The sequence below is a fragment of the Cygnus atratus genome, chromosome 2, assembly GCF_013377495.2.
Source record: "Cygnus atratus isolate AKBS03 ecotype Queensland, Australia chromosome 2, CAtr_DNAZoo_HiC_assembly, whole genome shotgun sequence".
Taxonomy (NCBI): domain Eukaryota; kingdom Metazoa; phylum Chordata; class Aves; order Anseriformes; family Anatidae; genus Cygnus; species Cygnus atratus.
This window is the reverse complement of record NC_066363.1, coordinates 155,209,994-155,282,082: the sequence shown is the minus strand read 5'-3', so window position 1 is coordinate 155,282,082 and position 72,089 is coordinate 155,209,994.

Here is a 72,089-nt window from a genome sequence, read left to right as displayed (position 1 = left end):
CAAAAGGAAAACAGTTTCCCTTCTTGTTGCTTAGCCACAGCCTTTGAAAGGAAACACATAACATATGAAGCACACACCATTAGTCTCAATGAGCTTTTATTTTGGTTTAAATAATCCCTCTTTTTTTTTTCTTTTTCTTTTTCCCTGCTCTCTCTTTCTTTCCTCTCTCCCCTTGCATTTTTTTCATTTTTCAAAAAATGACATTTCTTTTGCAATTAAAATAGAACTATAATAATTTCTGAGCAAATATGTAAATGAAAAATAAACATGTTTAGGGCTGAATTGCAAGGTCTCTGTGGGAAAAAAAGAACATTTCACTAACAATAAAAAGCAAAGATACAGTCATCTAGTACAAAAATGCAAGATAGTTCTATAGTTAGAACTGCTTTAGTTCCACTCACTTGTGTGCAACTGCAGCAATTTACTTCACTTGACCTTTAGCATGAGATTTAGAAAGGAAATATTTGATATTCTGCTTTATTTGCATGAAACATGTAAGGCAGATAAGTAATACTGCCTTCTTATGCAGATTGTTCCCAGAATAACTTTGATACAAAGTTAGAATTCAGAAACCTTGATTTCTTGCTCAGATATCTCTTAGGAAGAGAGAGCTGACCATTGACGACATTAAATCTTGACATCACAGGCCCAAACTCTCCCATTTCTCAAATTCTTCCTTAAAGTCCGTCAAAAGTTATACTGAGAAGCAGCACAAATCTGTTCTTTAGAGAAAAATCTATCAAACATGTTAAAACAGGTGGAAATGTCCCTGTCCTGAAGGTTAATGTTCTGGTTTTGCTTGCTCCAACACTTTGTGTGACTTGGGAATCAGTCCTAAATTTCACACAAAATTGCCTCTGCTGGAATCCCATCATAAAATTGTTATATAGTGCTTCTGGCTGTATGTGAAGTCATTATGGAGCACTGAGTATTCTGGAACCCCAAATTCTTTCAATAATAGTTAAGAACACTGACTCAATTCTTGTCATCTTCATTTTATTCTAGAACTTTGATGTACATATCCAGATATCTGCACATAACCTTCCAGCTCTAATTCTGCCTTGCTAAAGACTGAAGGAAATTTTATTTCTGAGAGCTTTAAGCCCTCAGAGTTTTTCAGGACAATCAGTGTACTAGAGTACACTGTATAAAATAGTATAAAATAGTAGAGTATCTGAGCAAGATATATAGTAGAATATAGTGGCTGGTACGGTGCTGCATTTTGGATTTAGGATGAGTATAATACTGATAACACACCAATGGTTTAGTTGTTGCAGAGCAGTGCTTACACTAAGTTAAAGACTTTTCAGCTTCTCCTTCTTGCCCTGCTTTCCTCCGGTTGCCACCAATAAAAGAACTGTGAACCTTTAAGTGCTGTCTGAGTCCTCCTTCCCTGTCCTGCATGGTGCCCCCAGACTGACAAGGGGACATTTCTGCGTGCTGCCCCTGAGACAGAGGAGGAGAGGGCCCGGCTGCCTCGGGGCTGTTGCACCAGCCCACCATAGGGCCGTCAAGGCCTCTGGGGCCTGTGGTGAGGGCTCTGCAGTCAGAGGCCAGTGTGGCTGGTGGGGCATTGCTGTCCCCAGCTCCTTCTGTCTTCAGTGACCGGAGGGGTGGCTAAAGACAGAGGCAGCTCCCCTACACACCACCTCATGCTGCTGCTCAAAGAACACCAGCCCCGTCAGAGGAGCTGGAGGGAGACCGCTTTGGGCAGGTCCCTCCTCACTGCTCCCTCAGGAGGCCTGGTCAGGACAGGGCTCATTTGCTGAAGCACTCCTGAGCCTGGCCTCTCTCGTTGGCACTTGGGAGTGTGCCTGTGTGGTTCTCTGTGCTGCAGCGGGGAGAAGGCACACTCTCACTCATCTTTGCCTTGCCCTCTCCTCAGCACTCGCGAGGCTCTTTTGGAAGCTGTTGCATGCTGACACTCATCAGCTTCTCCCTCTCTGTGGCACAGAGCAAGGCAGCTGCAGCGTGCTCATGCTGGATGTCTCTCTCAGGAGAAAGGCAAGTTCAGGCAAATGGCACACTCCTGGGTGCATCTGCAGCCTCCGGGAGGAACAGCTTCATCATACAACACAGGCTGTGCTGCAGATAGTTACCAGCTTCCTTTGCCTGGGAGAAGTTTGCACACCGCCTTTCTTGGCCAGGTGGTGCTAAAGCAATGCCTACTGTATGGACTTTTCCTCTGGACTTTTCTGACTGGAGGGGCAGAGAAGATGTTTTCTGACTGTTTTTAGGGCTGCATCTTCAGCTTCCCTTTGGTGGAAAAGGATCAGAGGTGGGTGGGTTAGGCTTGGCTGTCTGCCACCTGTCCACCAAGCTGTCCTCTCCTTCCCCATCCTCAGTAGGTCAAGGAGAGAAGAGATGAAGCCCCCCGCCCCCCTGTGGGGGCTCCTCTCCACAGGCACATCTCCTTCAGGGCACATCCACCTGCTGTGCTGTGACATCCTCCATGGGCTGCCCTTTGGAGATCTGCTCCAGCATGGTTCTCTCCATGGGACCATGGAGCTGGGACCTCAGAATGGTGTGGGTGGGGAGGAAGAGGAAATGCAGCATGCAAAAGGATGACCTGAAAGAGTGACCCCTCACTAAATGTCCGAAGATGGATGAAATGGTGTGGGTGGGGTGGAAGAGGAAACACTGCAAAGAAAGGGATGACCTCAATGGCCAAACCCTCAGTAGGTGTCCAAAGATGGAGGAAATGGTGTGTTTGGGGAGAAAAAAAAAATGCAGCAGACAAATGGATGGTCTTGATGGGTGACCCCTCATTAAACATCCAAAGATATTTAAACATGGTGCAGCTGGGGAGGAAGAGGAAGCACTGCAAAGAAATCAATGGCCTCTGTGGCAAACCCCTCAGTAAGCATCCAACCATGGATGATGGGGAAGCATTGTGTGAAGACCCACCAAAAAAGTGCATGTAGACCATCAGGGGGCTGCCTACAAAGGACAGAGTCCAGACCATGGATGGCCACCCACCAAAAAAGTCGGACGACCACCAGCAATTGGGATTGCTGTTCTGTCTCTTCTTACTGTGCTGAGGTCTGAAAAGTCATCAGGTAACATGGTGAAGAAAAAGTCCAGCCCAGCAACTGTCACAGGCTTGTCTTTCACAAGGGAGAGGAGTTACAGGCTGAATTAGAGACAGAGGATGGCAAAGCTGATATTACATAGCTGTTTGTTTTAGCTGCTGCTTACTCACTTGTCAAAGGTATCTCGAGCTAGACTGCATTCATAATGCTGGCCCACAGCAGCATCTCATTGTGTATAGATTTTTCTGGCTGCTGACTGTTTTTATCAAGAGCTGTGGAACAACAATAAAAAAAGAAAAAAGAGCAAAGTCAATAAGACTGTGTGCAAGTTATTGAAGAACCTTCAATCCTGAGGGTTAGCAGCAAAAGTTTCTATCCATTTTTTTATATAACAACTGTGGAAGTTATCCAGGAGCACCACAGAGCATTTTCAGAAAAGATTGCTTTTATCTGGTTGACAGTCTTCTATTTATAGTTAGCAAATATTTCCATGGTGTGGGTTTATGAGCACTCTGTATGCTTTGGTATTTTGGCTCAAGCTTAAACTGGTTATAAACATGCATCAGGTTGTATGGGAAGCTTTTATTCGGGGAGGAGCCACAGAAGATCCATCAGTAACTTTCATCTCAAGTCCAGAGCTGCTGGACACAAGGTCTAGTTATGAAGAAAAAATTATGTAATCCCCTAAAATGTCAAGCTTTATATATATATTATATGTATATATATATATATACATATAATATATATATATATATTTCAATTAATAATAATAATATTTAAAAAAATACAGAGGTAAGGTACCCAAAATCATGTTAGTCCCTTTGATTCAATATATTCAGTAATAATTATGAGGCAGAAGGTACACAGTCTACATCTCAAACTCTGGGTACAAATTTATTGCAGTCACTGCTGAAGATGCAGCTAGCTTTGGAGAACAAACATTACAACATTGGATACTTCCTGGGATGCAAAGCATTACTACACTCATGAGCCAATCAAGCATTTATTTAATAATCAAGGAGGCAGGAGTTTGTATCCTACCTGATTATCTCAAAGATTCATTCATATATACCAGGACATGATTCCCTGTCCTTGTGGGGTGTTCGCTGCTGGTCTAGGACACATGGGCGGAGTCGTGTTGGTCCTTGTTGTGCTACTGTTTTTGGTCACCTGTCTTGGGGGTTACTGTTTGATGTCCCTGGGTGTCTTGGTGCTTCTCCCCCATCTCCCAGACCTTCCTCCCACTACCAGGATGTTTCCAGCAGCTATGAGCTTTACTTTCTTCTTTCCAGGTCTCCTTTTTCTTCCCAAGATCATTTCTTCCTTTCAAGTATATGTCTTCTCTTCTTGCCACACTCTAAGCCCACAGTTTTCTATCTGAATAGTGTATGTGCAGAAGCACAGCATGTGGTCAGCCTCCTAACTGGTGGTCCTGTTTCATGTTTCTTTTTTTTTAATAGGAGTTTTCAGGATGTGTAACTTCTGTTTCGACCACAAGTTATCAAAATATACAGCCAGCCTTTACTAGTTGCAGCTAACAGATAGCAGACTGCTGCTTGAGAGTTCAAAAGTTCAATTTCAGACATTTCCCACAAACACGCATACACCCAATTATCTGCCGTCTGTCAGTTTTCACAATTTAAGCTATTTTTTGCCTTTGACAGGGTTATAATTTGAAAAAATCTATGGATCACTAGATGAGAAGTGTTGTCATTCAGGATATTTAAATAATCTTAAATTATTGTCACCAGAAGGCATCGCTGGAGTCAGGCAAAATGATTTTTGAAATTTCTGCCTACATCCTAATAATTAAAAGCCCTCATTATTATTATTTTTTTCTTCAGCTAAAAAGCTGCTTAAATTTGATATTTTCATAAGTCCATCAGAGGTAATTGAAAAGTAAACAGATCTTACTCTCCTTACCTATAGATTCTCTTTCTCCTTTTTTCTCATTTTACTTGTTGGAAAGCATAATTATGAAGGCTTCTGTTTTGCCCAGCACAGCTGTGCTTGTAAGCTATAGGGCTGAGGTCTCTGACCATAATGCACTCCTTGCTGGAGGTTGGGTCCACAGGAGGTCCAACTGCACACGCTCTTGGAGGGTTCAGAACTGGGACATAAATAGAACTCTGCCAATTTTGAATTTTACTGTAATATTCTGTAGACAGGACAATATGGCATATCTTTCATTTGTTATTTCCATTTACTTGAGTCTTGGAAATGATTAATTCATAATGGTATTCAATGTATCATATAAACATTTAGAATTTACTGATGGAACGTTGTGATGATTGAGGGCAAGACATATCTGGCATGGAGTAGTTGGTCTCCTGGACTTGTTCTTATTCTTCATTTGCAATGGAGGCCTAACTGTGTAGTGTGAAAGTAAACATTTCAAAGTTCATAGCTCAGCAGCTGGTGAGTCACTCTGGAGCCAAGGTGAATGTTAATAAGAAGAGATGCACTGTGAAAGGTGATTAGTTTCTTTAGAGAGACACAGTGATCCATTATCAGGTCTTGCTGCACTTTAATTGAAAAGGTTTGAAAACTGTTTTGACCTAGCAGATAACAAGGAAAATGTCATGTTTTTTGTTGAGTGGAAGGTCTTAGCTGGAACATTTACTTAGATCTGCTTGTAGCAAATAGATGTGCTTGTCTTTCATATCTTTTACTTATATCTGTGCATTGGTATCAAGAAGATGAGTCTTGTGCCAGAATTGCATTGGAAAGCTGTGGAAACACAGAACAAAACAGCAAACTCTGACCTAAAAAGATGTTATCAGTGTAGAGCATCAAAAAATCTAGGTGTGCACAGGCAGTGGGGAAACACAAGGGAAAAAGAAGACATTGCAGTTCACATGAAAAGCTCTGAAAGAGACAAGGATTTGGGAAAATGTTCCTTAAGTCACACAAAGATAAGCTGGGAGGAGGTCAGCTGAAAGGAGTGAGAGTACACTGGTAGAACTAAGAGGCTATGACTTCTCATTAATTTAGGCAAAAAAAACAATTTTGTGCTTTTATCAGTAAACTATAAGAGCAAAGAATAAGATTCTCTTTTGGAGAAGCCAGTGAAAACAGAGGAGGAAAAAGATCTGTGTGGTCTTGGCTGAGAAAAAGGTATTACTATCATGAGCTGAGCTTTTAGAGCCAGCTACAGTTAAGATTATGCAATACTTGCCCTCAATTCTGTTAGCTGTAACTTTTCCAAACTTTAATTATCCTGGCTGAAATTTTTCTTGCTGGGTGTGTGCCTAAGACTGAAGGGTGTGTATATGTTTCTCTGTGTGTTGTCCTATTTCAGTCAGTTTGAAGACTGAGAACTGAAGGTTTTGAAGTTTTTTTTTTTTTTTTTTTTTTTTTTTCCATATGAGAGAAAAGACACTAGCCTTTTCTTTAAGATGCTCTAAAGTACAGAGTAGCTGAAAGTCAAGTTGCTAACAACCTTAATATTGGAGATATTTCTTTTGCTGCTAACTCACAAGATTTTTAAATCTTCTGGAAAATATGGTAGAAGAAAAAGCTCTCAAGACATATGCTCCCTTGAGCCTCCCTTGGCACCTCGCAACATCCCTGTACGCAACAATGGCATATGCATCTTCCACAGGTTGGACAAGACCTTCTCTACATTGACTCCAGGCTGTCGCAAGACCTAAAGCACTTCTAACTAAATCAATATACAGATTTGGTATGTGGATGTTCACACCAGTAAGTGTCAACATGCACTTTAGGCTCCAGAGAAACCTGGAGGAGAGCAGAGCTACCAAATGGTGAGGAGAGATGAACTGTTCTCCAGGTTCCATTGACTGAGCAGATCTCTGTTAATGGGAGCTTGGACACCTATGTCTAGATGTAAATACTCGAATTTGGACCTGAATCCCATCCCTCCCATCTCCAGCAAGCTGGAGATAAAGAGTGTTGACAGCAGAGGGTGTTGACAGGGAATGAAAGCTGACAGCAGAAAGCCTATCATTTGTGCTCATGGTTGTTTCTTGTGCAGGCACCATAAATGGAGGAGAAGAGATTCTAGCTAAAACTGACAATGTAGGGTTGCAAGGCCAACAAGCCTGGGAGGAAAGCCCAAAGAGCCCAAACACAAGCTGGCACGAGGATGGATTAGGTAGGAAGACCTTGGGGAAAGATGGCCGGAGAGTACAGTCTGCTGGAATGGGAATGGGACAAAGCAAATTGAAATAGAGCCAGTAGGGGGGATTTTTCTTGACTGCATGAAATTATTTCCTGGGTTGGAGTACGTGAGCTACTTTTTTTTTTTTTTTTTTTTTTCCTATTAGAAAAGCAAAATAAGGCTTGAAGCCTGCCCTTGTATGACATGCAGTAGAATCAGATTTCTAGGCTTGAAAATATCTATGTCATAACCTCATTTCTTTGGAAAATGAGGGACAGATGGAGGAGAAAATAACTCTTAGAATTGTTGTAGTTTTCAATAAAAGCAAAACAAAAAAAATGCTATCAACAACAATAATGAAACATTAAAGCATCTTGACAAAATCTCTTGCACATTCTCCATAGCCCCTCAACATGTGCCTCCTGGTGCTCCCCATTTGTAATGACCTTGCACTGGGATCATTCTGTTGAATCTGTGCTTGCTCACCTATACGGCTGAAGTTTGGGTCAGAAGATTGGAAAAAAAAAAAAAAAAGCACCGGGCAACTCATCCACCTCTCTCTCCATCTTGTCTATATCCAGACTAAATCCTACATTTTTTTCCAAATCTTTCTGAAAAGAAACTAACTAATTTGATTAGTTAGTAATCAGATTACCAGCTAGCTGTTCCAACACCACAAGGTATAAGCAAGTATTTAAGAATTTTTCTGAGTTACAGACAGTTATCAGACCTAGCACTTCTGGAAGCCCTGTAACACTTACATGAACTTTAACTTCAGGTATCTGCACAGGATCCTTACATTTCAGTGTTTCAGATTGTCTGTGCCTCATCCTAAATACAAGAAAGTCACTGGGAAGTGCTTGTGTTTTTGGAATTGTCTTGTCACATAGATGGATGTTATAATTAGTATTTTATAATGCCAAGGAGCCCTGGTCATAGATCAAGAACCTTCTTGCATTAGCAGCTGTACAGAAAGCTCTCCATCCCTGTAGACAGCATCCCTTCTCCTCTAATAGGATACACTTCTGTTGAAGTCAGGTCAAATTCTGCTGTCAGTTACCCTGGTGTATATCGAAAACCACTTTGTTGTTATTTCAATGTAAACAGAGAGCAGGGTACAGAGGAAGTTTTTTTGTTTTGTTTTGTTTTGTTTTTGGACTGAATGCCCTTCACCACTGTAGAATTGCCTCCTACAGCAGAAACCTATCACTGACCTCTGCTGCTTAATCTGTCAGACGCTGACAGTTAATACACGAAATGCCAGAAGTGCCAACTGGCAGCCTGTTGCTCGGATGGATTAAACCAATTATTACAGTTCTCCCTCTTTCTGCTTTCTACTCTCCTTTGACTTCCTAGGTCATTCTCTGCATAATTCACAGTGGAGCTCCTTACCTGACTGTGGTGGAGGTGTGTTGTCTGTCTGTAGAAAAGAGGTATGGTATGGGCCTTCTGTGTGTGGTTGTTAGTGCTGAGCAGACTGACCAAACGGAGGTCCTGGTACTGGGAACATTTGGAGGATGCCCTGTATGTGGCTTTCTGCCTCCTTTCTTCTTCCTAAACCTGATCATGGTATTAAGTTGTTTGCCTGACTCTGAAGGGTGAACTGCTCAATGCTTTAAAAGGTTGTCTGCGTGTAAGGAGGACACCTCAGCATAAGACTGACTGCCACCCCTCAAGGAGACAAGCAGGTTGAGAAGGTAGTCCTGAAACCACTTGCTTTGGATGCTCCTGCTTCTCTGGATGCTCCCAGCATTGAGCCCACAGTGGTACTACAGAACAGGTATGTGAAAGTTCAAAAAGAGGCTGATTTCTGTGAAGGCTGTAGGGTTTCTTTCTACCTGTGGTCTAAAAGAGTGGTGTTTCCCTTGCCAGAAATTGGAGAGGGGCATGCAATCTGTCGTGATGTGTGCACAGGAAGGACTAGATGGCCTCACCTTTCTGTTTTCTCTTCCCTTCACTGTAAATCAGTGGGAAGAAAAATCATCCTCATAACACTTGTCTGGGTGTTGTACTCTATCCATATCTGAACAAAGATCTGAGCTAGCTCCATAGTACAGGGGCTCCTCGCACAGCAGAATGGTTTGGGGCTCCATCAGCACGGGGCTGCTCTAACCCATTCCTGGCTGATGAACATATTTCTCCACAAGTGTGCAGATGGCTCTGCTGGGCATGCTATCATTTTGCACATGTTCACGATTGTGAAAAACACAGATCAGCCTGCTGGAACTAGTAAGTCCTGGATAAGTCCTACCAGTGTTGTTGGATAAATTCAGACCCAAACAGGACAGGTTTTTGATTTTGATTTTTTTTTTCCCTTATACATTAGCAGTATACTCAGTTACTACTGTAAATAGCACCTTTCTGTTTCTCTTGACATAACACGCTGGGCTCAGAGACCTCCAGAGGAATCACAGACAGCTATAACACAAATTGTGTCAAAAAAAGAAGGATATCTGCTCTTTTCCAGGATAGTATGGGATGTTTCTGTTTTGTTTTGTATTATTATTTGTTTGTTTATTTCCTTATTTTTATACGTAGTCACTGCCTGCTCTACGTTTTGGAGAATGATGTACACAAGTCAGGCAGTAAATCAATAAAAACAATTAGTTGTCACCTTTGTTGTTACTCTTGTATGATTTTTTTGACTCCTGTTTTTCTGTCTGTTATATTCTTTTCCTGCTGTGCTGTAACTGATCTCCATTACAGAGTGTTGCTGATGTTGTTTTCGGTTTTAATATACACAGAATATCAGATCCAACCAAAACTGCTAATTTTAATTAAAAGGGTTGTTTTTGTTCTTTAATGCAGTTGGATTTTCAGATTTCCAAGACAGTTTGGCAAAGAAGGAATTCTCATGACTAAAAACTTGTCTTAAGATTATGATCAGCTGTCACTGGTATAATTTCCTGTGTCCTAAGAAGAAAATGCAGAGTACCATGTGTTGGTTGAATTATTTAATGTATGATCTTAATGTCACCAATAAAGGCCCCAGGATTGTGCTTTACTTCTATGAAATGGATGAACGCTTTTTTACCAGATTGCATATAACCAGTTCACATAAAAATGTGTTTTCAGCCCAATCTACATTGCAGATCTTCAATGCATCTGTTCAATAAACCTTCAATTACACAATCTCTGGCTGACCAACATTGTATCAATACATTTATCAGTTCTCCACAGGTGTGATGCCTTAAGACCTTCAACAAATAGATCCAGTTGTGTTTGTAGGTGCAATTACGTGGGAAGACCAAGAGATTTATTCCTCAAGCTCTCCAATGTACCAGTCTCCTGGCTCTTCCTTGGCAAGGTTGAAGGGAGTGTTTTAGCCCTGATGAACCCCTGTGATTTAACATAAGCCATACCAGGTCTTCCAGAAAGACTAGCACAAACATTTTCCTTAAAAAACAAAACAAAAACAAACAAACAAACAAAACACAACAGGCTATGGATGAATATTCCACCTACTGTTGTGCTTTGTCTCTCTGCCATGCAAAGTAGTACCTCAAGGATATGTCTTCATCCTGGCTCCTCCTTTTCCCCTCCTTTTCCTAGATAAAAGTAGAAGAGTATCATATATTGCACCGATGCAATAAGCCATGCTGTGACTATGTGGCTTCGCTGAAGATGGCAGCTAAATGGGTGATTTGGGTTTTGTCATCAATCATTAAGGCTTCTCAAAAGGATAGCTTAGCTAGAACTGCAATGTTCTTCACACATGCAGCTTGAAACATAGTCATACTAGTGTGAGTAAGAGAGGAAAATCAAAGCTTATATCATAGAGCTCTAGAGGACCCAAGATTCATTCTGGGCGGTTCTACTTTAAAGTTTACACTTGTAGTTCTGCATCTTAACCCAGATGACCACCTCTGTGGAGAAGGCAATAAAACAGGTGGCATCCTAGCTAGGCCCATTAATTTAAGCTGTCATCTATTAAAGTTTATTCTCCAGTATGTGAACTGTGACAGCTGAGGGCTCCAGTTGATGATCTTCAAAGGTCAGTAACACATTAGGCTGCTGTAAGACTGTGACTTAGGGTTTTGAGCCTGATTCAAAGAGTATGTTGGTTTGCAACAAACTTCTCTGTGAGTGAAATGGTAATACAATGTTTTGCCTGGGTTTTATGTAAATTTCTGGACAAAAAAAAAAAAAAAAAGAAACTGAAGGGTGAAGGAAATTGAGGAGGTCTTAAAGCCATGGTGCCAAGCTAGCTGGTGACATCAGCAGGAGCTTAATGACTTTGGCAGCAATTTGCAGCTGTTTGTCAAAATTTAAAGGTGAGCCTTCAGCACAGAGCATCTGAAAAATTCCTTCCAGGTATGGTAATTAGGGCATAATTAGAACAATTTACAAAGAAAGCATGATGTACTGTTCCTCACCTGGGAACAGAGAGATCTCTCCTCCTCATGCTATAGCTCAGATGCATCCGTCAGTCCAAGGGCCAGGCATTACATTGTTTTTCTATTCCTGTTTCTGACTAATTATTTAGGAGAGGTTTAGACCTCTGCTTCACAGAGAGTCATACTTTAGGAGAATAGAAACATAAAAAAATCTGTGAACAGGAGACCACTATTGCCAGGTGCTGAGCTTTTCCCTTTGCTCTGTCTCAACAAGAGGTAAGAGGCAGCAAGGGAAGAGGAACCTGTTCTGTCTCACCAAATATAGCCTCTTAAAACCACTTCATTTTCCTTCTCTGAAGGTGGCTTTTCACTCTGCTCTCCTCCTTATGTGGGTCATCATGTCTGAAGAAGATTCCCTGTATATTTTATATATTGATTTGGTTTTGATAATAAAGGATGTGGGTTTATTACTAATCTCAAACTTTCATGTTTAAACTGATAATGTTTCCATACTTTCAACTGTGGAAGACCACAGTTAAATCCCTTATTTTGGCTAAGGAAAAGAATCAGTCTGTGTTTTCTTTCATGCTACAAGCACTCACTTCCTTGAGGGTGTTTTTAATCCTACACAATTCTGTTTTGTTACATCTCTTCGAATACTCAGTAGTAAGAGTAGCTCATTCAGCACTAAGAGTACCTTGGGAATTTCTTTGGTTGCTTTTTTGAAGATTAAATGGCTTTCAGGAGAAAATCTTCCTTTTTATCTAAGTTTTTCCTCATCTTAAATGTAAGGTCCTAGCTTTTTGGAACATATTTCAGGGCAGCCTGGAATAGATTGTTCTTATCTTTATCTAATTTTCAGTGGAAAAATAGTCACAGTGTTTCATTTTCCCTCCACCTCTTCTTCCCTTTATTTAGACTGAGTAAGCTAAGTCTCATTAGGTTCCTTTCCAATTTCACCCCTCGCAGGTCTTTTACCACCTGTGCTATGCAGCTTTGTTTCAGGCTATTTTAAATCTCCACTACTCCAGTTTCTATGAGACTGAGCAAAATACTGTCATGACAGGTATCATTAGCAAGATTAGATCAAAACTATCCATAGGGGATGTTGTAGGCAGAAATATCCAGCTCCTTACATTCTTCAAAATAGGTACCACTTGAACATCATAAGAGGAAACTGTATAAAATAACTTTCTTTCTATAATGTGTTGTTTTTTCAAATACATATCCCTGATGGGCATGCTAAACAATGAAGCTGCACAGAACAGAATTGATTAGCATATCATTTGTTTCATAAGTAGATCCTGGGACTGTGGGTATGCTGTGAGTAACCCTGGGGATGCTAATGATAGCTGTGAGCAGAATTAAGGTGAAGATGGACTGTACTTAAACATCAGCTCTCAGCAGTAGAGGAACAGTTCAGGTGTTCCTCGCTGGCTGTAGATGGGAACCTGTACTGAGTAGGACACAAGATGGTAATCTAAAATGTCTGCATCCATCTGGAAGAGCTCCACTGAATCTATTCTAGATCTCAAAGCTGAAACTGGAATAGCTGTATCACATTCATGATATAGACAGTTTCATTGAGCTTACTTACAGAAGTGCCAATATGGTATTGCCACTAAGGCTGTTACAGAATTTAAAAGGCACACAGTAATAGTAGTGAATTAAAATGCACTCTCCACATGCCTCTCATCAGTGTCACCAGGAAGCACAGTTCTAGCAGTAGGTTGTGGTGCTTCCCTGGTGCATGGAGGCACTTACTCCAGGGCTGACCATGCTTAGCCATTAGGAGATGAGATCGGATGAAATGATAGCCTGTGTAGTGTCACATGTTTCTGTTTATGGTCTTTTTGTTCCTATAGCCTTTGCTGCTCTTGTGAAGCAGTATCACAGATAAGATCACTTTAGCTTTCCATGGGAGGAAGATTTAGCTGATGCAGCAGGTATTCATAATGGGTATGTGTGTTATGTTCAGATTCAGCTCCTTCATCTGTGGCTGTCTAAAATTTAGGAATCTAGCCTGAGTAAGTTGTCTAGTAAGTAGTTCATGGAGAGAGAGGTAGCTCCAGGGGACAACACATCCTGTGGTAAGATAGGAGTCTAAATTAAGCTGGAAGAAGGATTCTCTGGGGTGCCTATTTCTTCTGGCTGCTTTACTCTACCCACCATGAACTTGGATGTTAGAGCCAACTTTCTGTTTTGTCTTTTTAAAGCCAAATTAATAAGGAAGCCATTAATGAATAAGTCAATTAAGAAGGAAGAAAAAGCAGAAAAATAAGATAATGGTCCAAGGAAGTAATGTTTTGTTTGTTTGTTTTGGCCAGGGAAACAACTCTGACAGAAATCTTTTAACAGTGTCTAAGATGAAAAAGACAGTGTTATTTCTGTTTCAGCCAAAGATAATGACTACATTTTGTGGTCTATTGCATTAATTTTTTTAATGAGCTTGTGTTCCTGAGAAGTGATGACAAACCTGGATGCAATTCCTGTCTGCTATAGGGCAGTTACAGCACATCAGCTGTCATGACACATCATGACACACATACAAAGATTTTAAGGGACTTTGTGAAAAAAAGAGTCCGTCTCTCTACCTGTCATTTCCAAGAAAATAAGAAAAGTGATAATTAGGCCTATTTAGGAGGTCTGGTTGAGCATCATGTGTCTTTCACACAGGCTACTGGAAAGTTTTTATAAGAGATTTTGTTCATGATTAATCCGAACCTTATTTAAACCATGACCTCACTCATTCATTAATTTCTATCTCAATAGGATACACTGGAGTGAGGAAAATGATGTGTGTTTTTTTTTTTGTCACATAGCTTGTTTACATCTGTAATCTCTTCCCATCAAAAATGCCAACCTACAGACAAAAATCACTAGACCTAGGAAGAAACCCCAACTTGTAAATCTGAGTCTTGTGGGGCCAGGACACACAATTTCCTTTGGAAACATTTATTTCTCTTTTAAGTGTAATCATGCAAAAAGTTAAACATTAAAAACAGCAACAACGGAAGATTATTGATTTATGTAACATCATAAAGGCATAGCAAAACCTAAAGAACTTACCTCTGAAGTGCATTTTAAGGGATGTGCATTGCATAGTAAATTAATTTTACAGCAAAAGTATGGAAAAGTGAATTAATTCAAAGTTTGCTTATGAAACCTGAAACAGAAATGCATAAATGAAAAAAAGTGGAAGAAAATTGTTATGCAGGCATTACAGTGGAAGAGCTTACTGCTACAGGGGAAAGAAAAATCAGAGGTTATTCCCACAAAAATACACTTTTGTCCTGGTTTCATTAGTTTGCAGAATTATATGCCTAAATCTCATTGCCATCTATAAGTATTAATGGTTTTCAAAAAGTCTAGGTTCCTACCTCTAGACTATGGATACTTGACTGAAACCGCTGCCTATGTCTGTTTGACAAAGGTTTCTTCTACGGAAAAAGAAAGGATTATTCAGAGTGTTTTGTCCCTTCCTGGGGTCTGAGTGCCAGTCTGGAGGACTTTGGCTCTCTGCTGGCACACCGGCTCCTTAGAGGGAAGATGGATGAACTTTTTGCACTGGTGGATTGAGTCTGGCCGTCAGTGTTCATATGGATATTGGCTTTTCAGAGTGCACAAAGTGATCCCAGATATAAGGATATCTGCTGTGAACATAAAATATGCATGTGATAAAGAAGGCAAAGTTTCTTATTTTTAAGCCTTAATATACAGACAGCCCAAATAACATACATACATATCATCAGGTTCCAAAACAAACAAACAAACAAAAAAGCATATTCCTAGTGCAAATAGAGCCACCAGACAGATTATAAAGGAAAAAAAAAAAAAAGTATTTTTGGTAACGAGGTTGACTATCTTCCAAATAAAACATTTTAGTTTATCTATATTGGGCTTGATGCATATATGCATATTAATAAAAGGTGAGCTAGGTAAGTAATGATTATGAACTTCTGTGTTATTACAACTCTGAAGAGTACTTCGGGGGTCAGGAACCTGCAGTATGTGGGGAAATTTTGAATGGGATGTCGCAGAGCTGTGCCTGACCTAGAGTGAAAGCAACTGGGCACAGCACCACTGAGGAGAAGAAGGGTCCCAGTGTGCTCCCAGTGGGCACTTTGTAGAGTTGGGTCCCTACTCTGGCAGCATTAGACTTCATGTCAGAGCAAGAGATGGGTGTCACCACTGGAAGGAACCTGGGAGCAATGCTGTGTTTCATTTAATTCCTCAACGGTAAGGCTGGTGGAAGGACAGCAGAAATTAGTACTGTTTTGAGGTACAAATGAGTCAACTAAATGAAATGAGGGATAGCTTATAAAGGCTTAGATCTTGTTTCTGATGTGTAAAGGAAGATGAAATGATCAAGGGGAGTTCACGGAGAATGATATGCCCAGTTAGCTGGTGAGCAGGAAAGGAGATGAACTGAGGAGAGAGTTTTCACTGTGCACAGAGAGGGATGAGGCAGATTGAGACATGACTATTTTTGTACCTTGAAGTATAGGAAGTGGCAGGGCAAATTTTGGCTATGATCCAGTAGTAACTACAAATCTTATATAGAAATTGATATAGAAGGAATAAATTTCTATCTTGGTTAAAATTAAGAAGCAATAACCTAAGTAATCGACTGGTTGATAAATCAGTGCAGTTCTGGGACAGAGGTAAAAGGGAAAGAATCAAATGAGAAACATAAGACCATGAGTCCAGCTGGGATAACTCTGAAAAATGTATGTTAATCAGCTTTGCAAGAGAAAACCTCAACAAGTCATAGTTCCTAACACCACCTCCAGTTTTCCTGGTGCACAGCTGAGAAGTTGCCTTCATTTCCGCTTTCACAGGACAGCCACGTGAAATAATTAACTAGCCAGTAAAGACCACGTCATCAGCACAAGCTGCTCCAAATTAGAGTGACTAGAAATGACAGAATGATCTCACCCTCCTCAGATGTAAGTCAACTAGTAGAGAGGCCTATTTTTGTTAACACCACATGGCTTGAAATAAATCACATAGTCACAGAAACCATCCCTGGTGATGAGCAGGGACAAGGGGACACAAGGACTTTGGCAAGAAAGCATTGTCAAGTGCTTGCTTTTGTGTGGGTGCTCAGTAAATCTCTACTTGACTGTATTACTCAGGAGCTACCAAACTCTTCAGGCACTGAATTTCCAGGAGCAAATTTTTCAGACCCTCATCTCTCTGCTCTTGAATAGGTTTAGAAGTGCTTAAGTCCTGAAAGTCCTAATTAGCTCGTATCTTTATCCAGATCAAAAGTCTCTAATGGTGATCATCTACTTCTTTTACTTTTTGTCATAAAAAGGCTTGGAGCATCCCTTACAAAATCTGTCCTTCAGCAAGATATAGAAGTAGATATTATGGCACCTTTCATCCAATGGGTCAGTGGTTACGGCAATCATGGAGGTTTGGGAGACTTAAACACTTCCTTTGCCTAAGGAAATAATATAGAACTATGCTTCCAATTTAAGGCAAAGACCTTAAACACTGGGTTTGAGGATGTTCACAAAAGTTCCCTTCATCTAGTTTATTGAAGTGGTTTCACTTTGCTTAAAATAGTGAAATACCCTTAAGGCCAGGAGTGAGTGTGTGTTTGTCTTAATGGTAGCTCTCCCCCTGTCATGGAGAAATGGAAGACTTTGTTTTAGTCTTTAGTTCCCTGAAACCTGAAAGAGGAAAGAAAAAATAATGAGGAATAGTATAAAATAATGAGAACAGTATTTCAAGGAACAAATCCCTTTAAGCAGACTGAGGGGAGGAGATATGGATTAAGATCAACACAAGCATGGCAAGGGAACTGGTCTTGGGAGTCTATCATGTGGTTGTTAATAGTCTGTTAATAGAATTTCTGGATGAAAGGCCTAACTGTGTCTATTCTGGATGTGTTTTATGAGGAGCGTGAGCACAGAAAGTACAGTTATAGGGTCCTTTTCTTTCCTTTTCCTTCCCCCAGGTAGTACTCTTTGGTAGTACTGGAAGAATTGTTACCTTAGGGGTCCTCCCTGATATGATCCAGACCCTCAGATATTCTGACCTCTCAAAGGAAAAATATGTCTTGATATATTGTAAAGCAGCAAATTAAGTGCCTGGAGTGACTATTACTGTTTTGGGTGCATCATAGATAAAGCGGGAGCTAAAGAAGGATTTTGAAGGTCATGATTTTGAGGACGCTCATATTGAAATTCTATTGACTCACAGTAGAATATATACAAATAATGTATATACCAATGGAAATCAAATGTCTCACATCCAACAAAATATGGGAATGTGTAACTGGAAGGGAATGCCTGGGTACTTTAGTCCAATCCAGCCCTTTGAAAGCACCAGGAAGAGTCAAGTCAATCACAGAATCACAGAATCATCTAGGTTGGAAGAGACCTCCAAGATCACCCAGTCCAACCTCTGACCTAACGCTAACAAGTCCTCCACTAAACCATATCACTAAGCTCAACATCTAAACGTCTCTTAAAGACCTCCAGGGATGGTGACTCAACCACTTCCCTGGGCAGCCTATTCCAACGCCTAACAACCCTTTCAGTAAAGAAGTTCTTCCTAATATCCAACCTAAACCTCCCCTGGTGCAACTTTAGCTCATTCCCCCTTGTCCTGTCACCAGGCACGTGGGAGAATAGACCAACGCCTACCTCACTACAGCCTCCTTTAAGGTACCTGTAGAGAGCGATAAGGTCGCCCCTGAGCCTCCTCTTCTCCAGGCTGAACAAGCCCAGCTCCCTCAGCCGCTCCTCATAAAACTTGTTCTCCAGACCTCTCACCAGCCTCATCGCCCTTCTCTGGACTCTCTCGAGCACCTCAACGTCCTTCTTGTAGCGAGGGGCCCAAAACTCAACACAGTACTCGAGGTGCGGCCTCACCAGAGCTGAGTACAGGGGGACAATCACTTCCCTAGACCTGCTGGCCACACTGCTTCTTATACAGGCCAGGATGCTGTTGTCCTTCTTGGCCACCTGAGCACACTGCTGGCTCATATTCAGCTGACTATCAACCAGTACTCCCAGGTCCTTCTCTGCCAGGCAGCTTTCCAACCACTCCTCTCCCAGCCTGTAGCTCTGCTTGGGGTTGTTGCGCCCCAGGTGCAGGACCCGGCACTTGGCCTTGTTGAACTTCATACAGTTGACCTCAGCCCATCGGTCCAGCCTATCCAGATCCTCCTGCAGAGCCTTCCTACCCTCGAGCAGATCGACACAAGCACCTAACTTGGTGTCGTCTGCAAACTTACTGAGGGTGCACTCGATTCCCTCATCCAGATCATCGATAAAGATATTGAAGAGGACTGGCCCCAGTACTGAGCCCTGAGGGACTCCACTAGTGACCGACCTCCAACTGGATTTGACTCCATTCACCACAACTCTTTGGACCCAGCTATCCAGCCAGTTTTTAACCCAACGAAGCGTACGTCAGTCCAAGCCACGAGCAGCCAGTTTTTTGAGGAGAATGTCGTGGGAAATAGTGTCAAAAGCCTTACTGAAGTCAAGGTAGACCACATCCACAGCCTTTCCCTCATCCACTAAGCGTGTCACTTTGTCATAGAAGGAGATCAGGTTCATCAAGTAGGACCTGCCCTTCATAAACCCATGCTGACTGGGCCTGACCGCCTGGTTGCCCTGTAAGTGCCGCGTGATGACACTCAAGATAATCTGCTCCATGAGCTTCCCTGGCACTGACATCAGACTAACAGGCCTATAGTTCCCCGGGTCTACCCTCCGACCCTTCTTGTAGATGGGCATCACATTTGCTAGCCGCCAGTCGACTGGGACCTCCCCTGATAGCCAGGACTGCCGATAAATGATGGAAAGCGGCTTGGCCAGCTCCTCTGCCAGTTCTCTCAGTACCCTCGAATGGATCCCATCCGGCCCCATCGACTTGCGTACATCCAAGTGCTGTAGCAGGTCGCCAACCATTTCCTCGTGGATAGTGAGGGCCACATCCTGCTCCCCATCCCCTTCCACCAGCTCAGGGTACTAGTTATCCAGAGAACAACTGGTTTTGCTGCTAAAGACTGAGTCAAAGAAGGCATTAAGCACCTCAGCTTTTTGCTCATCCCTTGTAACTAAGTTTCCCCCCGCATCCAGTAAAGGATGGAGATTCTCCTTAGTCCTCCTTTTGGTGTTTATGTATTTGTAAAAACATTTTTTGTTATCTTTAACAGCAGTAGACAGATTGAGCTCCAGATGAGCTTTGGCCCTTCTAATTTTGTCCCTGCACAGCCTCTCAACAGCCTTATAGTCCCTGTGAGTGGCCCGCCCTCTTTTCCAAAGATTATAAACCCTCTTTTTTCTCCTAAGCTTGAACCACAACTCTCTGTTCAGCCAGGCCGGTCTTCCGCACCAGCTCGTCTTTGGGCATGTGGGAACAGACCGCTCCTGAGCCATTAAGATTTCCTTCTTGAAGAGTGCCCAGCCTTCCTGGACTCCTCTGCCCTTCAGAACCACCTCCCAAGGGACTCTGCCAACCAGTGTCCTGAACAGCTCAAAGTCAGCCCTCCGGAAGTCCAAGACAGCGGTTCTACTGGTCCCCTTCCTGGCTTCGCCAAGAATAGATGTTACATCTGGATGAGTCTACAGAAGGTTTGTTGCATATCTGTAAATTCTCTGATATACATGCATGTATATGCATGCACGGATTCACTGGCATAACACTGGAACCAGTTCCTGAAGACTGTGTAACAGTGAAAGAAAGTGATCAAGGATGAACTCCTGCAGTAGGAGGAGTTAGTCATGGAAAATACAAGTGAATGAGACTAAAAACAGATTCTGGATAACTATAGGTCTGATTAGGCATACCTTAGTCATCAGAAAAGAGATCATAAATCAGCATCTCTGATCTACAGTCACTGAGGTCCCTACCACCAGATCCAGAAAGCAGACAATGGGTGTGAAGGGTCTACTTGTCTCTGTGGGTCAGAGAGCACAACTGAGCAATATGTGGAGGCATGCTGACATACTTTAGATTTGAAGCATTTCTTTCCTCTGAAAAGAAAGTGTCAAAAACATTTGACCCATCCCTGCAAAGCATATGCTAAGATGGATACTGTCTGATTTAAAGTGGGTGAATCAATTCCAGGAGGCATTTTAGATAAATACATGAACAAAAAGAAGCCACATTTGGTCTGAAAGTTTTTCTAAGGTGTGTGTGTGAGGAGAAAGCCTCCCATTTCCACTGCTGCAGTGCAACTTGCTGCACACTCCAATGTGTTGCAACGGCAGTAATATATGCTTTGGTCTCTTTATTGCTTGATTTTGGTGTCAATGCAAACCCACTGGACATGCAGGAGGTTTGACTAAATCTGACAAAAGTAACCAACCAGACCTAACAACAAAATATGCAATTTAAAAATAACTTAGTCTTTAATAGCAACTAGAAGAGCAATCCATTTCAAATTTAAGAACTAAAGTTATCTATATTTAAATTTGTGTATTTCATATGAGTTTCTAATTGTTGCAATAACATAATTGCATGGATTTTTCCTCCTAAAAGGAAATAAATCCTTTTGCTCTACCTTTGGGCATACAATTGATTTCTCATCATACTGGAGTTCTCATCAGCCTGTTCTAATTGTTATCCTAAGCAGCCAAATTAAAAAGGGAGGAGGCTTAGTCTGTCATCCCTAGAACCATTTTCTCCATGGCTGGATCACGCTGGTGGAGCAGCATGGTCAAGGTAGACTTTGCAATGCCTAACCTGTAACTGTTTTGAAGAGATACAAGGTGAATCCCCAGGGATTCAGTATATTACCTTTTCCTCTGCCCTAAACTCACTTCAATTTGTTGTTTCAAAGGATTATTGATCTGAATGCTAAAGTCATTAGCCTCAGCACTTAACTGAGGATGTGAAGAAGTACATTTAGGTTAGCATCACCAGGTCAAAGACACATGTGAGATGGAAATCATTTCTGGAGTTCCTGTGAATTGATCCAATAAAAGATAATATATCTGCCTGAACTCACTGGTTCCCATATGTCACATCTTATTTCCATATACAGTTATGCCCCCATGGTAAATCATGATTTTTTATTTTTATTTTATTTTTTTGTTTGTTTTAGTCAGTAGCAAGCTAACAGAAAAGTGGGAAGATCGTAAATTTTAAAGAGAAACTAGAAATTAGTGTATCAAAGAGGGCAATGGGAGATAACTGGATACAATTTATCTTCTGCTCTCTACCTTGGGCTAGAAAATAGTCATATAGAGTTGCTCAGGTAGATGTTTTTAAGTACTGAGTATCAACGTGTCCTTCAGCATCCACAGTTCTCACCTACTGTGGTGGAGAAGACTGTCTCTGGGCAGAAGGTCACTATGGGTCTGGACTGAGAAACTGCAATTTGCCCAAGAGCAGCATAGGCCCAACCCTACTCATTTGAAATCATGGGGTAGGACTGAAATGTCAGAATTAACAATTGGAAGATGTGAATAATCAGCTCTGCAAGCTGGGACTCATCCAGAGCCATTAATATTTGGAGATTGTTTTAAGCCCTACAGCATGGATTTAATGTCCTTTCTCAATGTTGTCTGAGGGTGAATTATTTTAATTAAAAATTCTAATCATCTATAAAAATAACTGTGTGTCTTCCTGGTATCTTATGTAGATGTTTTACCACATTTAGAATGCTGCTATTTTATTATTATTATTTTATTTTATTTTTGGCCTCAGCCCCATCCTGTAGCAATTAATTACAGTTTAATCACATGGTGAGTTAGAAATGACATTCCTTTGATCTCCCTTTCATTCCTCACCTCTTAATTTCCTTGAACATCTATTTGGACTCATGAGACAGAATCTTCTCCAGAGTATTCATTATCTTATATTCTTTTACCACATCCCCTCCTAGCCATCTGCTTTCTAAAATACATAATTGCAGCCTTTCTGAGGTTAGAATTTTGAATACTCTACAAAGTGCTTTGAAAAAAAAAATGGATCATTCTTAGATTTTTTTTTTCCCTTATGAACAGAAACTGTAGATATGCTGCATTCAACAGTGAGCTACTACTGATATTTGAATGCTACTTTATTACCTTCATGTTTCCAACTCCTCTGGGTCATCTAATGTGTCATTGCTGGCAGAGTAAGATCAAGTCTGAAATTCCCCCCCAGTTTAGATGTCAGCTCTTGATGCCCCATTCATCTTGTCTAATCTGCTCACTATGATTTATTATACCCCAAACTTCTCAAGTGCAGAAATATGAGTGTCCTGTCTGGCTGTGTGTGGTGATCTCTGACACAGAACTCCATTTCATAACAGTGTGCCCAGCCCCCAGAAAACAAACGAAAAAAGTCTTAACCAGACCAAAGCCATGAATAGGTAACAGGTGATAGGTTGAGAGGAAATGGCCTCAATATGCATCAGAACAGGTTTAGGCTGGACATTATGAAGAATTTCTTCACAAAAAGGGTTGTCAAGCGTTGGGACAGGATGTCCGGGGAGGTGGTGGAGTCCCCATCCCTGGAGGTATTTAAGAGACGTGGATGTGGCACTTAGGGATGTGGTTTAGTGTCAGATTTGTTAGTGTGAGGTTGGTGGATGGACTTGATGATTAAGGGTCTTTTCCAACCTAAATGATTCTAAATTCTTTAGCTGTTTCCCTCCTTCCTGCCTCCACTCCTGTGTGACTGGGAAATCCTTAACTAAAGCCCACCCAACAGCTCCTTTGAGCTCTTGTATTACACTGGTGAAGACTACTGCAGTTCTGCAGCTATGGGATGCAGACAATTTGTGATACTTTTACATCCAAAAGTAGAGGTTGTGAGTCTGGGCTGTGCCTGCTGAAGGAGCAAAAATCCCCTGAGATATGCATGAAAATCCCCATGATGGAGATACGCATGGCTGTTCCCCCTAAAACAGGGTCTTTCACTTTCATGCTCTTTCTGTGTTTCATCTAAGGTAAAGTGCCATGCTTCAGTTATGTAGATATAAAGTTTAGATATCACAGAGTCATAGAATATCTGAGTTGGAAGAGACCCACAAGGTTTGTTGAGTCCAACTCCTGGGTCCTCAAAGGACCACCCAAAAAATCAGACCATGTGTCTGAGAGCATTGTCCAAACACTTCTTGAACTCTGGCAGGCTCGGTTCTGGGGAGCCTGTCCCGGTGCCCTGACCACCTCTGGGTGCAGAACCTTTCCCTAACACCCAGCCTGACCCTCCCCTGTCCCAGCTCCATGCTGTTCCCTCGGGTCCTGTCGCTGTCCCCAGAGAGCAGAGCTCAGCGCCTGCCCCTCCGCTCCCCTCGTGAGGGAGCTGCAGGCCGCCATGAGGCCTCCCCTCGGCCAGCTATGCTCTGGGCTGAACAAACCAAGGAACCTCAGCTGCTCCTCATATGTCTTCCCCTCCAGACCCTTCACCATCTTTGTAGCCCTCGTTTGGACTCTTTCTAACAGTTTTATATCTTTCTTGTATTGTGTTGTCCCAAACTGCACACAGTACTCAAGGTGAGGCCATACAAGCGCAGAGCAGAGTGGGACAATCCCTTCCCTCAACTGACTAGCTATGCTGTGCTTGATGCACTCCAGGATACGGTTGGCCCTCCTGGCTGCCAGGGCATGCTGCTGGTTCATGTTCAGCTTGCTGTCAACCAAAACCCCCCAGATCCCTCTCTGTGGGGCTGCTCTCCAACATTCCTCATTCCCCTCTCTGTGGGGCTGCTCTCCAACATCCCCCATTCTGTATGTACAGAAAGGGTTGCCCCTTCCCAGGTGCAGAATCCAATACTTGCTCTTGTTAAACTTCTTATTGTTGGTAATTGCTCAGCTCTCCAACCTGTCTAAATCTCTCTGCAAGACTTCACCATCCTCGACAGTGTCAACAGCTCCACCCAATTTGGTATCATCTGTGAACTTTCTCAAAAAACTTTCAAGTCCTTCATCCAAATCATTTATGAAAACATTAAAGAGGACTGGTCCTGAAATGGAGCCGTGGGGAATCCTACTAGTGACAGGTCGCCAGCCGGATGTAACCCCATTTACAAAAACTCTATGGGCCTGACCCATCAGCCAGTTGTTCACCCATCTTATTATGCTTTTATCTGACTGTATTCTGGTCATTTTGTCCAGAGGGATCCTGTGAGAGACATTATCGAAAGCTTTAATGAAACCCAGAAAGATTACACTGACTATCTTCCTTTGATCAACTAAATGGGTGATCTTGTCATGGAAGGAAATTACATTTGTTAGACATGACTCTCCTCTAGTGAATCCATGCTGGCCCTGACCAATGACTGCATTGGCCTTTCTGTGTTTTCCAGTAAATCCCAGAATAATCTCCATAATTTTACCAGGCACTGAAGTGAGACTGACTTAACCTGTGTAAGTGCACATTGGTAAACCCCTCTAATATGAGCCAGTAGAATAAAACAAATCCTGAAGGGGTATATAAAAAGTTAGTTCATCTTGGAAGTCTGTCCTTCTGCTGCTAAGAAGAAGGAAGAAAACAAAAAACAAACAAACCCAATCTGCATCTACATGATTAAACCTGAAAAGCTAGGACAGAGATAAAAGGGAGGAGGTAGGAGAAATTGTTCCCAGAGTAAAAGTAGAAGGAAAAGCTAAAGGTTAAAAAAAAAAAGTTTGAAATTTAATCCTTTAGAAATATGACCTGCCCTCACAGTGAGGAGCTGAAAGGAAAAGCTCTTCACCTGAGATCAAACAGGCACACAACAAATAGCGAGTCCTTACATGTGGCTGCTGCAGTTGCATGCACAGGAACCAAGCAGCAGATACAATCGATGTTTGCACATCACCTCATTAACACCAGTGGGTCTGTGCCAGGTGCTGTCTTGTTTCAGGGCGGGAGAAAAGGGCTGGATGCAGGCCTCACACCACAGTGCTATTTTTGTCCGTATGTAGAAGATTTCTGATTTAGAAAGGACTTCAGCTGGTGAATAGTAGCATATTCCTGTGCTTTTAGGAAAGAGTCACAGCAGCTCGCTCTCTACTCTGTATTCAGGTGCAATGAGCAAGTCTAATACTTGTTTTATTCCCTGGTATAGCTGCATGGTACAAGTGAAAATGCATGAAATACGATCATAAGGGACACAAAAAGCCTGATTTATTTATTTTTTTCCCAGAAGACTTAATTACTTAGAACTCCAACTGCCTTCAGTTTTTGGACTCAGTTTTGCAGACATCAGTCCTGAAATGCAAACAGAAAAAAAAAATAGCTCTGTTCCAGACAAAAAAGGTGAAATTAAAAAAGTGCTTGAACATTATTTTTTCAGCTTTAACTCAGACAGACAACCACTATGGTCAGATATATACTGTAGCAAAACCTCATTATTGCAAAATGTAGTTTTCTGCAGTACTCAAGTAAAATTTTATTCAGCTATTATCTCCACCACTCTGCTGTTGTAAACACCATTGCATTAAATGTCTGTGTCTCTAAAGGGATTGCTGCTCCTTATGACAACACACTAGCTTTCAGAAGAAGAAACAAAACCAAACAAACCTTCAATGCTATACACACAAACTATGTGCTTTGGCATCAGCCACCGCTTGCAGCAAGACAAGCTCACCTAATGCTGTCAGTGATGCTGTGGGTGTAGATGAATATGTATGCACATGTTTGGGATCTTAGTCCTTCCCACCACTTAACATAATCTTCACTGTGGCAGAGCTTCTCCTATAAATACTCTGCCTTTTAAGGCATATATCTTTGTTTTAAAAAGCTACCACACAGAAGGGAGAGCTAGCTTAAACAGGTAAGTTATTTGTACTAAGAAATAATGGAGATGGAGTAAAGCAGACTTAGAAAGAAAGAAAAAGTTATTCTGCATGGGAATAGGTAAGGGTTGGAAATGGATGTTACAGGTCAATATTGTTCTCTTTTCAAGGAGAGAATAGAAATCTCCTAGCTGTCTGTCAGTCTTGACGTTAGTTCGTTATTGTGCAAGACTTTGGTTATTTTCTTCCTGTTATTGAAATGCTTTGAATACTCCTGTTTGAATGAAGTGTCAAGATCAGCTGCTAAAAAAGCAACTGCAAAGAAAGTGAAATACCATATAGACTGTAACTTCATTAGTGGTGTTGTCTTCCCTGTAGTGTTTACATTCTGTTGTCACCATCATGTTGTTTCAGTTATCTGTTTGAGGCAAAAGTGATAGTTTAAGATATTTACTGATAAAATAAGGGAAATCTAAGTTGTATGGAGTTTCCAAAAATTATTTCTGCCCTGATGCATGTGGAAATTGGGATGATAGCCTCTGAGGTTTCCTTGAGGATCTTGATATATTAGTACCCATAATGATGCATGATGTAGTAAAAGCCGTGTTGAAACAAATTATTCAGGCAAAATGAAAAGAGTAATCTGTTTGTTTACTTGCTGATCCCCAGCTTGGCTTTCCAGTACAGTGGCTTGTGCAAAGTTCTCCTGTAAGTTACGGACTTGTACACAGATGTATTATGCTTATTGTAGAAATTTAATTTAATTTAATTTAATTTCTAATAGGAGACTGTTCTATTTCTTTTTCTATTTTTTTTTCTTCCCTGGGTTAAAAACAAACAAACAAAAACCCCCACAAAACTACATATCTGCTGTTTCTAAAGCAGCAGAAGCTATTCCAGATAGTAGGGGAAAGGAGGATTCTTGTAGTGGTGCTGATCTGAAGACATAATGCAATCTTCTCCACTCAGGACTTGCTAGTTTGGATCAATTAACAGATTCAGCTGTTCAGATGAGTTTGAGTGTTAGGCATGAGAAAATGAAGTTTACTTTTTTGAAAGCATGCTGGAAAGAGAAGATCTAAAATAAGACTACTGTTGAACACCAAACCTTTAAGAAAGGATGGACAGCATTGAAGGAGGAGGGATCTATTTAGAAAGCTTTAGGCAACAGGTGAGATTGTACCTTTAAGTGGTTCCTGCAAGTTGTATCTTCAATATGTGGTCATACTGCAGAAATTATTGTGGAGCAGCTTGAAGACCAGGTAAAATGGAATGCAATTAGTTGTTCACAGGCTCTTTGTGTTTATTGAGTACCACCACGGAGTTGAAAGAGGGGAAGTCCTCCAAGCAGAGTAGTGGATGTCTAAATGCTGAGGATGAGGGAACTGCTGAAGACATAGGGGAGGTCTAAACATGCAGCCATGGGTGTTTTTGAGTGTGCTTTTTTTTTTTCCTTTTTTTTTTTTTTTTTTTTTTTCTCCTTAATATATGGCTTATTTGAAATTCCTGGAGCAATGCTAGGAAAACCATGTAGCATGTTGCCTTGAAAGAAAGGCAGAATCATATTCAGAAGGGATAAAAGTTGTGGACAGGCACTTTGATTATTGCACGGGATGGTTGCCTTGGCAGAGTTTACAAAGTAACAGGATGTGGATAGAGGCATGGGTGGCATCTGTAATAGGCCATTAAAACTCTGTGTTTTATTGTGGAAGGGTGTTCCACAAGTAAGAGGACCAGCCCTGCTCCCAGGGAAAGCTGATGCCTACCTTTCCCTGGAGCAGGAATGATTAAATTTTACATCCTTGTTTGACTCACCATGAAGTCTTTGCCTCCCCAGGTCTTTTGCATGCCATTTATCTGGCTCGACTGGAGTTTAATGGTTCACTCGTTCTAGATGACCTCCTTTCTGCCATGAACTCTGTTAACTTTTGCCATGGTCCTTTAAATATGCATCATCATGATTGCCTGGACTTGGCAAGGCATTGCACACACCCTTCTAATCAAAGGCAATGCCAAGCAGAACTTGCTGGAGTGTTAGCAGTGGTTTAAACACAGTAAAATGTAGTGTGTGAAAGGAGAGACTTCAAAGGACAACTGTGCTATTGCATGTTTTGAATATTTACTAATGTTAAGCTCCACTGAAATTACCAAAAAGATGAAGGTGTTAGTGAGGGAAGGTAGGAGGCTGTAGGTGTTTTCCTGAGTGTTTGTGTGGTTCTCATTAGGGGTGTCCATTATTGAGGTGGGCTGGGGTGCTCTAGCAGTTCTGATCTCTCCTTTGTTCTTCTTAACTCTCCTCTGGAGATCAGACCTTCCCTGGCAGGTGTTTTATAGCTCTGATGTCTCTCCTGCTGGTATTTATTTATGGGCTCATTAAGTAGTATTTTCCATAGTTAGTTTAATTAGGGACTCCTCAGCTCTGATAAAAGATTGTATTAAATCTTATATAATCCCTGCTTGGCTTATTTGTTTGCAGGCTAATTCTCCACCCACGTTAACTTAATAAGACATCTTTTGATACTCTGCTTCAACCTCTGTTTCTGGGCTGCTAGTGGAAACCAAAGCTTTGCTGGGAAACTCAGCCCACCCCCATGCAAGGGGACTGCTTCAAGAATCTGCTTTTTTCACTGGTGAGCTTAATTTGGACCTTGTGCAACCTCCTGGTAACACCGAAATCAGTGGAATGGAGCCTGAAATCAGAGATGTCTAGCCTCTTCCTATAGATGGGGTCTAAACTAAGGACTTGATTAGATTTTTTCTTTCTTTTCTTTTTTAAATAAAATTGTTTCTACTCTGAATATGCACCAGATAAGATCTATGGGGTGAAATCCTGGCTTTTGTGAGGACTACTATCTGGCACTGATAGTGCCAGATACCAATTGCTTTCATGCCCTTAACTCTGGTGTTAAATGCTCTGGTGGCTGAGTTGTTCACACACAGCTGACAGACGTGACACAAGGCCTGCAGGAGCCCTGGTCTCTTCTGGAGAAGCAGCTGGAGGCCAGTGGGAAAGCCTGGGGTATCTCAAATGGCACTGGACACCTCCATTTCAGCAACTAAATATTACCATGGGTGAGAGCCTGTATGATGCAAAATCATCTCCTCTTTTTCCATAAGAAATCCTTGTAGTAAAGTATATTCCATATAAATTTGATAGTTTATATTTCCAATAGCACACTGTAAGCAAGGTGGTTTTGATTTTTGCCACTGCTTTGCACTCTTATAGTGACTACCAACCAGAACAATTTTGCTAGAAACTCAAAAGTTTAAGCCACAAGGTTTTAGCACTTTGACCAGAGGAAAATGTGTCAGATTTTCATGTTATCTGACATTTCTGTGCATATCTTCTTAATCAAAAATAGCAAGCACTGATATAATTAGGGAAGACCATGTAAAAATTCCTTTTGTTTTGAATATGTGAGATATCAGAAAAGGAAAAAATAAAATACTTGAGCAAGGTGAGGGAATTAGCTGAAATCCTGATTTTGTTGGAAGGCCTTCCCCAGACACTGTGCTTTCAGACGTCTTCTTGCATAAGCAACTTGTAGCACAAGGTTGGGCTGTGTTGTCATGGAGACTTTCAGCATACCTCATCATTTTGCTAGAAAATACAAGTTTCAGAGTGGCTGTCATATTAATATAGTCACAGAACCAGCCTTCCCACTGGTCCTATCCCTTCAGCTCTCATTGCTGTTTACACTAAATCTTTTTTATGCCCTTGCTAGAGCATAAGGGTGGTTGCATGTTCTTTAATGAAGCTGTCTTTGCATGAATTGACAGGGCACAGTGGAATAAATTAGTGTGAAGAGGGATTTATGGCACGGCTGAGAAGAGAGTGCAGAAAGGCTTCAGTTTTGTGAGGGAAGAAATCTGTGTTGCCATCACCAAAAACATGGTTTACCGTTTGCTCGGTCATGTGGCACTGACCAGATGGTGCCTGGAGGAAAAAAACAAAAACAAAGAACAAAACAAAACAAAAAATCCAGTTTCCATGTATGAGGCATCTGAAAGAAAACCCGAATAACTCCATTGTCTATGTCTGACGTGATTCCAGATTTAGCACCATGTGCCAAAAGATCTGGAGCCCCAGCTGACATTAGAAATGCTGAATATGAATGTATTACTCTGTAAGATGGTTTGTGTGTGTAGTAGTAGAAAACTTTCAGACCTCCAGGGCTAGAAGTCTTAAATGCCCCCAGGAGTCTACCTCTCCTTCAGATGGGATTTGCCCAGTAATTATGCAGTAAAACGGGTCTGATTCCTGGTGTGTGCAGTGCTGGCCTCAAGCTGTCAGCCCACTTAAAAGGGTATAAGAGAGAACTGACATTAAATTGTCATGTGCAGCTTCCAAACACTGTTTTCACTCTGACTTGTCTCTCATCCTTCCAACCATTCTCTGCTCATTTTTGCCCTGACATCCACACCAGCATTCCTCTTTGGGTATTCATGAATCTTCACTCACTTCATCCTCTGCTTTCCCTGCGCCAGCCTCAAACACAATTAGACCTTCATGGTGCTTCTCTTTCTCTCAGCTTTTCTTCTCTCCCTTTTGCCTGAAACTAATGAGGCTACCTGATGCTGCTGCTATCAACCAAGTTACATACAATTTGCAGGGACACAAATTTCTATTCAGGTCCTTTCCAGGAGGTGTGTGTAGGTGGAGCTGATAGATGACATCGAGACCTCACAAGGCTATTTCAGACAGCGCAGAAAGAAAGTGAGCCTACAGTAGGCTAGGTTGCTGTGTCCTGTCTGCTGTCCCTCAGATTTATTTCAATTCTGCAGGATATATATGTTACAAGAAACCTATTTCAGGCTATGTCCTGAAAGTTCTGTTTGTCCCCATGTCTGCCTTATTTCTTAACCCAACCCCCTTCACTGCCGACAGCTAAAGGCAAATTAAAATGTCGTTGGGTGGTTGTAGTTTGTCAGTGCAAATTCTCATATCTCTCCAAGTCAATTAATCATTCAAGGAACAGGGGGTTACACTTTGGATTCTAGCTGCTTGGTGGAAAAATTCTGTGCTTTCTTCTTCTGAATGAAGTTTTCTTCCATGTTAAGGGATTGAGTGGTGGTGGGATGCCAGCAAAACCCTGGCTGATTGTAGGGAGGGAAAAGGTTCCCTGATGTCCAAAGGATTTTCCTTTCCTTTCTTGCCTCCTAGACTTTTTCAAGCATCTCCCTGGATGCTTCAGTCCTCCAGTTGATGATCCCAGACCCAACATCTCATACCAGTGGTTAGTCCTGGGGACCTACACAGATGGAGACAGGGGTGTGCTCTGGTGGGGCAGCAGGTTGGGACATTCCCTGCTTGCCCCAGGGCAAATTACATAGTAGGGTTTAGCACTGTTGTGCTAAAACTTGGGAGTGATGAGAAATTACATTTGACAGGTTGCTCTGTAGTCTTCTAAGACCTGATGTTGGTATTCCTGCACATAGTTCCCCTCATGTCTGAAATGTCCCCCAATTCCTAGAGATTCCCAGGTGCACAGGAAGGAGAGAGTCATTGCTTCTGTAGAGCATCTTGACATCTCCTCTGGTCCCAGTTTAAGTTAGTGAATACCTGTCAATTTACATTTCCTCATAATTATTCGCAGAAAATGTTGTGTTCTGCTGGACAGCCCATCCTACTCATCTTTACACCAGTAATCAGTTTCAAGAAATGCAGTGAAATGGGAATGGAACTGGTTGCTGTTTGTCCTCACCTGCAAGTGTGTTGTACTCTGCAGTACGTAGAGCTCTCCCAGAGAATGGGGTCCCTGTGTTGCTTCTCGAGTAAACAAAGAAAAAGGAACTATGTTTTCTCACAGTAACAAAATGCAAAACATTTTCAGAAATGGGGATTTATTCTTTATACCTTTATTTTATGTTTGGTGGTGTGTATCCAAGCGTTTCCAGCAGAAGGCGTTCCAGTTGCTGCATTACTGATCAGTGACATGTTTGAGTAGGTAGAGTTTTTCCCAAAGATATTGAAAGAATTAAAATCAACTACAGAGTGACAAAAGAGGAGTGGTTATAGTTGTGGTTTTGTACAGGATCCTAGGCAGTTCATTTGGGGCCTTTAGACATGATACCATTGAAAAGAACATTTGAGTTTAAGTGCTTTGAACTTCAAAGGTGTTGTAGGTGTTTAGTCCCAAATAAAAATAAATAAATAAATAAATAAATAAAATATATATATATATAAAAACCACCACCAACAAAAACAAACAAAAAACCAAACAAACAAAAGACAATTCTTGGTTTCAGAAAATCTAGGCAATGATAAGTGCTTGATGGTTATTTTAAGCAATCTTCTCTTCTGCATTTAGCAAGCCACGATAAATCTTATTTAGAAATGCCAGCATAAACATTTGCAAACTCTTGACATGATGAAGCAGACTGGGGCTTTTAAGAAATTAGAGAAAAGCTAATTCATGTGTCTCTTTACCTGGCTTGTGCTGGTCTTCTCCAAATGCAGCACATTAGCCAAATTACTTGTAGTGCATCCTACTAATGCAAGTGTGTTTGTAGCAGAGGTAGTAATATTTTATAACCCCAAAAACATTCCTCTATAGTAAGAGACAAAAGGAACCCTAAGATATGTCAAATCCTGCAATGATCTCTTTCTTTAAGAGATCTTTAAATCTATTTAATAGTGATTGACTAGAATGTCCCAATTGTGTATGCATACAGAAGGCTTAGAAGAGATGGATTAAATGATTTAGCAAATTTCTCACCCTGCTTGGCTCAGATGGATGCATATATACCAGTTATACTTACCTGGCAGGTGTTCCTTTCCTCTCTGTCCTTTGGTCTTGTTCCTTCTTCTCTTACTCCAATCAAGACTTAAAGGGGTAAAAAAATGAAATAAGCAAGATGCTTAAGCAGTCTGTATCAGTGTGGCAGTATGGAGGGCACCCAAATATTCCTGAATATCTGACCTCTCCTTCAGACACTTCAGCGTGGCTGGTTAGGTAGGAAAGCTGAGAAAGAGGAATTAAGATCACAGAAATTAAAGGATTGCCTCACGGTGGGAGTTCTTTGTTTATTTAAATACAGCATTCAGGTAACATTTAGCTCATCAGTATCTGTACAAAATTTTACTAATTTGATGTATGCCGTACCTTATAGCAACATGTCTACATGGCAGGGAAAATACTGCCACATTTTGAAAGATTGGGTAACAAAGTACATGATGGAGAAGTGGCCTGGCTAGTACGTTTGAAGTCTGGCCTGAGCTCAGACTCAGGGAAAAGTTTGTAGAGCATCAGGCAGAAGATGCTTTGCCATCTACCAAAGTGCCAACTCCAACATCATGACAATGGAATACAGCAAATAAACCTAGAGATATCAGCCTAAGATGTTTAGAAACTCAGTGTGAGCAGACAAGTCCTGTGTCTCTCTTATGCCACCTGTTCGAGGCAGTGGGTTACCAGAAGTCTTCTGGATCAGAAGAAAAAAAGTAGGTTCAGGTAGGAATTTAACTACTACCCTTCAACAGCTACAGATGCAGAGACTTCGATGAATGGGACTTGTAGCTAAATCCTCAGATGAGTTTTGATTAGCCAGTTGGCTGAGAACTCATTATAGAACATATATATGGCCTTAGTGTCAGCTTCCTTGCTTTTATTTTCTCCATCCACTTGTCCAAGGATGCATGTGTCTCTGTAATTTAGCAAGACAGGTGCTGTGGCAGGAGATGATGGCAGCCCAGGGGAAGTCTGAGAATTGCAGGTAATATGCCAGCTTCCAGCTACATGGCCAGCTTTGCTGGCTCATTTGGGTGAGGGCTGTTCTGTTTTAGGATGTCATTCTGGACACCAGAGCAGAACACCTTGTACCTTGTGGACACTGCGGTTGTCCACAGCCTCTTCATAGAGACTGAGAATAGTCTTACACCCTTCTGTCCATCTGTAAATGAAGCCAAGAGCTAGACACTCCAACTTCTGTCACCCGAAATGATCAGTTTTTGTGTCTGTAAACCATTTTAAATACCTGATGCCATTATAAACACCTATCTGCCAACCTTGGAGGGCCATCATAAGGCCTAATTAAATGTTTGCAAAGTGTTCTGCCCTGCTGAGATGCAAGGTGGTGCAGAAGACAAAATATTATTACAAATATAAAGTCTACCAAGATCTGGGAAAGTAGGTGTCTATACAAAAGTTCTAGCATAGTCTCTTTCTGTTGCAGTCTGCAAACAGAGTGTAAATGACAAACTCCAAGAACTTCTCCCCAAAGGCAAGTTCTAGGTTGACACAAGATGCTGTCTCCTGCAAAGCAGGTAAATTGTGAGTGTAAGACAGATACACAGCCAGAAGGTGAGATTAATTAAGTTTGTTTTTCTTTCTCTCTCTCTCTCTCTCTCTCTCTCTCTCTCTCTCTCCGTTTCTCCCTTTCTTATAGCAATGCTTACCTTGCTGAGGTCAACATCTGAGCAAGATACTTTACCTGTCTGTATAGCTGATGAGAGAAATTAGCTCTTTTTTCACAGTCCCCAAATCTGGTTTTGGTTCTTTCTTTTGAGCAACATGAGTTTTGTCCTATGTGGTTACTAGGAGAGCAGTTTATGCTTTTTGTTATATTTGTATATCTACACTGTATATGCCTAAATAGTCTGTGTCTTGAAACATGGATCCTGTCAGCCAATGTGCTATAGAAGGATTTGGGGTATGAATATCAGCCCTCCCTTTTCATGAAGAAATCTTGTATATAGTCATCATGGGTCTATCATTTGGTAATGTTGGACTCGATGATCCTTGTGGGTCCCTTCCAGCTCAGGATATTCTATTAATGTATTTGAAGCGCTGCAGTAAGTCCAAAATATCTTCAATGAAGTTGAAATCCAGTCCATGCTGAGACCCTGAAGCTAAGCTTGTCTTAGCTGGTGAGTCTGAAAATTAATTTCAGAGAGCTTGTCCCCCAGACTCTGGGCTGGTGGTCAGTGTGCTCTTCAGATAGTGCTTGTCCTGCATATGGGAGATCTCTAGTTGGCGTAGATCACATCAGCAAAACTACTCAGCTTGGTAAGGGTGAGACCCATGGATTACACTTGCTCATTCACTTTCCATGCTGTTACTAGTTTTGCATTTGATATTCTTCTCTGCGTAAAGTAAATAGTACTTACGTGTCACTAAGCAGCAGCCATAAAGGAAATCGGTTAAGCTTGCTGCTGGTATCACTAGAGGGGAGCAATACCAAAGGCAAAAGAAGATGATGCAAATCATGCATAAGAAGAAAATAAAATTCCATCTCCTTCTGCAACATCTCCAGGCATCATTTTATACTCCAGCACAATCACAGCCAGTGAAAAAACTCTATAGATATTATTGCCGCTCCTGTTTTTATTAGCACCAGTCTGGATTTAGTGCTGTCTGTAGTGTTTGTCACAGTGCAATCTGAGAACAGATTAAAAACGTCACAATGCAACATCAGGGCAGACAAACTGAGGATTATTCAAGAATATCTTGTTTTCTTGCTGGGACAGTAAGGCTTATTTTAGTCATCAAAAATTTTAAGGTATAGAAGCCAACAGGCTCATGATGCTTGGAAAGAATTAACTGAACAACAAGCCATAAAGTACTTTCCTGAAATTACTTTCCTTTTCCTCTCCAGAGGTTGATATTTGGTACATGTGTTTGGGAAGTTGTTGCAGAGCTAGTACCGGCAGTGGAGAAGGTGACAGTAGTACTGCAATGCTAGAACTGTTGGAGCAATGGTGGGAAGAGATACTGGCCAAATGCTGGGATCTGTTAGAAGGAAGTGGATATGGACCAACTGGCAGAGGCAGCAAAACATTAATATCTGAGGTGCAGGCAGCGATCGGTGGTGTTGCATCTCCTGTTTGTCCAGCACAACCTACCTGAAGGAGACTTCACTTCAATGGGAAGGCTTCCTGATGTTTTCTGAAAATTGAGTCTATTAAATTAGTTTTGATTATATTTAATTAGAACTTCAAAATGGTCTGCTATCCTCGGCTCCATCAGCGTTAAACACTTTTATAGGACAGTAAAGCTACAAGAGCAATTAATGTACGCGCTAATGCAGGAGTTGTAAATATTTTCAGTACAGTCAAAGTGTCTTAAATAGCACTTACAGCATTGCTTTTTGTTATTCAAAGAGAAAATATTTTGATTCATCTGAATATGTGTTAAAAGCATTAGTGCTTTTGGAAGCATCTGGAGCCATGGTGATTTGTACTTCTGCCCTGGCCTTAATTTTCCCATTTCTTCACTAGTGTACCAATCATCAAGGCAAGAAACCTTGCAGGTAAGGTGTGAGCCAGGCTTGCTCCTTCCTGGCTTTCTCTTCCTGCCATACAACTGCTGTTGCATTTATTTGTCCAGGAAGAAGATGGGAGTAGGAACGAAGATTAAATGATAGCTATGCCATAGAGCCTCTCACCTCCTCTGCTCAGACAGTCATCCATTCCACAATTAGGGTCAGCCTAAATTGCTTTAAGTTACTAATAGTCTAGTTAATCATGCAGATTGGAATTGGTGGTGCTCATAGGTCAATCCTTTCTGCATGAGATCCCCTTCTCCCAGCTGATTTCTAGCATCACCTACCTGTTCCAGAGGTGAGAAGAGATTTTAAAGCATGAGGAGAGTTGGAGTTTAGAGTAGGGAGTGTAGAAACTGCTCAAGAGAAAAACCTGCTGTGGGAAAGACGATGGGAGGGAACTGGGATGGACAGACCCCCAGATTGGTGGGAGGAATGGAGTACCAGTAAAGTTTGTTCTTAAAACGCTGGGGGCCTCTTGACTAGGCTTTTCTTTTTCTCATTTGGGATGTAGAAATATTTCAGCAGACAGATATAACAGATCATGCATTTCTCACAGAAAAATTCAGTAGACTTTATTTGCTTTCTTTTGGTCCAAGTTCTAGTGTCTATGGAAAGCATTTTTTTTTCTTTTTTATTTTTTTTTCTTTTGGTGACAGATTAAATAAACCAATTTTAAAGCTCTTTGACCCCTTCACTTTGATGATTTTTTTCTAAATCTCTTTCCTATTCATCTTTTCTATTCCTGTTCTAATCAGCCTGTTTAAAAGCTAACTGAAGATTGTTCTGGAAAGAGGTGGATCACATAAAAATGCTATAAATGGTTTGATGTGTGCCCTGAATTTGGGACTGAATGCAAACTTAAACCAGTTTAAGAACAAAGGAATCTTGAGAGTTAAACAGTAACAGAGATCAACCGATGAAAGGTGAGCACAGATATAACAAAAAGGGATAGAAATTGGTGAAAACAAAGATACTGATGTTTATCTGTGGAAATCTTTTTCAGAAGCACCTACAATGAAATGCTCTCACTTTAGAGTTATCCATCTGCAGTGTTATAAAAACACAGAGTTAAGCTATACTGAGTTATTTTTCTATCCCTGCTCATTTTTTAGGGATTATATTTGAAATACTTTTCTCTCATGATAACGATTAAATATGCTACATCAAAAATGGGTTTTGACTTCAGGCCTCTGTTTCTGTGGTCTTGTAATTTAAGAAAAATAACAAAGGTTGTGAAGTCCAAAAAGAAAACGGCAATTGAGTAATGGCATTACTGTGAAATGTCTTTGGCTTTCAATTGAACAATTGTTAAATGAAGCTAAAGTATACATTTCACTGCTGTTAACTGTTAGTGATTTGAAAAGATGTACAATAAATAAATAAATAAATAATATTGAGACACTGTTAAAGATAACTTTATTGTGAAGCTTAAGGATGAAATTAATTTTGTGTATAAGTGCATCAGATGTCCAGCAATTTAAGTTGTAGGCTGTCTACCTTCCGTGGCCTGGCAATTTTGATCTGTGGGACTTGGAGAGAACAGCTAGGCTCAGTCATTACCCACCAGTGTGCTATGGATCTGCATAATCACAGCACTGTGACAGTTAAGTAAATATAGGATTTGCCAGAAATATTCTGTAAGCGTAAAGTAGAGGAATAGCTCTCAAAGTGAGTACATGCAATTACAGCCACCTGACCTGGAGATCAGCTAGGATGGAAATTCACGACAGCTTCATAATGATCACCACACATCTTGAGGCTATAGTGAGCAGAAGGCAGCTCAACTTTCATTTAAAGTGCAATAAATTACTATAGATTTATCACGGCAGAATAACAAGTCAAAAGCTAAAACCTTGCTTCTGTGTATGGCTATATGAATAAATTACCAAGAGCTAAACACTCCACATGAAACTTGTTGTTGTGGTAAAGGGACCAGGCCAGACTTTATTTTTATCTAAAAAAAAAATAAAAGGCAATTTAAACAGTAGTGCTTTTAACTAGGTTCAGCTTTATACTACTTTGACATGGCTATCTAATCTGTTCTATGCAGCCTTTTATAGTAAATATCTCAGTAATGGAAGACAGTATCCACATTTCCATTAGTGCTATGAAGATCTAATGCATAATCAATATGATGTACAGTAAAAGAAAACCAATTATTAACCAATATGTTAATGAAACAAATTAGCTAGAAAGATGGAGATTGCACTTGGCCATTTGTTTCGTGTAATTAAATTCTAATGGATCATGTGGGGCATCCTTCAGAGTAGCTCTAGAGAAAAATGAATATGGAAGAAATGAGAATGGCTAGGGAGACTTATTAGCCCTGTGTCGGTCATTCACAACTCAAATCCTGTATTATGTGGGAGGAGGAAAACTTTTTCCTCTGTCTGAGAGAGAAAAAGGTTTTATTGTCTTATGTCTGTGGAGGAAGTTGTGGTTTCTGGTTCAGTTCCAGACCCCATCAGAAGGAGAATATCTGGGAGACAATTGCTTATGTCACAGCAGCAGCAATCAGGACAGAACTTATCAGGGCATAGTTTTCCATGGTTATTCACTGCAACATATGAAAGTAGAAATAATCTTATTTACCTCTATCTACAACAGAACTAAAAATGCCTTTTCATTTATTGGATACCTTTGATATAATTTGGCTGTAGTAGTTGTCTCTTGCAAAATAAGCGAGGTTTTTACCTCATCGTCAAACTAAAAGCTTGCCTGTGACATACTCTCTCTCTCTCTAAAGAAGAATCTTTGCAGCAGGAAATCTTGTAAATACACTTATTTATTTATTTATTTATTCATTAAATCTGAGTTGTTCTTGCACAACTCTTCTTCTGTTGAATCATTCTTGCAGAGATTTCTTCTCGGATATATCCAGAAGATCTTGAGAAAAGTAGTCCTGTTTGCATTGTGTTTGGCACCTTACACTACAGTTAATAATCCTGTGAAAGCTTCAAACTCAGAAATGCATTATGCACTAATCTAGCTTATCTGGATATCATGGGACCTCCCAGTCTGTGTGTGGGATAAAGAGCATCTCTAACATGGGGTTGTGTCATTATGTGTTCGTGTTGCAAGAATAATAGTCTTACATGTCTTATCACAAAGCTATATGCAAAGCAAAAACAGTCCTTGAGAGCTTCAGTTTAAACAAACAAGCAAACCACAACAAAAAACAACAAAAAAGCCATGCTCGTAGCAAACTTACAGAACATATTAGTCACCTTGATGTAGAGCTTATTCATCTTTTCCATTTTAATTGTAAAATCTGTTCCCTTCTGGAACCAAGGCAAAAATCATTCTCACAGGTGAAAATGCACAAGCTTTAACAATATGAGAAAATTCATTTCTTACTGCCATCTGCCTCTGGGATGTAAATAGGAAGGGGCTTGATACTGTATATGCTCTGCCTTTGTGATTTAGCTAATCCTGCTGTGATATGGTCCCACATCTGAAGCAGTGACTGTCAGCAGTTCCTCTGCAATAATGCACATCAAAAGGAGGGTGAACAGAAGAAATACAAAGCCAAGAGGAAAAAGAAAACACAGGAATTTCAGTGCACGCCAGCTTCACGATCAAATTAAATCTTTCCTTTTTTAATGTCCACTGGTTTTCTATTTTCTAAGGACTTTCATTGGAGGGATGGTCCAGTGCTGTGTGGAAAAGCTTATACACTCAGAAGAAGGGTGTTTGACTATTTTCTCTATATTGGGCTTCCTTCATGACCTCTGGCACACCACTCAATGACTCTGGGTGCAATCTCACATTACAAAAATGGAAACATTACCATGTTCAGGCCCCAGAGGGGTTATGATGCTATGTCACTGAAGATGGTGGGGTGCTCGTATACCTGAGTATTGTAACTGCAGTGGGTGCTGCTGTGGGAAAATACCAACAGGACAACGTTTTTTCTTCTTTCTAGACCTAACTTTCCCTCTGGCCATTTCTGGTCCTACAGGGACCCTGATATTACCCTGACTATTCTAGTTTCAGCTGCTCAGGTACTGGCCAGCATCAATACTGACTGCTCCACATCTCTCTCTGGGTACCCTGACTTAGTTACCTTAGTTACAGATCTAAATTTCAACAGCAGATTTGTGTCACAGGCTTTGCTGCTTTATGCAGTAAACAGCAAGCCCAGGTATCCATGGTTAGCCACAACATTGAGCTCAGCAGCTGGCATGTGAGGGATGCAGTGCAGGTCTCCATTACATGAATTTAACCATGTCCCTGTTTATTATATCATTTATTTTCCTATTGACTGCTTTTGTTTGTCACACATTTATTTGAACTGCTTACTCTGTCTTTGTGCTAAGCATTTATTTAAATTCCAGATATTTCTACTATGGGTTTATGATTCAATTTTCATATTTTGGAAATGTTTCACCAGTCCTCCAGGTGATGCAAGTATTTTGGGGTAGACCTGGTGTGATGTATGTGGTAGCTGGTCCTGCTGCTTGCTAGCTCCAGGCTGACAGATCAGCACTGTGCGTTCATGTTGATCTTCCAAGCACCTCTCCTGCTGTATCCTCCTTCCCAGGGCCAAGCTGTGGTGGCTGAGCCCCTTCTTCTTCAGCTCTTTTGCGTGCATGCATCACCCTTGATATTTGAAAGCACATTCTGAGTACTCAGTGAAATAATCTATGAACCTGACACTACTGATCCGACAGCTGGATGCAATGTTTCGTATGAACTCTTGAACAGAGAATTATTTTCTTTCCTCCCAAACAGCACTTACCTGGATTTTAGTGAACACTTTCTGATGTAGGTAGAAGAGTTAAGTTCAAAAAAAAAAAAAAAGTTATTAAAATGCATTTTTTTGACCTATAAGAATAAATATTTACTAAAAGGGATTTTTTTTTTTAAAAGGTGATTTTATCCTAACCCCATAATCATATCTGGGAAATATCAAGGGAAGTAATAATAGCAATAATAAAACAAAAAGAGCATAGGAATGTACATTACTCTCCCACAAAATCTGATCTGATTTCTGAAAGTGTCATCCAGTGTTTCAGTTGGTACCCGGCCCCGGTACAGCAGGAAAAGAGGTATCATAGGCAGCAAGAATTGTCCGCGCTGCTGTGAGTGATACTGGGTGCTGAGAGCAGAAGGACCAGACACCTTGTTCTTCTCTGGCAAAGCAGATGGTGTTTTGGTCAAAAACAGGGCAAGGTCTTATGACAATGAAGCTGAACTCTTGTACTGTTGCGTGAAGATGCTGATCAATATTTATTGTCCCTAAAAACTGTCACACAAACTGAGAAGAAAGGATCATAACATCTATTTTACAATTTTGTATAAAACACCAGACACAAAATACATATCAGCTGTCCCAGATGCCATCTTAAATGAGATCAGCATCATATGTCTTACTAACATATTTGACCTCATTCAACCACAGTTTAATGAACTTAAATGTAGGAACCTACTAAGGAAGAAGAATCTTCCCTGCTGCACTGTGTGAAAGTGTCTAAAGTTGTCCTGGAGTATCTTAGAAAAGATGATTGTGTTATTCCCTCTGTTCTTACCTTGGAAACCATAAACATATACTCTGGGAGATCTATGACTTTTGCTAAACTTTGTAATTCTTTCTTATCTTTAGCCCGAGAGTAGATACATGGCCATATTTGTTGTTATTGCACTTAGTTCCCCTCAAAAACGGAGTTTGTGTCAATAGAAATTGCATTTTTAGCAGAACAGATTGCAGGATTCCTTTAATTACTGGTGCCAAGGTTAAAAACTCAGCCTTTGCTAAGCCAAATACACTGAACTTTAAAAGGATGTGAGTGCTTGGATGATAGCTGGCTTTGGACTGTCCATCACATTTGTTCATCAAGCACTGAAAGTGCATGCTCGCCAGCAGGTCTAGGTTGGGGATGATGACACCTGCAGTAGGAGCCACCTCTGCCTAAATCAGAAAATGTCTGAATTTGGTGAGTCAGTGCTTCTGGAGAAAAACGGGAGCTAGGAGTTATCCCAAAGTGCTGCTTAGCCCCATGGGTTTGGGCCTCAGATCAGAAAAACTTTGCTGTATGTTGAAATATTATCACTACCTTACACATCATAGTGGTCGTAGTGACTGAGGGATCACAGCTAAAGTGGCTCCAACTAGAATCCAAAAAGAGCTGAGCACTCTGAGACTAAGAACAAAGGCTGCCAGGATGACTGGCCCTTAAAAATGATATAGCGTGTTTCCTGAACAAGATGAAATATGAAATGAAATAAAAGTGAAATAGCTGTATATACATATATATATATTCAATTGACACTGGAGTTGACTGAGGGTAGAATTCACAGCTGAACAGTGTGATTTAAACACACCTCCATTTTGTGCTCCCTCTGCTTAAGAGACTGTTTCTACCTTAACCAGCAAGAAAATATTGAATGATATTATTTGTTTCTTTTGCTGGAAGTACCTTTCTTAATTTATTTTTAACCAGTTGGTGCCAGTTATTGTCCCTCTGTATGGATTGTGTGAGGCCATAAATATCTGCCAACTCAGACTGCCAACTCAGCCAGGGCTGCTGATTTATTTTAAACAACCTCTTTGATATTTTTTTTTTTCTTCAAGATTTATTCTGTAGTAGGAGATGACACTGTTGTCTTGTGCCATTAATGTTCTTCTCTTCCAGTGACACAGTGTGTTAATTAAAGAAAGGAGATAAATTAAAAGCCAGGTGGTGGTCTATAAATCTTGACTGAAAAAGATGATTTTTCTTTCTATCAGGCTTTGGCACTTTTATTCTAATATAAAAAGAAATATGAGTGTTGTTTTTTAAAATAAAAAAAAACGTTGCTACCCAAGTTTCAATAGTACAAATTTTGCAGTAGACTTTGAAGCATTTAAAATCTGAGTGTTTTTTATTTAGTTATGTGCTTTTTAGATTTCTGTGCTCACTCTGAATTGTCTGGCTGTTGCTATATATTTCTTACAGGTGTCTTCATAGCAGTTAGCTTTCAGAAACAACATGATTTGTGTTTCCACAGCTTTTGGAGATATAGCTACAAAGTACTAGATTTGACCCCAATAGAAAAATGAAATTCTTCCACAAGTTGTTGCAGTCTGTCTAGATGTGTCAGAAGCAAGAAGTATTATTTATTTCTCAGTGATCTCTCAGGCCATGGGAACACCCACCTTTTTAAACTATCCCCAAGCAGTAGCACAAGAGCTGTGTGCCAGGAGGAAAATAGCAGCAGCAATCCAGAATTTGTCGATGCCTCAACACGTTCCTCCTTTGGGTTTACTTCAGGGCCAGGACTTCAGTCAACCCGCCTCTTGGTTAGAGCATAGAAAAGGGTGATTGCAAGAGGCAGAAGGCCCAGAGAGGAGCCTCCTTCTGCTACAAAGACTTGACTGTTCAGACAGGTTTCTGGGTGGACAAAAACTTCTCTTCCAGCTTGCTTGATTCAGACATCTTTAGCGTTGAGCCTCTCCAAGCATTACGTATGCATCTTAAAAAAACACAGCAGTTCTTTGCTGGCTAATGCCCATGGTAGATAGCTAGGTTTAATGACCTAGCACATTAAGCATTAATATGCTTACCACAGTGTCTTTGCTGGCAAGGCAGTCATCAATCAGACGGGGAAGGGCTCATCTCCATTGCTACCTGGAACAGGCTGATCCCTGATGCTGCTGAGCTGCCATCTTCAGATTCTCTGCTTTTTTAATTAGGGTCTCATCCCTTTTTTTTTTTTTGTGTTGATATTGTTCTCTCTTGAATGCTGGAGCTGCTTGCTAATGCATCACTGCAATTACTTTTCTTTCTTTGCTTTTACTTTTCTGGTCTTGTGTAGCTTTTTAACTCATGGGAGTTCTCACTATGAGGATGGACCTGCTCACCACCTCTCCGCAACAGTTGTGTTAGGAAAATAGAACCAGGGTCACACTGATGTTCTGCACCAAGCTTGGTATTGCCTCACAAACAGCTAAGGGCTTCAAGGACATCAGAAAACAGGAAAAACTGGGCTCTTAAATATTATAATGTGTGAACCTCTTTTGGATGCATCTCCAGGCTGTAGCAGGTTATATAGTGAAGTGCTTTGGGATAGCTTTTGGATTGATTTATTACTGGAGGTAGAGGAGACAATATCTGGTCAATGAAGGCTGGTTTACTTTATCCTTTTGTGTATGTAGACTGCTTTATGGTCCATTCTTACCATAATCAGTTTGCTGATTCATCAGCAGATTGTTTCAGAGGTTTATATGCAATATTCTGAGCTTCTTCTGCTCATTTCAGCACTCCCTGAAATCAAGTCTTCAAGGGTTCAAGGTTAGTTTCCAGTCAAAGAGATAGTGTTAAGCTTGCTCCTTTCCCCTGTACTGTTTTGTTGATTGCAAGTCAAAATGTTCTTTGTGTTACACTTGGAGTAAATACTATGGATCTGATAGCTGTGTGCATAAATCGTTACCGCTTTGCTGACCTAGATTTATGGTGGGAGTTACTGTATTGATCGTCTGAGAAGACATCTGATTTGTTCTCTGAAATTATACTGTACAAAACCTAAATACAATTTGTCTCCAGCTGAGGGCTCATTTCTAAATGTGTCCCTCTCACTTCTTCCACCCAGTGCTCTTGGTTTAACAGGCAACAAGTTAAGCAACCATGTAGATACACTACCTGGTGAAACTGCAGTCCAGTTTCACCCTGACCTTTTTATTTCGTTTTGTTTCTTTTCCTTCACGGTCTTAATTTTCCTTTAACTTTACCTCTGATCTCTGGACCCTAATGTTCACAGCAGCTTACTACCTGTTCTTGACTGTATAGCTATTTTTGTCTAGAAAAACAAGCCCAGTGTAACATGAGTTTGAGGATAGCTATAGCACTGTAACAGTGGGACCCCTGTCTTGTGGGGAGCAGCTTGTATCAACTCCAAAGCAGCCAATGGTAGGCCAAGGAACACCACTTGCACAAAGGGAAACAGATGTTTCATCACCTATAATTCTATTTCTGCCTTTCAAATTCGGACACCAAGTTTTGTGACTTTGCACCAGGCTGGTTAATTGGCAAGAGGCTTAGCACTATTGTGTTGAAGTAAAATTTGACTCCTTTTTCATTGCTGTCCTGAGTCAAAAAGAGACTAATTGGACTGGAGGGCACTGAACTGTGGAATGGGAAATAGAGTTTCTCCATGGAAGAGCAGAGAGCTGATGAGTTAATATACACCTTGGCTGCATTATTTTTCCAAGGGAGTCAGGAGGAAGCACTTTCTTTCTGAAGGTCTTGTTGACTTCCCAGCTTTTGCCCTTGTTTAATTCCACATGCATCTAAGGACATGTTAGGAGCTCTAAGAGGGAAGCAGGAGTTTCTCCACAGCTAGAGACCTTCTGTGATCCTTACTAGTGCAAGATAATTCAACCTTTGGGTAATACAGGGGCGACCTCACAGGTTCTGCCAGGATGCACAGTGGTGGCTGGGCTTGCACCTTTAGATGTGCCAAGGTAATCTGACCTTTCAATAACCCTCCCTAAATGCTTCTGGAGGCAGAATGAAAGCATGAGCCATGTCTTGGTGGTGCTGCCCTGATAGTCTGTTCTCTGTGCTGGAGCTGGGAAAATGAGAATCTTTGGTTTCTATTAACACGATGCTTGTGAACTGGACAAATGTAGATTAAACTAAACTTTTCTAACATGAAAGAAACATTTGGAAAAGGGTGAAGGAGGTTTTTAGTGTGTCGTACACCCTGCAAAAGCTTCCACAGATGGGATGTTTTGATGAAGCAGCTGCCCCATCCAAATGTAGCTGAAGCAGTTGGTTGGTTCCTGCTGAGACCAGAGATACTCTTGGCAGGGTCCTAGCAAAATGTTAATGTATTGTGAATGTATCTGCCAGCCAGCCATTTGAACTGTCACCACTCTCTGCTAAACATTGCAGCATGGCAAGGTCAGGGCCACGGGCATTGAATTTCAAGGCATTCGTCAGAGCTGTCCTCTTGGCACTCTCTCAAAACAGATTGCATGCCAGCAGCCAAGTTTTGTTCAAAGGGAATGTCCAACTGCATTACTGTCAGCCTCTTTGCAGCATGAGCTGTGCTTGTCCCCAGGTGATTCCTAACCGTTGTGTGAGGATCAAGCTTCCTCACTGGAGAGCAAGGACACCTGTTAATATTTACTTATTTATTTATTGCTCAGTTTTAACCAGTCTTTAAATCAGGGTGATATATTTGTTGAGCAGCACTGATTCAGGAGAGAGAAGCAGCACAATGTCAAGCAGCCTTCACTGGGCTGTGCTGTATAGCTATGAAAAGCCAGGATCGCAGCAGGAACTTGGGCATGGTGAACGGATGAGTCTAGGAGGGGCAGAGTGGTGGAGGTGATTGTGCAATCCCAAAATAGGCACAGCACTTGATGCAGATCCTCATGACACCCGAATTAGAATGGCTGTGGGTGTGTGCCTGACAGGTTGTCCCTGCCGAGGATGTTACTGCACCACTGTCATCCACAAAGACTGAAAATGGGTAGAAAGCCTGGAGAATAACTACATTTTAACGAGATGGCCAGAATTTCTTAAAGGCTGGAAGAGGACCACTCTGGTCAGATGGTGCCAAGTGCTACGGGCATGTAGATTTGCTGGCACTTTGAAAGAGTAGTTCCTCCAGCTGTGCAGAGGTTCATGCAGCTGTGCAGAGGTTCATGCAGATGTGCCTCCAGCACAGTCCTTCGTATGATCTAGTCCATGCTGGATCTTCCAATGTCCCATTAGGCACTGAAACCTAGTTAATTTGGGGGAAAAACAGTTCCTACTGTTCCAGGAAATTATACTAAACTTGATGATCTTTGTTCTTTTTAGCTGAACTCTCTGTCTAAAGCAGTATTGCTAGGTCTGGCCATTTTTTTTTTCCTCTCTTAAATATATTCCAGGTACAATTCATATAATGATGTTGGTTACTGCTTAAGCAGATAATGTGTTTTACTGCTGTTATTGTGGGTGCTGCTTCAAAGGTAGAATGTACGAGGCAATGTAAACTTGGACAGAAAAGCACAAGTTTTTTAATGGTTAATTGAATTATTTTTGATGGAATTATCTCTTGCCTTTTCTGAAAATGAGACTTATACACATATCAGAATTCAGTGCACCAGTAAAATTATTCCATGTGTTATTTTATATCCCTTTGTTAGACATTTCCTCAGGAAACTGGAATGACTCCAGTACCACTAGTGCCAACATAACTAACCTCTCCCATAATTAATTTTTGAATATAATTAAGAATGTAAACTTAATGGTGAATTCATCACAGAAGAACCTCACACTTTCATGAAGAACAAGAGTAGCACTAGAAAGAATGAAGACTGTGAATTTTCTGAGATGGTGTGAGTGTACCAGACTGCATGTTCCCCACTCTACCTCTGTTTCTGAAACAACAGCACCAGAAGGTGGCTTACCTTTCTATCACTTAATATAATGAGCATCATTAAATATTTTGATGTAATTAATTATGAAAATAACTTTATCTTTGTCACTCCGTATCTTCACAAACAGTCCTAGCAGTGTCATATAAATTGCCAGTATAACATGAAACGAAAACAAACGGACAAATAACATCAAAAGTTAGGAATGGTGCTTATGAGTTATAAATAGTAGTAAAGGAAAAAAAAAATAGCCTGTTTGCTCATTACAAAAGAGCCTAGAAAATTCTTCTATGTGAGTTTGTTTCTAAAGCAGATGAGATACCTCTCTGAAGGTCAAAACACTGGGATCTTCAGGGTGTTTATTTTGAATTAAAAGCATATATTTATTTTGAAATAAAACATTGGCCTCCTTTGACACAAAATTATCAGGTTTAGTGTATGTCTGGATTTGATTTTCAAATTTCAAATTCAAGACTATATTATAACATTGTTTAGTAAATAATGCGTGTTTCCTAGAGATTTCTTATGTTTTCAATGAAGGGGACATATCGGTATGTGTTCCCAGAAATTCCCTGTCAGAAAGCAATGAAGAGGATTTAATAAGAATGATTCAGGAATGACAATGATTCAGGAAAGAGCCGTGAAGAAAGACGGGCTCAGGTCAGTGGGAGCACAGCTGTGCAGGACTGGGAAGGGGAAGATAAAAATGTGACGCAGGTAAAAGGAAGACAATAAAAAATCATTAAAGGGCTTAGATGACAAACATTAAGCTCTAGACAGGAGAGATCTTTCTTTCCTAAATTATTATTCAAAATGTAATGAAATGAGAATGAAGACCTATGAAAAAAGCAGAGGCTGCAGTTGCTGCAGGGATGGAGGAAACTTGGATAAATGCTTGAGAAAGACTCTTGCTAGATATTGCAAGAGGAAACCAAAGAATTTATACATGCCTCATACTTTGAAAGTAAGGAGGAAATATTCCACCGTGGCAAGGAAAGAACAAGCATAATTGATTAATAGATATTATTAAGGGAGGAAAAGGCCATTATGATATCAATATTAATTTCATGCATAGAGCTTCCCTTGGTCCTAAACCAACAACTGCTGTACTCAGATCCTGTCTGATCTGCGGTACACATCCAACTAATAAAAGAAAGATGGAGAAAACAGTTAAGAGGCTTGATTTCTCAATTATTATTATTATTAATATTAATATTATTAACAGAATATCCAGAGGAAAAAAAAAGGGGGGGGGCATTATAAAGATATCAAGGTATTTTTCAATGGGAATAGAAGAAACTAGATTGCAAGGGTGTTACTGCATCAGTAAATAAAGCAGTCCAGGCATTGCTCTCTGGCCCCAAAGTCAAATGATGTGTTGCTTGTATCCACCCAACCAAACTCCCTCTCCTCTCCTTCCTTCAGCCCACATTGCCTTCAGTGAACAGTCTGTGGCATGTTCTCTTCCTAAACCTGCCTGAAAGGCTTCTAACTGATACTTCAATTATGTCAGAGCCTGCACTAACAATTAAAAGGTATGAATGATTGCAGCTAACTTTTGAGCTTGTGCCATGGCCCTGTTTTTGTGCACTAACAGCTCCTACCCAGCAAAGCAGGAGGTGGTGAGGCCATTAAAGCTGAGAAACTGTGCCATTAAAAGTTTGAATGCATGGAAAGGGACTCATGGGTTCGAAGATGGGGGGCTGAAAAGTGTGTTCCTTCCATGCCTGGGAGACAGGCATGAATATGACAGACATTGAATAAGGAGGAGAGAATTATGCTGAAAATGAACCAGTCAGAAATCCTGGAGAGATGGGGTCAAGAGAGCAAGCCAAAGAGATAGAGATCAAGAGCAGGGGAGACAGCTCTGAGCCAGCAGCACTGGAAGGAAATCAAATGAATTTCTCTCTAATGGCCTGGGGTCTTTTTATATATCTCCGCAGTGCTGGCAGCAGCAATATTTGCTGTAGCAGATGTGGATTTAATTAATGTGCGGCTTATTTCTTTCTCCGGGTCACTTCAAAACATCAAATGGGGGGCGAGGGTGTGTGCGGTGAACTGCTTGCAAGTTCTGGTGGGGTAACGGGTGACAGTAGGATTGCTCCTGGAGGTCACGGTGCGAGGGAAGAAGAGATCGCTGTATCTCACCCTCATCTCTAGACTGAATTTGAGGTCAAGGGTATGAGTGAGACATGGTTGTTGTTTCTGAAACTGGAGCTCTGGGCACTGTGGCCGGTACAGTCTTCAGGGGACTCTTACAGCAGCTCATTAAGCTCTGGACTGGTGTGTTTGGCATGGCTGTGTAGGTCACTGCGAAATTTGTTTTCTGCTCAGCTGCCCTTTCCTGAGAACTCACTGAAGCCCACTTTTTTTTAGGAAGTGTTTCCCCAGAGAGTGCTCTGTGATAGCAAAAAGATCATAAGGGAGTGGATAAATGGGTTGGTGTTGACAGCAAAGTTTCACTTTTTTTTTTTTTTCCCTGCACCTCTACCCCTTCCCTCTGGCAGGCATCTTGACACAATTCAACATTTTTCATTGTTAATAAAATTTATAAAAGTAAAAAGAAATGTTCCAGGGGGGAAATACTGAGGTTTGGATTTCCAGTATTTTATTTTGGGGAGTGAAGGGTAGATTTTTAGAAAGATGTGAAGATTCTTATTTTAGTGGTTTGATGCATGTCTCTTAAATGGGTTGCAAAGTTATTACTGGAAAATTTCACCCCATTGCAAAGAGTTTCAGTGCACAGTGAAACTGAAGAAAGTATTTCCATTTGGAAGCCTTTCATACAGGATCAATGTCTGGTACCCATGGCAGAGATAGCTGGGCTTTCTTGGACGGGGGTGAACCTGGTAAATGTGGTTTCGGCTAATGTGAGATTGATGGAGGGTGATTTTACTTGTCACACACCACCGAACGGAAAAATGACAGCAGCTCTACAGAATCACTGAATAGGTGGCCAAGATTAAAATAGTTAGATAATACCAACAGCTGTAAACATTGGTAAAGAGTGGACAATTTAGGGTAAAGTTTTAAATGACTGTTGACAAAGTCTCAGCAAAGATTTCTCTGCCTGTTACTGTCAGCATCACTAACACCATTTTGCAGCTTGCATCTCCTGTTGAACCTATTCCTTCTTTCTAACCCTGCTACGATCATGCCACACTTTGTTCAGGACCTGCCTGCTAGCCCAAACCTGTAGATTCACAATCTGCCACAGCTGAAAGGAAGCTTTGCAAGCTCCTTTGTTGTGAGACTCCAAAGAGTGAGTGATTATCTGCTGTGGCCAGTAATTTCATAAGGCACTTTCTGCTGTAGGTTGTAGGCATAATAATTAGTTGGACTGAATTTGGCTGGGCTGATTTATAGTAGGAGAGAACAATAAAGTCTTTTGGCTCCAGCTATGGGGTCATTAGTTTTTTAATCGCCAAGGCAATGCAGAACTGTCTCTGATAACAAATTTCTTGTTCACTTTTTATTTCTATTTGGAAATATCTCATTTGCTGAGTGGCTGCCCCGCTCTTCTTGAAGATCAGCCAGGTAGCAACAAGAGAAGGAGATTATATTAAAGTGTTCATGCTGAAAGAAAGTATGTAGGGCTAAAACCTCTGCCAAGGGCTTGTTCAGACTTAACTTTGGGGGTTTCATTTTTAATGATGGATGTATTTATTCCCCATTCAGAAACTGAACGTGCAGCAATATAAATGAAACCCAAACTTCCTAGTGCCAGTGTGAGAACAGACAATGACAGGCCTCTCGTCCATATTCCTGCATAGCTAGGAATGAACAGTGTCCATTTGTAAAGACCAGTTTTTATAACAAGATTATTTGTTTGTATTACGGTACTGCTAAGGAAACTGTCAAGTACTGACAAATATTTTATACAAAGACAAATATATGAATTAGTACTACTGCTGCAGTCTGAGGGCCTAAGCAAGGTCATGTAAAACAAGGTCTGTAAGGAGAGGCAGTGTCTCGTAATAGACTAAGACAACCTTTCGGACACAGAAATAATTTTTAAAAGTAGCTAAACATATACTTGTGCCAAAGTGCTTCCTGCCTAACTGTAAGGAACAGATGTGTAAGTGAACAGATGGATTTGAATGGGACAATGGACTCAACTTGAAGCCGAGGCTATTTATGGCTAAGCTGACTGCTAGGGAAGTCTTCAGTCTTGAACTGACCCCTGAGAAAGGGGTCTACGCTATCTTATCAGTTGTAGTAAGATCTACAACATTTGTCTAATTTTGGATTTAACCTTCAGATCTTGGTGCGCTGAGGATGGCAGATCACTGAGCTGTCCCTGTGCTGTCCTTTCCTTCTGCTTTCCAGAACTTTTCACACTCCCAGTGCTCCCACTTTGTCGCATAACTGTCTGGTTTTTAGCCTCCTGTGAAGGAGCTGGCAGTGAAAGCTCCACCAGTAAAATGTTTAAGAGGAAAATAAGGAATGCAGGAAATGGGGAATTGTGCTCATTTTGGACAACTCCTGTACAACTCCTGTACAAGCAGTGTGGTAAGGCTCTGTTAGTAATGCTGAAAGAGCTCGCCCTCTCCTATTATCTCTAATGACTTTCAGCCTGGACTTACCTGTTTCAGACAAGGTTTTCTGGACAGGATCTTGTAGTGTCTTACCCTTCGCATACCTATATTCCATGAAAAAGAAACCCTCACAATCAGAGTCTTTAATGCTCTGATCCTGTTCCTTTCTGTGTAAATGGATCCACTTAGGTCAAGTGCCCTTGCTTACAATGTTCTTGGCTGTGGATCTCTGTGTTAACAGATGTTAGGACTTGTGAGTCTTTGGAAGCCACTTAAAAGCACACCATAAAAGTTTCTGACTTATTCGCAAGCTTGTATTGGATAATAAAGAGTCATTTTTTGCAAGTTGGAAATCCAAGACTTTCCTGCGCTGTTTTCTACAATGAACTCTTCTTGATGTGAACAGTGTTTCTGCTAAAGAATTTATCACCTCTTTGTAATGAAGGGATTGACACATAACCAAATAATTTCCCCAAAGACATATGCTTTGAGATCAGATGGAACTGATAAATTCTTGTCTGATCACCATCAATGAAGAAAGCCAAAGGACTTCCAAACTATGACCAATAATTTCTGCTGGTTTAGGAAAGAGAACTGATGATTGTTATAATTTCTGCATTTAATGATGGATATACCAAAGCTAATTTCTTCAATACTTAATTACCTTTTTCTAATACAGAAAACATAGTTTATGTCTAGCCTGACTTTAATTTATATTCTGCTCCTGCAGGAAGCTTAACCTGCAACAGAGAGCTTTGTTTGACCGTGAAAAGTGGAGAAATGTTCACAGCAGCTGGTGGAAGATACTAGGACTTGTGTTTTCCCTTGGCACAGGAGGTTTTATTTTGGAACTGCTATAAAGACTGTTTCATAAGGGGCAGCTTTGGCTTGCAGGAGTGTGTGCTCTGATACTGACCCAGCAATGCACTGTATAACTGCTTACCTTTGACAAGGAAACAAAATTCCCCTTGATGCAAAGATAGTTTAGCACCTTACTTGCAAAAGTACTGTAAGTCCTAGACCATCAGACCCTTTTGTGAAAAAGGGGTTTTTTTGACTGCCCTTTTGGCAGTGAAAAACTGCCAAAGAGCAAAATGGACAGAGTCCCTTCATTCCACAAGGGTTTTTACACCATCAGACTGCTCAAGAGAAAGTTCAGAGGAGATTATAGATACACCTTCAACGTTCAATCCTCTCTCATGAATGATTCATTCAGAACCTTTATTTATTTATTTATTTATTTGTTTGTTTATTTATTTATTTTCAGTAGGTGCCAGATGGCATTTATCAGCCCTGTTTTTTCATGCCATGTGTTTGAAGTACCAGTCAATCACTTGACCCTCACAGTCAAACTGTGCAGGACCAAAGGTCTTGCTGGCTGAGGATTTGAAGTGGATGTCCAAGGGGAAGCTAAAAAAGGGTGAGCATCCTCATGATGTTTTCTCCTCATATAACTCTCCCAGCCTTCTACTATTCTCACCTTCATCAACTTCCTCGGCCACAACTGTTTGCTATGTCTTTGGAAAACCTCAGTGGGTTGATCTTCATTGAACTTGTCTGATTTCACTTTGACACCATGCAGACAGAGCTCGAAATTATTCAGCCCAGCCTGTTCCTATGGTGTCTAGTGCCCCTGTCCAGTCCTGATCCCAAACAAGACCCACACATCAACAAACAAACAGAAAAAAAAATGCAAACAAATAAGTTTCACGGACAAAGCAGTATGCAGTATGTTTCCTAAATGAATTTTCAATATCTTTCATCTGGGAACAGTCAATTTAGAAAAGCCTGCATTGTTACTACCCAAGGGGGTTGTTTCATGGAAGGAAAAATATTTAGAGCTGTAGGTGTTTTAAATCAGCACCTTAGCACCTTTCAGGAGCTGTATACTTACTGGATAGGAAGTGATATATTAGAAAATATAAAATGTCTACTAATTATGTGATTTTTACCACCCCTCCCAGCTCCCCCACTTGTTTTTTGGAACCAAAGGCCAGATGGTGGCCAGGCTGATGGGGAAAACTGAAGAACAAATCACTTAGCTAATCCCATTCAGCTGCTTTTGAAAGTAGTAGGGAGCAAGAACAAGCAAATATTTTCCATTTCAGAGAGAGCACTGAAGGTGCTCCAGTACCACTCAAATGCATGCCAAGAGCGCAAGGACTGGTGAAGCTTTGCCCTTTCCTTCTCATTTAGTGTCCTACATGGCCAAAGATGGGATAAAAATTCTTCATTAGTGAGAAACTGTGGAAGTAGCAGATTACTTTTCCTGCAGCTAGAGAAGGAATTGTACCTTTCTACCAAGTTTTACTAACTGACAGTTCCCGAGGAAAGGTGTAGGTCTGTGCTAACCTCCCACATACATTTAGCTGGGAATGTACCAACTATTCTGATACTCATAGAGCATTTTAAATACATATGTATGTACACACATATATATATGTTTATATGTATATATATAAAATGAATGAGAAGTAGGTATTGCTAAAATCTCAGTTCTGTGCCTTTCTTTGGCTGAGAACTTGATTCCAGTAGAAGAGTTTATTGATTTGCTGAGTCTTCAAGGAAGGTATCAATTAACCAAATAAGCTGAAACAAAACAAAACAAAACAAATCCTTGTCCCTTTTATTTCAAAGGCTTTGGAATATCATGGCAGTTCTCAATAATTTTTTAGTTTCACTCAAATTTAAATAGCTGCTTCAGTTTTACTCTTCTGACAGCTCTGCTATTGCTATTTTTTTTTTTTTTTAAGTCAAGTCTATGGCACTTGGAATCCTGTGATACTGTTCAAAAAACTAAAACAGCTATATAGGCTGGTTTCACTCTACCTTGCATGTTGACTTTTTTCACCTGCTTTACACCCTACCCAGTTTTACCATTTTTTTCATACTATGTTGTTAGTTTTTTTTTTTTTTTTTTTTTTTTTCTGTGTCTGCCCATGTCTGGGGGGCTGGAATTAGATGATCTGATGATGTTTAACATCCCATCCAACCCGAACTATTCTATGATTCTATGAGTTTGTCACTGCCAAAAGCCGTTCTATGATTCTTTTGCTTCCCTGTTTTTTCTTTTTTTTTCTTTTTTCCTTTTTTTTTTTTTCCTCTCCACATTTGAGTATTGATGAAACTTCCTGAGTGAGTTTGTATTGTTTAGGATTATTGTAAAACGTAATAAGCTCAAGAGACTAGCAAAAGCAAATTGAAACCTTAGCATACAGTTTTGCAGCTGTTCCTTACTTGTCTGATGCATTCAGGATTCACTGGAGACCTGCAAAGAAATGTGCTTGTTAGAGGAATCATGAAGACATCTGGAACAGCATTAGAGCTCGTATATTATTATCTGTAAATAGGCATTTTCTTTCCTGTCCCTGAACTTTTTTCTCCTTCTCCTCTGCTCAGCTGCAGCTAGAGGAAGAAAGCATGTTGATAGTTAAGTGGCTAAGATTGGTGATACTTCCTACCTACAGAAAACAAGTGAACCAAATGTTCTCTTCTGACCTCAGAGGTGCCTACTATATTGAATGAACTAGTACATCAACTGTTCCTATCCACATAGGCATCCCATCACACAATAAATCTGAATTGCTCTTTTACCTAGCTACTTTACTTCACTGAGGGCAGAATTGATAGAGATAGTATACCTCTTTGAAAGAAGCAGTATTTGGTGGAGGCATTGTTTTATTTTTATTTTTATTTTTTTTACAAAGCACTGTTGAACTATACAACTATGAATTATAACTCTATATTCAGCACACTTTCTGGAAAGTGCTCTGAAATAATTTGGCAGCTTTAACAGTGAGCTGAAAGCACTGAAGTTGAATTCAATGAGAGCGAGCTCCTGAGAATATCACATATCTAAAGGTTAGGTTACAACTACGGATTTGGGGTTCTTGGAGATCTGGTTCTTGATGATTTTTTAGAGTGATATATTTCCAGTAAATCCAATAGTATGGAATCTGCCTTAGCTTGATGAAAGCATAATGAACACCCTTTGTGCAACAGTGCTGTAATCTTTCTCTTTCAAAATAACGAATATGGCTTCTTGCCTTCGCTGGCAAAGACAGTAAAAGCAAGTTTCTATTTCTTGCATCTGTATTTACTAAAGAGTAGTAATTCCTGAACTGAGAGCTTTCTGTATTTTTCTTGTCTTTGGTTTCCTAGAAGATAGCAAATACTCTCTTACTTTGCAAATCCTTTCCTGCAGGGCTTAACTCAGGAACTAATTTGCCTATCAGTCACTGAGCCAGCTCCATATTTGTATTTTCAATGGAGACTTGATTACATAGGCTCAGCGTGGGGTAGATGCTGTCTGGCTCTCAGTGATATACTTGGAAGGATTCTGTTTGTGAAAGTATATTTAGTGGGTGAAGAAGTGAAAATGCATGATTTAATTCTATCCTTGTTTGATTCAATGTTTGAGTAAAATGGTAGGAAGTGTTGACTGTGGATCAACACGAGCTTTGTTGGTGAAAGTATAAAGGGAGCACATTTCATTTCATTTGCCCTACTTCATTTCCTTGGACCTAGAAGGGTTGTAATATGGAAGTAACTGTTTTTTGTAATAAAAGAGTGCTTATTTTCATTCTTCTGTAATTGATGCTCAAAATAAGTTTAGTGGAGAAAGTGTGGGATTAGGATTCTGAATCCTATCTGTATCTGTACTGCCTCATCAGAAACTAGAGACCTGGTTAGCTTGTCCCAATGAGAAGGAAACCACCACCTCCTGATTGAATGTCCACAAATGTTTAGACTGAATGGGTGTGCCTGAAAATGTTTGATCATACTTGGTAGTAAAATAAAAGGTATATTATACTATGGCACATCCCTTTTATTTGAACAGCATTCATTGTGTCTGTGAATTCAGTTGGTCTCTTTATTTCTCCTCCTTTATTTTCTTAGTGGCTAAAAGGAAATTCTCTAGAGAGCCAACCTCACTTTCTCCACGTGACTCCTATTTATTAAGAAATTCAGATGTTTTGAAATGTCCTGCAAAAGAGAAATTTCCTTGGAGGGAAAGTCTTCACATTTAATTGGTGCAGCATGACTACAGCCAATGTAAGGTAGACCTGCAAGGGCAAAAACTGTCTTGAAGACAAAATATATTGCTCTTGTATTTTCTGTGGCTCAGGAAAGAAGAGGCTTAGGGAGATGTGCAGACTCTGAATTATGAACACTAAGGATGAAATGTTTCCTGATAGCTATTTAACCCAAGTCCTCTCACAAGGCAGAGAGCAGAGGTTTGCACAATATTTGTATTAGAGGACATCTTTCTGTAATATAATGAGTCTTACTTTTGGGACTTAAGGGTCAGTAAGCCCAAAGCTTTGTTTTATAGTCCATGCAGTGTTTGTGAAATGCATCATGGCAAAGGAAATATTGGATGGACAAAAATGTGGTAGTGTACTGATTATTTTTGGATGTTTGCTTGTGAGCAGGAAGACCAGAGTAAGGGGAGAAAAGACTTGACAACTTCAGTGTGCTGTGAATGTCACTAATGCTGAATGAGGGGTGAAGTGAAAAAAAGGACAAAAAGTGAATTGAATGATTTGTATTCAAACTGCTTTTGGCAATGGAGTAGAGGTAAAGGGTTACTAAAGCAGAAAATAACCCCATGGCAGACTAGGAAAATGGCCTTTGAAACTCCATTCCAAGTAGACAATGACCACAGCAAGACTGCATTCATCAAGGCCAGGGAAAAGGCTGTTTCTACTAAGGGAGAGATAAGAAGAGCTAGGGGATGAGGTTTAGCTATGTGCAGAGATAACAAAGTTTCTGTGAAATGAAACTGCCAAAGTACAGCCTAAATGTAAGGACCTAGATGTTTTCATTTAAGTTTAAGATCTTGCTAGATTAAAGTTTCTGTTGCAGGCACAATAATGATTAAATTCATAGTGATCAAAAAAAAGAAGTGACCAGAGGTCAACTTTTTAGGAGGATGCTGGCCATAATTCAACAGAAGCTCTAGAGCTGGCTATGCTGTGTGTTTTCTTTGATAATAATTTAATATAAAGTAGTGCATATAAAAACAAACAAACAAACAAAACCCACTTCCTTAATGTATTTTATAATTTTATTTTTTTTTTCACAAAAAAATATCCTTGGAAGGGAGACTGAAAACAAGATTTCAATAAATGCTGTCAAACGATGTTTGTAATTAAAAGCAGTAAAACAAACAACACAAAAATCCCACTATAATCAACACAGCCTTTCCCTACATATATATATATATTTTTTTTTTCCTATCAGTTTAGATTTGTGAGGAGCAAGTGATATGAAAAGAAAAATATTAGCTTTCACAAAACATAGTCTAGAGGTTATGGAGTATACAAGGTGAGGATCTTCTAATCAGTCAACATAAGTGTTCCATGAAAAGAAAGTATCAAAGATACTTTGATATCTACACTTCTTTCAGAGCAACTGAAACTGGACTGCATGTTATAGAAGGAAAACTAAAATTTAAAATGATGGTGGTGGGGCTGTAAAGAATTCCAGGTAATGATCTGGTCTACAGACAGAGCCAAGGTGACCTCCCCAAATAAAATTCCTCTGGCTGAAATGTCCATATGAAAGACCCATAATGATTCTTTGAATGCACTTGCAGGCAAGACATTATTGCTGTATTAAGTCCCTAAAGACTGAGCCAAGAACTGAGAGTGCAACTCAAGAATGGTGTAAGAGCTCTTTTATTACAGCCCGTGTACACTGGCTGGCACAAACTCTCTCAGATGGATTGTATTCAAAGCTGCCACAGGCATAGTCATGCCAGAACAAGGCCCATTTTGCAATTTAGCTATGGCCAGAGACTGATCTATACCGAACAGTTTTCTCTGCAGTTGGCAGTGTTAAATGCTCAGTCACTACTCTGAAGGAGCAAGCTTTTGTCTCAGAGATGATCAGGACAATCAAGTTTTTGTAATGGGAGTGTGTTTACAATCACTTTGTTTTTCTTATCTCTGACTAGTGTTGTGTTGTATTGATAGTGGTGTGAGGAAAACCTCTACTGACTTGTGAAGAATGCAGAAAGATGTCATGGGACAAAGGCACTCAGTTGTGTATGTGCAGTAAATTAGCTCAGCAAAGATAAGTCCCAGCAAAGAAGCTAGTGGTGGCTCTGCAGGCATCACATACCAGGTATTTGCAAAATCAGTCCTCTGGGTTACAAATGTTTTCATGAAAGCATTCACAGGTTTCCATTTCTATGCCAATGAACGTTTATGAACTCCGCTCAAGCTGTGAACTCTGGGAGGACTAACATGTCTCCGCTCTCATCAAATTGTATTTGCATTGATACTAGTGTATTTGGGAGACTGAATGTACCAAAGATGCTCTGCAGCAGATGGTCCTTTCCCACATAACCCCCAATAACCTTTTGGTAGACTTGCTTGTGCTCTCAGCCCAAGGTCCCAGAAAATGGAAGCTTTTCTTATCTATTGTAAGAAAGATTAAAATCCTTGCACTTGTTCACATTGAGGTCTTCACAGGGCAGATCTGTCGATCTTTCTGAAAAGACTGTTGAAACCAGAAACAGTTATGGATATTTTTGAAGTGAGAATGGGCAAAAAAGTCAGTTTGGGGAAGATATTGTGACATTGCTGTAAAAAGATTAAATTCTAATTTTATATCCAAAAGTTTTCATCTTAGAATGAAGCTAAGATTTCTAAGGGGAATGCAAAAAAAAAAAAAAACAAAACCAAACAAACTAACAAAAAATATTATATTAATATTCTCCACTAAATCTTTATGAAAGTTTTGAAACTTCTATTTAAAATCTCTTGATTTTTGTCTTTGTTTCATCCCTGACAGCCTTCTCTGCCACACACCTCTGAAACATCACTGCTGTAGGCTTGTGTTGTCTCAAAAACATTTGTATTTGTGTGCATTTTCTCTCTACAAAAGATTACTAAAATGTAGATAGAGATTGAATGCACTTACTGAAGTAGAGGTGCAAATTAATAACCAAAGTAACCTAAGAAGCCAATAACATTAATTCAGGTCTGTTACAAAAGAAAGGCAGGGCTAGTGATCATTACTTTACTGATGGGAACACTGAGAGCGTGAAGAATGCTCATTGCTTCAGACTCTGCTGTGATATAAGCAGAGAATCTGAGATATTGGCAAAAAGAGACAAAAGTAAACTTCTTTTGTTTCTTTATCTTTTTGTGGCTTGAAGGTGGCTTGAACTTCTATCTTACTAACTTCGGAATATCCTGAGCCCTCTTCTCCACCTTCTCTTAAATGCTTTTCTTGTACCTGCTTGTATATGGAAGATTATTTATGGCTTTAATTCACTTGGTATGTGGTTGCTGTGGTTTGCTTGAGACAATATCCTGCGGTTTTTGCTGGCTTCCACTTTGGATACCTCCTTGTGTTCATTGTGGTGTCTTTATTTTCATATCTGCCGATGAAATATGTTGTCTTTGAAGGTCTCTTAGGGAGTTTTCTGTGCCCTCCCCCTCATCTCACTTTTTACTGATGTTTTATATTCCCAATGAGATTTGAGAACCAAAGACTTCTAGTTGTCTCTGTTAATTTATTGTTTCTCATTCCTGAGCATCCTAATAGGGCCATATGCCATATTAGCAACTTACTGAGACCTTGGGTCTAAATGTGAATTTTGCAAATTTGCAAGAGTTTTTGGTTATGTACTTACCTATCCAACAAGGAGGTGAAATTATTTATTTTTATTTTTATTTTTATTTTTTATTTTTTTAACAAGATGATACTGATTATCAGTTTTGTTCTTTTGTGGTGCCTGAAGGCTTAGGATTGTAGTAGTACTATGTAGCTTTCCAGGGACAGCCTGGCTCACAGGCCATATTTTGCAATAGGGATATATTTGCCATTTTGGGTTGATGAGAAGAGATTAAATTTTCATTTTATTTCAAATAAAAAATATTTTCTCCTGGTTCTTTTTGGTGACGGGAAATGTATGTTTCTATCTTGTTATGTAGCAGTACTTCAGTAATTACTGTTTGACTTTGCTGGGTTACATAAAAAATTATCATTACCTCTGCTATCTATTCATATTCACTTCCAGTGAGCTTGCATCCCCGTTGGAGGGTTTTCTTTTCCCGAGTGGGTAAGTGCTGCTGAGCATGTGGTACAAATTCTTACTGCTAGTGCCCTGCTGCAGAGATTTTTGGCATGCCCCAAAAGTCCAGGTCAGGTAGGACTCTTCCATTAGATTGTAACAGAGCAAACAGTTTAGTGGAAGGAAGGGAGGAAGGGAGGAAGCGAGGAAGGAAGGAATTATGGCCTCTATTTTTTTGACGTTTGCAATCTTTCTGCCTTACTTTGGACCAGATCATGCTTGGGCTCACAACTTCAGTAACTATAGTAATTACTGTGGTGTGTTACATATCTCTGACAGATTTTTGGGACAGACTTAACCACTTAAAATGTTTTTCCCAAATTTTTCAAAGATAGCTTTAAGACACAGAGGAAACTCCATATCCCAATATTGGTACAACCTAGTAGGAGATACCATGACATTAATGCAGCATTGCAAAATAGATAATCTAAATATTAAACATACTACATTTTGAGGTTCAACTTTGTTTAGTTCCTCATTTTTTCCTTTCTTTTCCACGAATGAACCCCCTCACATCTCTAGAAGGAACTCCATGCCATTCACGCTATTCACACTACGAATAGCTATTGCTATTTCAGGAACTTTATACTTGAACAAAACAAAAACAATTTAGAACTATACAGACAGGAAATAAAAATAGAAATCAAGACTTATTATGTGCTGTGCCACTGGCAGTCAGCCTTTGCTTCTTCCCTTTCTTTCCACAGGCATCTGTCTAGGCCATTCATCTCATGGGGTCTGCCAAGCTTGCTAAGCCTTGTTAACTCTCCAAGTCTGTTGCTCTTTCCTCAGGAGCAATGCCACTAAGCAGCTACCAAAAATGAAGCTCTTCATTTTGTACACTATTTCAGAGCCAGATTTTGGAGGGCCACACAACCATAAATTCTGTCTGAAGCTGGTGGGAGAGTTTTAGCTGTCCTGTACACCTGAGAAACCCAGTCTTCTTTCAGTTCCAAAAATTGCTGTCAAATTAAACATAGTGCTGTCTGAAGGCATTGTCCCAAATAAAATCCTAAGTGAAAGAAATTAGAAAAGAGGGAAAAAATCACTCATTTTTTTCCATTGGTTTCCATTACTCATGTTCGGCAATACATTGGTAACTGGCAGATTTATTGATTCTCTCTTTTGCCTAGTTCAGGCTTCCATATAGAAGAGGGAAGATGTTTCACAAGACATATCATGTGGTTCTGAAAGCATAAGAAGTGGCAGAGAGTTTGTGCAAAAGCAGAAGTAGAACTCAATGAGCTAATTAAAAAAAAAAAAGAGAGAGAGAGAAAAAGAAAGAAGGCTGAATTTTAAACAGTTGCTGTAAAGTTGCCTTTTATGTCCACTTCAGAAACTTGACCTGCTGTTCAAAATCCTTGCTACAGCTATTTTCATGAGGGAATCTTGTTTTCTTCTTTAAGGGAGAAACACATAAGATGAAATTATAGGTATTTTAAAATTCCTTTTAAATCAGCTTTCACCTGGTGAGGACCTGGTCCTGAAGGCACTTCAGTAAATTATCATCAATCTAGAAAGCACAGAAGTCAACTGCCATAGCACAAAGGACTGCAATCACAGTTGCTGTTGATAATGTTGGAAAGAAACTTCTATTTTACAACTGTATAAAAAAATCAATTTTATTTTCTTTCAAGAGATCTTAAACAGTCATTTGGTCCAAAGTTGGATGGTCATCATTATTTGGACAGAAAGACGTGACTAGTTTATACTTTTAACTGCTTTGAAATAATTTCATTGAACAAAACAAAAACAAATGAACAAACAGTCTGGTTTTGTCAACTGAGGTTTTAAAAAGCAAAGCAGAAAACACATTAGGATATATACAGATTGTGCTGGAAGTTACTGAGAATAAAGTGCATTTCTACTTGAGATAGTATGTGCAGAACTGATGCTTTATCTCCAAAACGGTATTTCAGACCTCAAATGAATGCAAAGGAAGGTGATGACTCTTTGAGTACTGGAAGAGGTCTCTGAAGAAAGGCTATGAAGTTTAATAATATAAAACAAACAAAATATTTAATAGTCTAGAGGAACTAGATCAAGAGCTTTCCCCATATTTGAACATTTGGACAAAAGAACAATCAATGAAAGTAGGTAGTGAGAAGTTCAAACTCAACCAAGAGAGCTGTTATTTCCCACACAATTTGTGATTAAGCTGTACAAACTCCTGAGAGCAGCAGTGAAAGAGAATTAGAAAGGGATTAGATGTTTGTACATGGATAAGAAGAGACTCAGTGGTGCCGGTGGTATATCTTTTGGAGTGGATCATAAATCCTGTGCTTTGGCACCTGGAAGGATGATAGAGATCGAGTGAGGTGGATCAATTTTTTCCCCTGTACTGTGTCATTCTTTGGAACCTGTAATACCAGGGAGATATACTGTAACAAATGGACTTCTTCTCCAATCCAGGATGGTAATTTCGGATATCAGGCAAAAGCATCTTATGCTTTCAGCTAGGAGTTCAAATACGATTCAGCAAATGATGTGAATTAGATATGCACTTGAAATTAAAGACTTGTCTAAGTGTATTCTATAGGAATATATTTGCTGTCAAGAAAATGTTCCTGTTCATAAAATGTTACAGAAAAATGAAGTCAGCATGAATTCAAAGTTTTTTTCCACTGAGTATTTTAAAGATTTTTATCCAGTGCATATTCACCCCTGATACATTTAGAGAGTACTGCAAGCTGGTCTCAAGTTTCTTCTGCTTAGCAAAATGTTGTCCCTACTGCAATGTTCTTTCCAACCAACACAGAACCAACTTCTTGGTTCTATCCTTAATTTTTTATTTATTTATTTTTTTGTTACAACGGTTTGCAAATATAGGAGCTATGTTCAGAACAGATCTGTGTAACACAAGCATATGTCTGTACCAAAGCAAAATTTTCAAGTGACCTGTAAATATCTGTGGCTCTCTCAGTCAGGGAAAAACAAAACAAAACAAAACAAAAAAACTACAGTTCATATCCTGGTAACCTAGTCTAAGCAGTTTTTGTGTGTGTGTGTGTGTGCGTGTTTCCAGTTTACTATCATTAATCTTGCTGAACCACCTCTAATTCTCTGGGTTTTGTCTTTATGAAAATATCAATGATCACTCTGAGAGCTCAGATTTCCAATTAACCTAGCTGGCACCTTGTCAGCTTGGTATTGTCTGGATTCTGTGGGCGGTAAAGAACAGCTCTAAGCACCGTGCTTGGTTGATGTGTGTGTTTTTAGAGAGAAAGTTTTTTGTTTTCCTGTTCACACAACATTTATTACAACATAGTTACAGGTTGAACTATGTACAAGTACACCTATAACATTTTTCTAGGAAAGTAGAGGCAAGCCATAAGATATGTTGTGTTTCTGGATGGACAATGCATTTCTCTGATACTGTATTGTTTAATTTCAACTTTATGAAAATATAATGTTGAAGAAAAAGTTCTTGATGAGTCTTTGCTCAATAGCAAGGTGTAGGTTCCCTTTTTAATGGACTCATAAAGGGAATGATGGCAGTGTTATTTCAGCCTTTTCTAACATCTAAATCTATCTAAATAATTCAATTAAAATCATAGCTACAGTGAATCATAATTAAGTTTATGAAGGAAAAACAGCTACTTCATGGAAAAGTATGAGGAGGATCCCTACTTATCATATTCTCCAGACACATTCCCTGTTCACTGTCAACATAACTGCAGAGAACACTTCATTCATACTGAGCAAATAGTGCAATTCTAGCTTGAGAAAGTTAAGGCCAGAAGATATCCTTGCATTGTTTACTACAGCTGTTAAGGTTCACCTGGTTAGCCTGTGTTTAGTTCTAAGTCTAGCTTGACATAACATCCTGATCTCCAAATTGGAGAGATATGGATTTGATGAGTGGACCATTCAGTGGATAAGGAATTGGCTTGAAGGTCACAGCCAGAGAGTGTTGGTCAATGGTTCCATGTCCAGGTAGAGGCTCGTGATGAGTAGTGTCCATCTGGGATCTGTCTTAGGACCAGTGCTATTTAACGTCTTTTATCAATGACATAGAAAGTGGGATGGAGTACACCCTCAGCAAGTTTGCAGACAACACCAAGCTGAGTAGTGCAGTTAATAGAAGGAAAGGATGCCATGCAATAGAAGGAAGGGATGACATGCAAAGGGACCTGGACAAGCTTGAAAAATGTGCCCATGAGAACAAAATGAGGTTCAACAAGTCTAAGTGCAAGGTGCTGTACCTGGGTAGAGACTCAGGTACACACTGGGTACTCAGATGGGAGTACAGACTGGGAAAGGAAAAGAACTGATGGAGAGTAGCTCTGCAGAGAAGGACTTAGGGGTTCTGGTAGACAAAAAGCAGCCCAGACCTGCAGCCCAGAAGGCCAACTGCATCATGGGCTGCATCACCAGATGGGTGGGCAGCAGGGGAGGGAGGTGATTGTCCCCCTTTGCTCTGCCTTCGTGAGGCCCCACCTGGAGTGCTGCATCCAGGTCTGGGGCCCACAACACAAGAAGGATGTGGATCTATTGTAGCCTCATTGCAGCCTTTTAATATGTAAAGGGAACTTATAGAAAAGACAGAGAACATTTTTTTTACTTGGGCAGATAATTATAGGACAAAGGGCAATGGTTTTAAACTAAAAGAGGGGAGATTGAAGATAGATATTAAGAAATTTGTCATTTAGAGGGTGGTGAGGCACTGGCACAGGTTGCCCAGAGAAGCTGTGGATGCCTCATCACCCCTGGAAGTGTTCAAGACAAGGTAGGATAGGACCCTGGGCAACCTGATTTAGTGGGTGGCCTCTCTGCCCATGGCAGGGGGGTTTTAACTAGATGTTCTTTAAAGTCCCTTGCAACCCAAACTCTTCTATGATTCTATGGTTCTATGATCTTCCAGCTTAGACAACAAGGCTATGATCCTCCAGTTTAGATGACGAGGGTATTTAAAGCAGCTGATCAAATGTGTTCAACTAGGCCACACCAGTTGCACTGTGCATCCAGTTAAGCATTTAAAAACTGATTAAAACATTTAAAGGATCAAACATTATGAAAAGTTTTGAAATGGGTGAGGCTGATATGAGTTTGATATTCAGCCATCTACATTTACATCTGCTCACTTAAGTAAGACTTCCTTGGTTTATAGGACTTCATATGCCACCAGTTTCTTTGACTCTTTTGTGTAGTTAAACTTTCAAAGTACACTGTGTTCTTGAACAGCTTCTGAATGCCTGCTTGCTTTTGGGGTTAGAGGAGGTGAACATTAGTCAAACAATTTTTTTGTACCAAAATAATTGAATCAATTCCCTTTAGTTTGTCTTATCAAAATCCTTTCAGCTTGGTGAAATTCTGCCTTTCAAAGAATAATAGTCCACAAAAGACTTTTTTTTTTTTTTTTTTAACCACTGAGAAGGTTAAATAAATAATCAAAGGAATGAGAAATACTGCAATACATTCTAGCATTATGCAATCAGTGTGACTGATGTGATTTATAAGTCTTTTACAACTCCTTTTGCTGCCAAAGGGACTGTTCCATGAAAAATATTCTGCAGAGTAGGAGAGATGATCTTTTAGGTATGTCTTATTTTTATGACGTGCATCAATGTAGTTTCACTAAATTTATAGAAAAATCCCACTAGTCACAAACAGCTTCCTTTTGCTTCCCTCCATCCTTGTTTTCTACTGGGGTTCCCTGCTTGGGGACCATGCCCTCCTTTTTTCCTCTGAACTACTGAGCCAGCAGCCCAGCGTTGTATGCCTGTAAGGAACACAACTATTTTCCTTGCTATATGCTTAATATTTAATATGTAACATTCAGCTCTGTGTTAAAATGTTCAATAGACTATATATTATTCAGCATGTTAAATAAGTAGGAATTTAAGAACCATTTATGTAAATGGTCCTGATAACCTAACGTTTCCTTTCTTTATTGTAGGTTCATTACTACTTTTAATTCTTTCATTATTTGATTAAGTTGAAAGTGAAGCAGTTTGCCATCCAGGACACTTCTAGCATTGACCTCCTTTCTTCTAGATAAGTATAAATGTGTAGTTAGTACCTAGTCTGAGTGCATAATGCATGTAAAATTAATAGATGGGCAAAATCTGCTTGAGTGTTACAAAATTAGGACAAATGAATGTACTGGGTTATTTATTTTTTTTCTTCTATATTGTTTAGAGACAGAGATTTAGAGACATTTTTGCAGAGTCTTCTTTTATTAAAGAGGGCAGAGGATTCATACTTGCTGGGACATGTGAATTACTTATGCATTTTCAGCTCCTATTGTTATTTATGTTACAATAACAACAGAAGTCCACATAAGGTTGATGTGCTCTGCATGCACACACTAAGAGTAAGGTATTTTCGATGACCCATGGAGCTCACAACCATCTGAGTCTGGAGAAAGGCCAGAGAACAGCAGCATAGATTTTCTGTGCTTTATTTATTGACCAGAGATTTAGGTATTAAAAAAAATAAAAAATCTGGGGGCATTTTATTTTCAAGATATTTGCTTGCCGTGCTCCCATTTAAATAAATGTGACTTAAGTGCCAAAACTATCCGCTAGTGACAGCTAAAAAATTATGCCTTGGGTAAAGGCAAGAATTGCCCTCAAGTTTGCTGATGCCCATTCCAACATCACTTTTTTTTTTTTTTTTTCTTTTAGCATTACCATCAGACTCATTTGGTGGTTATATATAATAGTACTAACCTTCCCACCCCCAATGCAGAACCTAGAGCTGCTATGGTGTGATTGCTCAAGAAGTAGGAAGGATGACTGTTAGCACTTATCCTATTTTCCTGCAGCAGCAGAAATTCAATCTAACAAATCCCCTCTGAGATCTGAGGAAGATGACAATGTCTAGTGGTATCAAGAAACAAATTTTTTTCCCCTCTCTTCAATCCATGACAAACCTTATCAGGTTTGCCTTGGCAAAACCAGTGTTCTCGGATTGATAGAAATTATCTTGTAATTTCCAACCTAAATGTATTTCTGAACATTTTCTAACTGATCTTGTAGTAGTATCATGCTTTAAGTTAGCTAACTCTTTCACTATCTTGAGATTCATCCTTTACAAGCTTGAGTAACCATTTTCTTCCTTATCTTTTGTACTCCTATGCCAAGTCAAGATTTTTGTGTGCTTTTGTCCCTCAATAATCTCAGCTGACCTTTTCTGTTCCTGTTTCCATTTAAGTTCATTTCTTTTTGAAAATAGATACCTAGAAATGTAAATAAATTCCATCCAAGGAATTACAACTGTAAGTGTAATTTCTTACTTGTACTAAAACCATTTCAGAAAACCTTGCCTTGTATGCCTGTGTTTGTACTCTCAGAGCTTGGCAAGCACCATGAGTTTGTGTTGGCTTTGGCCTTGCTGTGAAGAACTTGCTCGTGAGTCTGAGCTCTTATGTCCACACAGAGGAAGAGCCATGGAGATGAGCAAAGATGGGGTGTTGTTTGTTGGATGTGCTTTAAGAAAGGACATAAAAGGCCACAAAGGAAATACATTGGCATTGAAGACACAAATTGGTGTTTACTTCCTGTCTAGGGGACACAGTTTTATCCTTATGAGCATATGATTTTGTATCCCTTCATGGAGAGGTCATTTGGAGGCATTCCGTTTCTCCACATGAGCATGTTGCAGTAAGATCTCTACAGAATTCACAATAAAAACAAACAAACAAACAAACAAACAAAACGAAAAAAACAGATGAGATTGTATTGAGTGCTCATGTGCTAGTGGGGGCTGCCCCATGCCAGACACGGTCCCATGGCAGGGCCCAGCTGAGCCCAGCACCAAGCTGGCGGTGCCTCGGGGAAAACAGATTTCCAGAAGGGCAGAGCGGGCACAGGCCGAGGAGGAGGCCCAGGGCGAGGGAGAAGCAGCAGAGGGCCCAGGCCCCAGGAGGAGGAGGGCAGGAGGGGCTTCGGGCCTGCAGCAGAGACTTTTCCCTGCCAAGGTTAGCCCACCACAGAGATACCTAGTTCTTATAAGGCTTCTCAGAGTGATTTCCAAAGGGTGGTGAGTGTCACTTTTGTTTTACTAAGGGAGAAATACCCGTTGCGGAGTCAGTTGAAGTGTCCCTTTCACCCCACCTGAAGGTTTACCATGCTGATGCTGCATTTATCCTCAATTGCCAGATGGCTGAGAGAAGGATCTTGGCTCTCCTGGCTGGCCCAGAAGAGACAGGAAACACCAAAGTTGTCATCTGAGTTTGTGCAGGCTGTTGAAAGCCAAGTCTGAGCTGGAGAACGTATAACATAGATACATGCGGCTGTACACAAGTTAGTAAGTCCTTCTGAGAGCCCTTTATTAGTTCAGGCTTTGAGCCACACTAATGCAGCTGTATGTCTGCGCCTATACACTCAGCAAGCACAGACCGGCTATTTTTGTTTTCTCTGCCTGCATAAATCCACAGGATGTGTTTTCAGAGACGCCGGACTGAGGTTTGCCAGAAGAAAAAAATCCTGGCTTGAAGAATAGCAGATTTTTTTTTTTAAGCATTTAGAAGAAAACAGTTTCTCAAAACATCTAGGTGCAATCCGCATAGCACTAAGTGTTGTGTATGAGATACTGCGGTGCCTGTATTTGCATTTATGCTGAGAGAGCAGTGCTGCACCAAGAGGTGTGTTTGTAAATGGTACTGGCACATCCTTCTGAATTACAGCAGTCTGATACATTTCTGGTGGTGAGAAGAGACACGTTTAGGATGTGCAAAGGAGTTAAGCATGATTGATTCATCCCAGGTGTGATCTGGAGCTTTCTCTGAAACCCTGGTTGACTTTTTAAAAAGAGTATTCATCTAAGCTGTCCTGCAACGAGGGTGGGTTGTCTCAAGTCTTTATGGGCTGCCTGCTTCTGGTAACACAGAGGAGATAAACCTTTGGATGTGCCTAAAACATGCTTATAGTTTCTGGTGTGCATGTGACTTCTGCCTCTATTAAAAGTCATTAACAGCTGGGAGTAACAAAAAATAATCTTTTTCTCTCAAATGTAGGAAATTGAAGTGTATGAAGTACTAGGAGAGGGGGACGCATCACTGAATGTCAATGTTTGCTGAGGTAGAGGAACCGTGGCTCCAGGCTGGAATGAGGAAGCACAAAGTGAGATGGGTGCCAAGTCTCATGTTTACTGTGTAAACACTTATTCCTGGGCGTTTTGGTGGCAGTAACTCAAATGCACTTGCAGTATCAGTATGCATATGAGGGTGTGAAGGATCCTTTTGGTTTGGTCCACAGTAAGGCTCCTGATGTCTATAGAGTTACTGCCTTGAGTTATTTTCCATCAGCTGCAGGAAGCATATAAGCAACAGTCTTTCAGCCTGGAAATCTGAATGAGATTTTTCTTTTCATGAAGTTTCCTGCTTTGGTTCTCAAGGAATACTTAAGAGAGAAAAAACAATGCTATGTAATTATGATCATTGGTGTAGATATTTAAAGTTAAAATATTCTTAATTAATTATAGAATGAGAAAAAAGAAAGTAAAAAATATTAGAAATTTTTTATTTTGGTGGCTGAATGATGAGCAGTAAATTTGATGGTTTGTTTCTAGTCTGCCCTCTAGTGTCCAGGACACCGTATCCTCTGCTTGCTCACGCTTGCTCATGTCCCAAGGACTTCTCTGAGTACAGGAAAGAAATACATGGAGTGCAGAAAAAATGGAAATGGAATAAAGGAAGAAGTGGTGGAAAAAATTTTCTGATATACTTCACAACATGAGTTTAAAGGATTCAGTTTGTTTCACTGATTAGTCATATTAGAGAAATAGGAGAAAAAGCTACATGGGAAAACTGATCAACAGCTCCAATCTCATCTCAGATTTCTGAGTCTTTTAGAAGATAAAGCTGACAAAATCTTTGTATATGTGCAAAATAATGACAAGATTGACATTTTAAGATACCTGATTGAAATAGTTATTTAGAAATAGAATTAAGTTTGGGGTGCTTAAAAAAATTAAATGATATTTTAGAACTTCAAAAATACCAATTTGAAAATATTTTAGAAAACTTTTTTGTCTTAGGTATAACAGAACTTTTGTCTTAGTTAATAACAGAACCAGCATAGTTCTGTAAGACCCGAACTCATGTTTGTGCCTGTACATAAAAAAGCACACATACAATATATAATATTGTGTAAGACATGATTATGAACTAAAATATATTTTCTATGTGTATGTATGTGTATATATATATATGCATTTGTATTAATTCATATATATATTTACAGAATGTGCATATATATGAATATATCTAAATAAATACATAAAAATATAACATTAAATAATATTTAATATACAGAATATATAATACATATTGTATATATATTATATATTACTCATACATATATATATATATGACAGTGTCCCATTTCAGCCTGTTTACTCAATGTGCAAAATCACTTCCAACTGCTTGTTAGGTGGCACATCATTATTCTGCATCCAGCCTGACCCTGTTGGTTCGTTATGTTGCAGCCATAGCTCAGCAGAGGATTTACTAATTTTCACCCCGAAGTGAGTAATGGCAATTTTTGTTTACAGAGCAGGGTAGAGCAAAAACAATTCCACTTTTTTCCAAAAATAAAAATAAATTAAAAAAAATATATGTGAGACAATCTGGCCATATTAATGAGTCTATTTCTGACTGGAAAGAGAAAGGTCCACCTTTTGAGGATTGGGATCCTGGAGGAGCCTGTGCAGTTCATGGCAAGA